This window comes from Schistocerca gregaria, chromosome 3 (assembly GCF_023897955.1).
Source record: "Schistocerca gregaria isolate iqSchGreg1 chromosome 3, iqSchGreg1.2, whole genome shotgun sequence".
NCBI classification, from domain to species: domain Eukaryota; kingdom Metazoa; phylum Arthropoda; class Insecta; order Orthoptera; family Acrididae; genus Schistocerca; species Schistocerca gregaria.
Window position 1 is genome coordinate 61,881,828 of NC_064922.1, and position 72,089 is coordinate 61,953,916.

Here is a 72,089-nt window from a genome sequence, read left to right on the forward strand (position 1 = left end):
TCTCATCCGATACCCCTCCGTTGTGGTTGCACCTACGGTATGGCTATCTGTATCGCTGAGGCACGCAAGCCTCCCCACCAACGCAAGATCCATGGTTCATGGTTTATTGGGATGAGGATAAACAAAAGTTGCAGCTGCGAGTGGGTGAGTGTGTTATGCATTGCAAGGCAAAACACAGTCAACTGTGCACGGTATAGCAAGAGCCAACGCTGCAGCACACTACTGGAACAGAAACCTTTCATCATTTGCCACTATGGGAGTGTTTAAAGTATGTGAGCTTAAGTCCTAAACGAACATAGTGTGGATGTGTAAGCCCTCAGTCTTCGTGCACTAAATTCTTCTCGTCTCAGTATCACAACCTTCGCCATGGGCGTAATTGTGGAATGCAGTAAGGTGTTCGCTGTTCGACCACAAGAAACGGCAGCATGCCCTGAGTTACAAGGGGTGTGCCCACTTGCTGGCGGAAATTCACGGCGGTCATCAGCTGCACTGTTTTGCTGCTTTACCTACAACTCAGACTATTGTGATCATGACATTTCTTATACCAACTAAGTGTTGCAACAATGTATTTGTATGATTTCAGCTGTTACAACTGCGACTCTTTGGCATCACGGTAATAGGGTACGGCATTTTTTCGCTTGTTTAAGTGCACAGTTTTATTTTTCGCTATCGATTTCCTGTAGTACCTTAGAACATATTCTGAGGTCAAACAGAACGACCTCAACGCCATCCAGGATGTATTTTGAGAATATAGACAGTGCAAAACCCAATTCATTTAATAAGCACAATTTTGCTAGTGAGCGAAATGCGTTTCGGAAATCAGTAAACACTGTTTTCCCCTGTCTGCCTTGATCCGTGGTTTTCAGACTGTCGTTGGAGTCGGGTTGCACGTAATCGATGTTTTCGGAATCCATGCTGCATAGAAGGGGGGTGGGGGGGGGGGGGGGTCATTCAGTCTGAGGTACCTCGTTATGCCTGAGTTCAGAATTATAAATTTTCTGCTTGACCAAGATTTCGTGCCACCGTGAAGACCAGCCTAGACTTCAGGGTGGCTCTAATGCCACTCTTGATTCCTTGTGGATGGCTTGGAAGCTAATGCTGATAATCTCTGAGAACTGTACACAGCCGTATGCGTGCATACAAGGTGCATTGATAAAAAGTAAAACATTTATTAACTGTCGGCTGCTACTTAGATAATCAGCACGTGATTACTGACGCAAAAGGTAACACAGAGTTTGACAGTAAGAGTACAAAAAAATATCTCGTGATCAAAGACGCTAGCGTAGTTATGGCGATTAGCTTCTTAAAAGTTTACACAAGAACAGATGGAAATTGTGCTCGAATATGTGATAACACAAATAAAGCAATATTCTGAGTTTCTGAAGCGAGTTTTACTGCTTTGTAACTGGCAACAGGATCGCGTTTACGTGTATGTTTATCTGGGCATGACAACCAATTACAATAAATCCTCCTCCTCTCCCCCCCCCCCCTCCCCCCCCCCCATAAGCATAAAAAAGCTAATGTCGGGCTTGGTAGTCTAGTGATAATGAGCGTGCAGGAACAGTAGAAGTCGCGAGTTTGAATCTCAGTGCCTCTCTTTTTTGTATTTTTAAGTGTAGTGTGCCATGTTTTTGTCTAAATATACCACTTAAGCTTTTATAACTGGAGCTACCATATGCTCTGAAACTAATAATACTTTGTCTTTTTTTTTTATTCCGTTCCTCAATCGGAAAAAAACAGAACCCTTGTTTTTCGTCTGTCTGTTGCACATCCTATGCTTCAGGAACTTGGAGATGTATCAAATTGAAATTTTTTTCACATACTGAGGTTGTGTTCCCTTCACGGTGTAAAATATACAGACCTATAGGGCACTTTCTGTTGACCTACACTAATGAAAATTGGCAAGAAGCAAGGTAAAGGAAAAGTCCGAAAACTGGCAATTTGTAATTATATCACACGGAAATTGTTATCCAACATCGAACTTGAAATTACAACAATCAGTAGTTCTGCGTTCATGTTGACTGGATCGCAATACTAAACGTCAGATATCGCGCAAGGAATGCCAGTATTGCGTTTCGTAATTTAGCCGTCATCAGATATCCATATGCGATTACTGCATGTGCATATGTCGTTCAAAGTTGCACGTGAAGCAAAAATTCGCAGAATAGACGCAATCAGCCTCAATGCTACTAATTACTCTAATAATACTACTTAAATATCTTCAACATTACGCGGCCCTGTCAGCAACTGTATAAATATTAATTTTAATAATTAACAGCCTCAGTTGCACCGTTTATCTAGAATTTACCTATGTTTCAGTCGGTATAACCCAACCTTCCTCACAATAACAGTACCTACTGTTTGTCCATAGTGGACATCGTCAAGTATTCATAAATTATCGTCAGACTGTAAAAGTTATCTGGCACTACGTCGGCCCCACGTCGCGGCAGCCACGAGTGCTGTACTGGAACTCCACTATGGACAAACAGTAGACACTGTTATTTTGAAGAATGTTGGGTTATCCCGACTGAAACTTGGGTAAAGTCTATGTAAGCGGTGCAACTGAGGCTGTTCATTATTAAAATGAAAATAATAATACTGGTCGCCTGCTTCCTGCATGATCTTGTCATATTTACACTATTAAAATGAAAACATTCTCTCCAGACAAGTTTTAGCATTTTTCTCTGACAAATTTTGAGGTATCAAGTCTAAGTGCAGACCTAAGACGTAAAAAAAAGTAATGACCTCTGTATTTCTAAACGTCTGAACAAAAATCGTAAGTACTTAACATCAAAATGTTGTGTAATGAACTGCTTGTAGATGGAGAAAGGGAGCCCAGTGGCAGACTGTTTCATTAAGATCACTGATTTTATTTTCATAAAGCGAAACCCATTTGGTGACAAAAATATGCATTTTCTTGGAGTTGCGAGACACATTCCTGAAAGCAGTGATGGTATGCGTTATGTCTATTATCTACAGGTATTGTGTGATTTTTTTTCTTTCAAGAAATACTTGACGTCATAGTGTACAAACTGCCTGCGATTGCCACAATTTTTTTTTCTTATCGTCCATTCTTTCAAATATATAAACTACTTTCGAAGTGCCAGAAGATACTATAATAAATAAAATTTGTATCAAACGCCGCACTGTACAATGTACTTGCTGTGAGACAGTCACGGTTCCCGAAACACATCGCCTGGGGCCGAGGAGGGGCACCACAGTCCTAGGTCCGTGGTACTACGCCACACACAGGCCAAGTCAGAGGACAGAGCCCGCACATTAGTGGCAAACTATTGGCTTTGGATGGGCAGGCCCGATCCGTTACAGATGCCTGCAATTTTATCCCGCCACGAAAGTGCATTCATGTGGCCAGCTATTCACGTGCACAAACACCACGTCGATGAAATGAGACCGCGGTGATCACACACGCAACAGGTAACTGGAGCAAATACTCTGAGAGTAGTCAGCAACTCACCGTAAGGATGATCGCTCAGGCACATAGAAAAGACCATCACACTCTATAACTAAATTTTTGGCTGCAGCCTTTGTCAGAAATCGAAAGTTGCTGTGACTTTTTTTACCGCCAGTACATTTTTCCAGTCGCGGAAGCCGTCAGGCGCTGACAACACCCTGCAACACACCTCTGCCAGGCGGGCTGAATGGAGCACAGCCCCTGTAAATCATTAACTGCACAGTCCAGCGAGCTAAGAAAGTTGCAGCTCGGTCCGCAGAGGTCCTTCGTGCACACGAGACACTATAGCAGGTGGTGCATACAACCGCGACAGGGTCACTGCTGCTGTATCCACCGTGACTCGTGCGGCCACTCGAGTGTAAGTGTGCTTCCAGTCGCAGCCGGCAATTGGTGTCCACCGCTACAAACCCAGAGAGAATCTTCTCCAACACAAAAACCTAATGTACAAGAAATTAAAGATGTCATTAGGTTATTACTTCTGATATTCTCCTATAACTATTTCCAGTTTAACGCTGAAATTCTTTTACGACCGGAAGCCTTTGCTGTACCCATTTGTATAACAAGTACACTTGCTAAGAGTTTTGTTAAACTTCACAAAAGGCAGTACTTTAAGAAATTGTTGTGACCTGAGCAATTTTCCAGTCTTTAGGTACGGATCTTTCTGTGAGCGGTTGTATATAATTGCTAAATATGGAGCTCTTGTATCAGCACATTCAGAGGAACCTGACTGGTATCTAATCTGAACCGGAAGCCTTACCTTTATCAAGTGATTTAAGCTACTTTGCTACACCGAGCATATTTACTTCAATGCTACTCATCTTGGCACTTTCTGTTGACTGCACTTCGGGAATACTTGCTTCGTATTCCTTGATGAAGGAGTTTCGGAAAACCATGTTTCTTAACTCTACTTTAGTGGCACTGTCATCAGTGACTTCACCGTTATTTTCGCGCATTGAAGGTACTGACTGCATCTTGACACCGGTGTACTTTATGTATGACCAGAATCTTTTCGGGTTTTTCGCCAGATTTCGAAACAGAGTTTTGTTGCAGAAATTATTAAGAGCATCTCGCACTGAAGTAGCTGCTATATTTAGAACTTCGCCAGTCTTGCGGATTTTGGATTCTTTCAGATTTGGCATGCCTTTTCGTTGCTTCTGCAACAGCGATTTGACCCGTTTCGTCCATGGGGGATCAGTATATCACATATTAATTTATGTGCTATATATATATATATATATATATATATATATATATGAAATCATTCCACATCTTTTCTACGCTTACATGATCAAATCGGAAGGAGTGGAGGCTGTCTCTTTAAAAAGCGTTAAGAGCGTTATTAGCTTTTTTTAAATAGATGTATTTTGAGTTTCTTTTAGGTGGTTGTAGGCGTTACAGTTTTCAGTGTAGCAGCAACTGCCTTGTGGTCGCCAATCCCTGTATTCGTCATGATACTACATATTCATCCAGGAATAATTGCTGCTAAGAGGTCAAGTACGCTTTCGTAACCATTTATGCTTCGAGTGGGCTCACGAACTAATTGTTCAAAATAATTTTTTAAGAAAGCATTCAGTACAATTACAGATGACGTTTTATGCCTGCCGCCGGCTTTAAACGCATAAATTTTCCAGCATATCGAGGGTAGATTGAAATCACCACCGACTATAATTGTGTGAGTGGGCTACCTATTTGAAATGAGACTCACGTTTTCTTTGAACTGTTCAGCAACTATATCCTCTCAGTCGGGGGCCGGTAAAACAATCCAGTTTAATCCGATAGAAGAGTATAGCCTCTACCCATACTATTACGCAGGAACTATCTACTTCAGTTTCACTACAAGGTAAACTACTTCTGACAACAATAAATACTCCAGCACCAACTATGTTTAATCTATCCCTTCTGAACGTTGTTAGGTCGTTTGAAAAAATTTTGGCTTAACTTATTTCCGGCTTTAGCCAACTTTCCGTACCTATAACTGTTTGAGCTTCAGTGCTTTCTATTAGGGCCTGGAGATCTGGTTCTTTCCCAACACAGCTAAGATAATTTACAACACCGATCGTTTCTACAACCACCTTACTGTGTGTTCCCTGACCCCTTTTAGACGGGAGCCATTGCTATGGTTTCCTGAGACCCTCTAACCTAAAAATGCACCCCCGCTACCCGTGTAGTGGACTCCTCACCTATTAAGCGGAATCCGGAAACCTACCACCCTGTGGCTCAAGTCAAGGAATCTGAGGCCTACGCAGTCACATAACCGCCTGAGCCTATGATTCATACCTTCCACTCGGCTCTGCACCGAAGTTCCACAGTCGGTTCTGTCGATGGTGGTGCAGATGGTGAGCTCCGCCTTAATCTCGCAAGCAAGACTGGCAGTCTTTACCATATCCGCTAACCAAAACCAGAGAGAATCTCCTCCAATCCAAAGCGACATACGCCATTGGCATCGAGTTGGGCCACCACCTGCAGTTGGGTGCACCCTGTACTCTTCATGGCATCCGGAAGCAATCAAGAGTGACTCCCCCACCTTGTGCACACTGCCGTCCTTCCCCTCCTTGGCAGCCATGTTAGTAAGGGGGCCCAATTACGCGCCTATTATTGGAGTTCCGAACTACCGGCAAACTGACCTTCTGTGAACGCCCAGAATTTGCGTTCCAAGAGGCTTCCTCTGGACGCCCTACGATCGGCCCCTCGCAAAGCCTTTGGCTGCCTGCCACACTTTGGAGTGGTCCCTCAGTCGACCACAGGTGAGGTTCAACCTCAGCGCTGTAGACCAACATAAATTTAGGCTAATGGCATCAGTGCTGCTCAGAAATCTGCAGTCTGAGAAGACAATTCCCAATGCAAGGGGAAAAGACACAAGAATGCTGTAAGTAAATATCAGAAACTTATCTATTATAAAGAACGTTCCTAGATGTTGAAAGCGACCAAAATTGTAAATTCCACTTACGATGTTTTAAAAGAATAAACTGATATGGTAAACTAAACTAAGTGTGCTTTTCTTCATGGTTACGTGACGTTACGTATATATCTGTTTTGTATTTTTATTCGTCCATGCCTTTCGTTTAAGCACTCACTCAAGCTAAACAGGTCTCTGCTACCAAGTCATTATCACTTCCATCGATGAAGGGTGAAAAACAAAGGAAAGAGTATTCAGTTTCTTTTGCCTGATGGCGCATTTAGGGAGTGGGGATGCATGGCAGAAGCGCATTCTTACGCAGCTTTGGTAAAAATAAACGTACGTTTATACCGTAACAGCGTTGCGTACGTTGATTAGGACTCTATAATCATACAAATATACTGAAAAGGACAACCAAATCAGCATCCACTGAAACGTGGAAATAGCACGAGAAGATTTGTTTTTACTTTTTAGACATTACTGCAGACTCTAGAAAATTCGAAGCTCAAGGGACCGTTACAATCAAGTATGCATAATTCGAAGTTCAAAGGAACTATGAAAAAGTTCGAATAATTAAGAGAAAAAGTTCGAATAATTAATTCTATTTAACTCCACTTTATTCTAGATGAAATCAGGGAAAATCTAAATAAAATTTCGACTTTTTTTCTTTTGTATTCCCAGTTTTCTTACATGTTATTAGCTTTTGTATTTGAAACGGAAGGCACACACAAATGTTCGAAAATACGTAAATTCAGCTTCATTCATTTTTCAATGCTGAATAAACTCAGGAATGGATGAATTTTATGAAGTAAATTTTTTATAAACGCCCTTATGCCTTTGGAGTTGGCGTGTCACTCCTTATTTGTATCTGAGACTTCGGTTCCCAGACTAACCGTTAATGATTGAGCGCTCCGTTAAGCTATAATCTCTGACAAATACCTTTTGTACCCTGCATTGAGCAAGCCAATTCCATAAGCTTTCAGCAAGATGCGCGACTCGCCTCGCCGGTCTGCTTGGTTTCGCCTTTTAATACTTATCAGCAACATTATCTTTCCGCTCGATCATTGTTTGCAGCATGGATGGTGGAATCCCGAAACAATTCGTTACCTGCTACTTCTTATTGCATTTCACAGCGTCGAAACTCGTTTCTGTTTTACGAAAGTCGAAAACTTCCTGGATGTTATTCTGACGTGAAAACGCCAACTTTCTCCTTTGTCGAAGTTTCTTCTGTGGCAAAGTGGCGTCAGATTTGAATCACTAATAACAACGAGACCGACAGTGCGCAAACAAAGGTTAAGTCCACGCCGTCTGTACGTGGTTGTCGTTTATTGCCTGTGTTGTCAGCGTGCCAGTGTAGGCAAATGCGCGTCATTGTTACAAATCAGCTTTGTGTAAAGTTATAAACTGGTGTAGCTGTAAGCTAGGATTCTGATTTGGGTGTCATTGCGATGAACAGCTTAGGGAGCTGCGCTAGGATTCATAGAAAATAAAAATACTAGCGGGATATAAACGAAAATCTATATTGAGTTTAAACCTACGACACGAAGGAAGAGTTCGTCTCATAGGAGTTGTAAATATGCTCTAAATTACAGAAAACGTGAGAAAAGCCCTCCCAGAAGCCTAAAAAGCGCTGAGCAAATGCGACAGCTCCCGCAGAGTCGGAAAAAAGGGAAGCAACGGCGCAACCCGATATCGTACTCAAGGGCTATATCGTACACCGGCCACTCCAAGTGGGACCACTGTGAGTAACCGTGTGACCACTGTATTGCAGATATTAATTATCAATATGTAATTTAATATGTAACACCTGTTACGATTTTATCTCGACGTTTTCACGAAAAATCTACGGTGCGGGCCTGAACTGCACACATAGAAATTTATTTGCAACTGATTAATATGCTTTGGTATTTCGTGCATTGTTAAAACAAGTGATGAAACAAATAGAATTATCCGGTGTAAGCTAGGCGCTGAATTGTAATTATAGAATGTTTGTGGGTCGTTCTGCTATGACGCTCGCCTAAATTAGTGAAGAAGTTTCTTCGGTTTCCTAGAGGCATTTGGGATCAGGTTGAAACAAACGATTAACAAGCGTCGACTGCATACAGTCGCAGAGGCTGATTTCAAATGTGTTTGATAACTGTAAAGCTACTTCAGCTGGGTTAGGAGAACAGCTACCAGTCGGAGGTAAACACTTCCCCCTCACAGCGTTCTAATGTTGCCGGTTACACTACGCCACTCAGCGTCTGATGTAAACACAGCCGACAACAGGAAGTGCTGTACTGTGACACGACCACCAGACCGAGTACAGAGCAGGAAATGGCCGGGGTCCCCGGTGGTCTCGTGGTAAGGGGTCTGGAACGTTCCAGCGGCTGGGCTGGGGCTATTCGCCCCAGCCAGGCCAGGGTTCAATCCCCGGCCGGCGGTGGAATTTTCAGACTTCCCAACACTAACCTCCACTTCTGCCCTGCCATGCCATGTGGCGCATGCCGGGCACCCCCGTGGGGTCCGTGCTTCGGATCCCACGTCGAGCTCACTCCCACACTACAAAATATACCTCATTATGCTTTTTGCAATCACTTATTTTAAATTTTAATACGCACACTTGCTTCACCAGACTAATTGTCACTAAGTGTATTTTCAAAACGAACACAGGCTCTTTTTTTTTTTTTTTCTCTCTTCGAGTTATTCAAGTGTCAAAATGAGATTATGATGTGACACAGGTCACTAATGGGATAAACTCTTTCTTTGTATGAAAGAGGATAATTCTCCTGGTTTATGTGAGCTGAATGCTAAATTAAACAGATACAATTTAAAAAAAAAACGAATTTCTTGACGGCTTTATTGACAGGTCTACATGTTTCATATAATATTTCTGTTGGTATTACATGACAGCCTCTCAGGCTCAGCTTTATATGAAAGTATCTTGCACGTCAGAAAAGAAATTATATTACTACCAGTACAGATTCAGTTGGTCTATTATTGTTGTACTATTGTATCATTGACGTTGCATTGCAAGAGAGAGACTGCTACTATGGCTGTTTTCTTTTGCTATTAAATTCCGTGCCATATCTCCACTCTAAGTGCTAAAAGGCGTGGATAAAACTTTTAGCAATACTATTTTCCTGTTCACCACATCGCTGCTAGGTGTCGCTACTGGTCCCTCACAGTCAGTTGTCTGTAGCGCAGGGCTTCGCTACCAGAGGGCTCTAGCGGAGCTGGTGACGACTCACTCTGCCGGGATTTGCTGCTTCACTCCTGAACGTCTACGCCAGCAGGAATAACCGCTAAATCCTTACACTAAACGAGAAGGGTAATAGCACCAATGCCAAATAAGGCAAATCGGGGTCAGTGAGAATATTGTCAAACCACCACTATGATAACTCGTAGCTGAAAATACTGATATAAACTATTTACAGAGGAATCGAGCACCTTACAGAAGCTGATCTAGAGGAAAATCCATTTGGAGTTAACAGAACCCATATTTATAACATCTTTAGTTACAGAAAAAGCTTTTGACAATGTTGACCAGAATATACAGTTTGAATTTAAGATGCAACCAGGAATAAAATATAGCGAGCGAAACGTTACTTAGAACGCCACCAGAAATAAGACAGCAGCTGTACTAGTTGAACGACATAAAAGAAAGTAAATACGTGACAAGTGAGTGAGACACCGTTCTAGTCCATTCCCTGATGTTATTCATTCTATATACAGGGTGTTTCACAAGTCATTCTTTACATTACTAGGGGCTGTAGAGGGGAATTAACTGATCAAGTCTACCATAGGAATCTACTTCTGAAAACGTCATCTAGCGACACTACAGACCGTCAAAGTTATAGGCATCGGCGCCTACAAAAATAGAGGGATCCCACGAAGATGTTACAAACTTTCTAAGATGATGCAGAGGGATAAATGTATAAATTTGAGATTTTGTCCTTGTACCGGAAAATTATAACAGAAAACTTTTCTGTTACCTCTGACAGTATGTACCGTTATCGTTGTTGCTAAGATGTAGGACAGGAAACTTTCAGAGTTGGTGGTACGGAACGGAAGAAGCAAACAATGTGCAGTACACATAGGCTGTAAAATGCATACATCATGAACCATGAGCACTTGTTCATCTTCACACCCATCTCCACTGTTGAACAAGTGCTTATAGCTCCAGGAGCATGCAGTTTAGAGTCCATGTTTACTGCACATTTTTTCTTGTTGTGGTCTATACTGCCGCATCTGAAAGTTGCCTACCCTACAGTCCTAGCAACAACAGTACCAGTACTTGTATTCCACTGTCAGAAGTAGGATAACGATTTTCACTTACAACTTTCGGTACAGGGGCTCTTACCTCAAATCGATACATTTGTCTATTTCCATCATCCTAGAAAATTTGTAACACAATCACGGATCATCCTGTATATACATACATTTACCGGAGCTGGCGCCTGTAACTTTGATGCTCCACGGCGTCGTTGCGTGACGTTTGCAGGCATGAGTTTCTACGTAAAACTGCAAGCTCAAAAAATGTGTGACATGATTTGTAAAACACCTTTATAAAGACAGCAACAAACAAAAAGGATGAGGAATTCTCGAAACTAATGAAACGTGAAGAAGAAGAAATAGAAGTTGTTCCCAAATTGAACTCTCACTTTGCAGTGGAGTGTGCTCTGATTTGAAATTTCCTGGCATTTATTCGCCCTGAAGAGGATCGCTGAAAAGATGGTCGAAATGTCGGTAGTTTGGTTTTTCAGTGTTTATCATGGCATGGCCTAGTACCCAAAATGATTCTCTTCAAGTTTGTTGTAGGAACTATATCCCTTCTCTCCGATATTTTCAGAACGATAGAATTATTTTTTCCTAAAACCTCAACTGAATTAGTGCTTCAAACGATATAAATGGTACTTATGCTTTATGGTATGGAGACAGAAATGGTACTTGGCTTTAATGATAACAATATACAGGAAAATTCAGTAATGTTTCTGCAAAGTGCCATAACACCGAAATCCTGAAATATAATCGGATATTTCGAATGTCGTACGACACCAGCTATACAGTTTACTGGACAGATACCGAGTTTTCCGAAATTCTAGCACTTTCAGAAGGAACTAAACGACAATATTTTTAAATTGGACACACGTACGGAAACGTATACTCTCCGTGCTACAGTCGTTTGAATACATGCTAGCTAGGTGGGTATGCAGCAGGGTAGTCATCGTGGGAGGCGGAGGGGGTGGGGGTGGGGGGAGGAGCTTACGTCGGATGTCATTCACCGTCTGTCCTGCCACTCTGACATGGCTCGTCCGTCACTCACGTGTCTCTCAGTATTAGAGCAACATTGCAGAGAGCACTTTTGCCGGATACACCGACATGATCCTTCTGTATGACGAAGCTCGTCGCCTTTATCAAGTTCGTTCTCCGCAGCGTCCGACTTCATAGCATACGCTTTTCGCCACAACTGCGCAACGACTTTGAGAAAAGAGTGCGTTCACCGTCAGCAGGGGTGACTGCAGTGCTTCAAAGAGACGCAGCGCACCCGAGTTGTAAAAGTCCGTATTTTGAAGAACAGTGTTTCTGAAAACTTATCAAGTTTCCTTTTAATGAGTGGAACTTTGGCACTTTTGTTGTACTGGGTCACACCTAATCACTTACTTGTACAAGTGGTCGCGTTACCAATGTGTTTTCCGATGGCTGTAGCGAGGAAACAGTGCGTTGCAGCAGATGGGCTAGAATACAGAATACGAGTAGTATGTACTCGGTCCCCCTTTACACGACAAGTCTGTAACAGGGATGTCGGAACATCCTGCATGTTTATGGTATATTGTACAGTTGTTGTCCCACGATAATTGAAATCTGCGAAAACATTTCATAATTTCTGAGAGCTCATCAGGCGCGACTACCGTTTCCGCAGTATAAAACCCAGGGGGCGTTTTGCCTACGGCGGCTCTGACGCCCACGAGAACAAATGTAGGTAGAGAGCGCAACACAGCTACTTTGATGGATATTTTCCTTTAATGCTGCCAGATGTGTATATTTTTAGAGGTATCTTGACCCGCACCAGCCTTAAGCGGAAAGCCAAATATCCCAACTTCTGGCCACTGCTAACATTCTGAAATACACTATCCGATCAAAAGTATCCAGACAGCTAGTAGTGGACTTCAATATGCGGTATGACCACTTTTTGTCATTACGAGGGGTTAACCTCTGCTGGGAACGCTTTCAGTGTCGACGATATTTTATGCACCACACATGTTGAGAGTTTCATCTGTGTGTACGTACCAGGCAATAAACTGGCCAGCAAGATCGCCGCCTCTCTCCCCAATTTTGGAGCAATGCGGGCAACTCCTTACAACCACGTCTGGATTTTGTCGATGTAACGAATCAATTGAAATGAACATGGTACGACATCCGTCAGGAGGACATCCACCAACTTTATCAATCAAGATCAAGCCGAATAGCTGATTGCTTAAGGGCCAGAGATGGACCAACGTGCTATGACTTTCTCCTGAATGAATCACCCAATTTTCCTGGAAGGGTTATCATTAGTTTGCCTCTACACGTACATCACATCTACCGATTTTATTCACACTGGGGTAATTTCTTGGTGGTACGGTTTAGAGTGTAAATATACAGGGTGTATCAAAAAGAGTCAACCGATTTTTAAAAAAAGTAACTATTATGTAATTCGACATATGTGCGTGAATGGCGTACTGCTGGAAAGAGCAAACCCTCGGGCTTCACATGGTTACCGCATGGCAGCAGCACTGTCCGCCCATTTCAGTCCTAGTAAAACTGGTGTCGCGACGACAGAACGCGTTTTGCGTTCTGCATTTTGAGCAGTGTGGGCAGTAATAAGTGTTCGGCGTGACTTTCGTACAAGGTGCTGTGCGGATCCTCCTACAGCACAGAGCATTAGACGATGGCATCAACGATTAAGAGAAACAGAATGTTTGCGGAAAGGCAAATCGCCGGGCCGTCCCCGAGTGCCTGACACAGACGTCGAACGCATCCGCCACAGTTTCACGAGGGGTCCGCAGAAATCCGTTCGCCGTGCAGCTCGACAGCTCAGCACGCCCCCGATGTCCGTCTGGCGTCTATGCGTCGACGTTTATGCATCAGATAATATTAAAGTCAGCTACTGCGAGCTCTTCGTGATGGTGATAACATCGTGTGAAGTTCCGTAATTTCACTCTTGGCTAGGTGGAGGATGGCTATTTTCTCCAACAGTAAGTGTTTAGTGACGAGGCAACATTCCATTTATACGGAGTGGTGAACTGCCATAATGTGACAATATGAAGTACGGGACAACCACATGAAGTTGTACAACATAAAATAGACTCTCCTAAATTTAATGTGTTTTGTGCAGTTTAGAGGGAAAAGGTGTATGATTCATTTTTCTTTGCCGAAAACACGGTTACAGGAAGCATATATCTCGATATGCTTGAAAACTTTCTTTTCCCACAGTTTGATTCGAACGACTTTATTTACCAATGGGATGGGGCACCGCGAGAGTGGCATCTGGAAGTGTGGGAATTTCTAAATCAAACAATTTCTGAACGATGGGTCAGTCACTCAGCCTTAGATTACTGGCCTCCAAGGTCACCGTACCCGACTATATGTGATTATATATGTACGGTTTTGTAACAGACTCTTTATGTACCTACGTTACCTCCAGAACCAACAGCAATAAATGAACTGAGACATCGGATAACAGTACCTGTGTTAACTGTTAATCCAGACAAGCTTGCTGCAGTGTTGGTACAATTTGAACACCGCATTGACACATTCCGTGCATCTCAAGGATGCATATTGAACACCAATGAAAAGGATGAAAAAACTTTTTCAGTTTCTGTTCATCAAAATCAAAATTATTTGTATATGTTTCTTAGTTTCAGAAATATAGACGGGCCAGAGTGTATTATTGTTTTTCATACACCCGATGTAGATAGCGCACTTTAAAACCTCCCAATAATTAGGCCACTACCAAGACGGGAGATGACAAGTATTCACACATGTGTCTTTGCATGTGTTGGATAAAAAATAGTAGCACAGTGCCGTAACATGAAGGATGAGAGTCATTTGGTACGCACGCTTTCTGTTGCTGATAGATGGTGGGCTGAAGTAGTAAAGTAAGCGGCATAGGTCGTGTTTGAGTAAGTTGCTGTGTGTACTACTTCAAAGTTGGAGAGGCTAGCTCAACTGCCTTAATAGCATGTTTGGGAAACACGAAAAACGTGCTTGGGTCAAGACTGGAAGGGCACGTGGTCGGAGCGTGCAACAATCTTTCCTTCCAGCGCTGCATTCCACCAACTTTCGCGACAGTGCACGACGCCAAACGACGAGCCCTGTGCAGGAGCACCGAGTACGTGGCAGCGGGACATACTGGGACATCCACCGTATTCATCCGGCAGAGTCACTCCAATTATGGCTTGATCGCCCAAATGAACGAAGTATTTCGTGGCACGCCTTACACCAAATGATAAGACACCATATGGCGGTTCTAGCGAGACATCATCACAGATGGATGCACTGACAGTGTATGACATCTTTCATGTGGGTGTGGAAAATGATAGAGACGCGAGACGGAAATGTAATAAAGTGAATTTTAGTCAGTGAAGTCTGACATGAATTATAACCGAACTGCCACTACTTTTCATCCACCTCCATGTATATTACTATAAACGTTTATTTTTACTCATAAAAATTTTTCAGTAATCTTGTATGAAATGTTTTCACAATTTTGGTTTGTTTTCTAGATGTATAGCAATTCGGTAAGAAAGATGGAAGAGCTTGATTTTTACTTACAATACTGCCCTGGCTGCACATTTTTCTGGGTTCGGAACTGATGCCCTTAGCGTGAATTTACTTTGGCTTGCACCACAGCACATTTACTTGATATAAAATACGACGAAATACAGTTCGATTACCGTCTCGTAACTGTTGGACCTGGTGGTCTACCGGCACAGCGCGTGCCTGCAAATCGAGAATCGCGGGATCGAATCCCAGATGAACCAATAAATTTTTCAGTCTGCTTTTAATCCAGCCTTCACCTCTCAATGATATGAGGAGTCGGTAGAAACAACATGTGGTGCGGATTCCACGCTAAACTGCCGATTCCCTTTCCCCGGTTGGACAACTGGTCTACGTTAATGATAAGCAAGTCGCCAAAGTGCCGTCCAATTGAAAGACTTAAACGAGGGCACTGAAATACGCCAAAGTTATTAGTATTATTACACTGTCCAGTCGCAGTAATCTGACCATGTGTTAAAATCCCGAATAAACGCACTTTGCAGCATGAGACGTACAGGAATAGAGTGAATGAGGCAATGACAGGGATAAGAAGCCATTCGGACTCCACTACCTGTCCAGCTGCGTTAGAATTTTATCGATTGAGGATCCGTGGCACAAACTACTCGATCGAGGTGACCTCTCAGATTCTCGATTGGGTTTAAAGGCGGAAAATTTGGCGGTGAGGGCAGTACGGTAAATTCATCCTAGAGCTTTCAGAACCACGCACATACACTGCGAGCTATGTTACACGTGCATTTACTGGTGTACTGGTGGATAGGGTCCCCAGGGATAGGTGCGTACTAGGGTTGATCCATTGTGCCTTTCGGAATAACGAGATCACCCGGGGAGCGCCGCGCCCACACCATAACGGTCTCTCAGGGTTGCAGGGCGTTTGCTTTCAGACGTTACACGCCGATGGAAATCTGTCCGATGGAGCATAAAATGTGATTAATATGGAGAGGCCACCTGTAGCACTCAGTGGACTTTCAGTTGTGGTACCGGCGTGCAAATGCAAGCTTTCGACGCCCATGAAGAGCAGTCAGCATGGGGCAGGCAGGGACCATGTGCCTACTGCGGAAGCCCATACGTTGTTGAGGAAACATTAGTGGCAGCCCTTTGTTCGCCTGGGCGGTCAGCTGCACTAAAGTGGCACGTCTGTTCGCCAGCACACACATCTACTCGACTACTTCGATGTTACACGTTCGGTATCCTACTCTATGGAGCTGAGTCATGGACTGTATGAGGCAAAAAACTTGAGGCATTTGGAAAGGGGTCGTATCGAAAAATATTAAGGATACCACCGACAGATATAGTCAAAAATATGGCGGTACGAAGACGCAGAAATTCTCATCAGCATCCAGAGAGCAAAGCGCCATTATTTTGGTAGCGCAATTCCGCAACAATAAATAAAACCTGTAGAAATTAATAATTCAAGGAAACATTAATGGCCGGCCAGTGTGGACGAGCGGTTCTAGGCGCTTCAGTCTGGAAACGCGCGACCGCTATGGTCGCAGGTTCGAATCCTGCCCCGGGCATAGGTGTGTGATGTCCTTAGGTTAGTTAGGTTTAAGTAGTTCTAAGTTCGAGGGGACTGATCACCTCAGATGTTAAGTCCCGTTGTGCTCAGAGCCACTCGAACAATTTTTTCTTTTTTTTTTTTTTAAAGATTAATGGCATGCGTGACCCACGACGCACAGGATTATCCTGGCTTAATAACTCAAGCCAGCAGCTTCGGTTCAGCACTGAATCGATGTTCTGAAAAACCATGGACGGACAACAGGTCATGCTACCGATCGGCAGCGTTATTGGAGGACGAGGCAATACAGACAATGCTTAAAACTTACATAAATGCTCACCATTAAATTTAATACTCCTCCACTCATATAATCGCGCTAGCTGCAAATAAAATTAATCTGCAATTGCCATACAGTTAAAATGTTTTAAACGTAGTGCTGTTAACAGCACTCATGTCACCACTTATTTTGATCAATGTACGTATTTTCTCAGACATCCACCGTACGAGGACGCACTGAAATGTAATGTCGACAGATGTTTTATGTGAAAACTCGCAACGCTTTTTAAATAAAACAAATTTCATTAACATTCTGCATCTGTATTCTTCACGTCTATAAATTTATCTCTCAACACACTCATCCCGGGAACCAGAACAATTTCCCCAACTAGATACTATTTTGTTGATACCGTCACAATATATTGTTTGACTATGTTAACAGAGCCACAACCTTACCTCTGCTTGCACCACTTGAAACAATTGAAGTGCTAGAAGTTTTTCTTAGTTTTGCACAAAGACGAAAATGGAGACTGTGTGTAGGATGATCGACGGCAGTGAACCAAGGACGTCGGTTTGCTGCAGATGTCGCAGCGCTCGTGTGTAGTTTGGCACTGCCGTGCTTAAGAAGAGTGTGTCCACATGCGGACGAAGTCTTCGAATTCGTGCTTTTAGTTTTGTGAGCTCCTTCTCACCCACCAACATAGTCACGTCACACACCGCTATGTTACGCGGTACAAAGCAGAGGGCTGCAGATATCCATAGTAAAGATGTACAATGTTACTGACTACATCAAATAAAACAGACCGAGTTATGCTGGTGATATATGGTGACAATTCGTATTTATATTTACAATGGAAAGAGATTGACCAGTGGCCAACAGACCACTAAAACGCAAGTTGCCAGATGGATAATAACTGCAATACCGCCCACGCTGTCACGGTAAGTAGCAGGTTTGGTCTCCCGATACATGCCTGTTTCCCGAAAGTCAAAGAGCAATTTCAAGATTTGCGAGATTACGTCGCAAGTATGACGAATTATGAGAAACACTGCACTGTGTAAGGGAAGCTACTAGAAGCCCTATAACCATGGCACTAGTTCAGGGATTCAGCTGCGCGAAGAGAATTTGAAACTGACTAAAGTTTTTTAGAAAACTGATAGTAAACCTGTTTCCAACAAATGAATCCGGGTGATCAGTTGCGAAGAAGGGGAGAAAATGTGTGAAAATAAATCTCTTCTTATGGAGGGACATTTCAGAGCAACTGTAGAGCATTGCATATTGATATCTGAAGCGCGGAAGACTAGCTTTTCTACCAGGGGAAAGTCGAAATAATTGTGAAATATTTTATTCTGGACCGAGTAATGTCATAACTGGGTGGTCATTTAAAACTGCATTGGTTTACTTCGAAATGGCTGCAAATTAAGCTATGCAAACAGTGTTACCCTAGACATCTATTTCCAGTTGTAATTTTCATTTCAAGCAATGTCTCTGGAAGACATACAAGAACTGGAATTAGTGGAGAAATACAGGGATGAAGAAGTAGTTCGATTGTCTTGCCGAATGTATGCTGCAGAGCACATCTTCCACCGGACTGCCTTGATGACGCATGGAAGGTAACAGCGTAGCAAATGCCCAGTGGCGAAAATATCATGAATTCGTAGACTATATGGTCAGTCCATAGATGGAAAATCCTAGTACAACATTTGAAATGTGGAATTGGTGAAAACAGACAGTCAACAGAAATTGTTTCGAAATAAATTCACTCATAACTTGGCTTCAGTTTCGTTAGGTAATACCTCGATACCTAATACAACTGTATCAAAGTTATCTGCGTTCAGAGAATTTATTTCGAAGTGATTTCGGTCAGCTATCTACCGTCGTCAATTCGATGCAAAAGACCATGAATGCTGTCGAAGTTTGGCATAGCAAACGATACTCAATAAGACAAATATATCTGAACCTACAATTTCTGATCAATACGCTAAAGGAGAAGGTAATAAAATCAATACCTGAAATTTAAAAAAAAAATAATACGGTGGTCAGTGAAAGAGATAAAAGATACATATGTGTTGAAAAAGAGTTTAAAGATATTTTAAGAATACATAATGACTCGGTGGATTTAACACGCTTAAGATTTACGTCATTCCTTCGAAAAGTTCGTAAAATAAGACAGGAAGTAATGTTCTAGAATGGAAAAGGTAAAAAAAAATTATTTTTAAAACACAGCTATGCACTATGTGCATAGACAGTTTTAAGCCTAGATAAAATGTGGAGCGGCGTTCTTATTACAGAACGACAGTCAGAGCCTCCCCATTGTCGCGGCTTCCTTTGCAGGTCGGAGAACCCGCAGCTAAAATGTATGTGGCCAGAAACACTGCGTTGACTCACGGGTCGCCGAGTCCACGGCCGCAGAAGCCCATGACACCCTTCAAGAGGCAGCGAGTCATCTCGTACAGTAGTTATTTGAGAGTGAATTTATTCCTCGCTCCTCATGAGACGTCATCAAACTGATCTTCCTGCTTCAGGAGTGTCTACAGCGACGTTACATCTTATTTTAGTTCTGCTCTCCGTTCCACACCTTCAAGGACCCACTTCTTTTCTGTGGCATTCGAACACTTGTACATCTTCGATCTCATTTTCGCGACGGATTTATGTACTGTGCTTATGCGTTATTGAGAAAACACGGAAAGTTTTCGAAGTGTATAGGGGTGAGAGGATTATCTTAATAACGGATAAAACCATTCCAGATATCGAGTATTACGTACCGGCCGACACTTCGTTACAAAACGTTTACGGGGCTATCTGTTATGCGAATCGCTTCCGTTTATGGAATGTACTGCACACAGGAGGTTTCTTCGATAAACAGAAGTTTTTACATGGGTATTGATAACATGATCGAATCACAGAGGTTCAAATAGTGAGGTGCGACTGCGTGTAACTGCTTAGGCAGATTTTTGGTCCCTGCAAATAATTGTGACGCAACTATGGACATTATAGCGACACGAACGTCAGCCGGGTAAATAAGCCGCACACTAAGTGGACATCCAGCGGACGCAGGTAAACACTTCCTGTTACACCACGCCACTGCTGCCTCGGTGTAAACACGGAGGACAGCAAGAAGAGCTCTACGACCACTAGCTGGACTCCAGAGAAGGAAACGGCCGGGGTCCTCGGTGGTCTATGAGGTAGCCGGCTAGCTCAGTAGGTAGAGCGTCAGACTCTTAATCCCAGGGTCGTGGGTTCGAGCCAGACGCTGGGCGGAACGGAATTTCACAGTCGCCTTTCGGCACGCTAGCGGCACGGACGTCTTGTTTACGTCCTCGCCGCGCAGCTCGCTCGCGGAGTTGTTTACGTGATTCTGCCGTCTTAGCGCGCTATATTTCATTCGACAGAGAATGGCTTATGCCCACCGAAAATCGACACTGAAGATTAGCTTTGCACCTGAATATGCCCGACCAAAAGCACTGGAAATCGAACAGTTTATCAGAGATGAAGTCAAGATTGACTGCAACGATCTTGTTGGCATCCACCTTTCTATAGTGAGCAGTGTGGTATACGTGAAATTGGTCAACGAAGACATATGTGAAAAAATTCTAGATGCAACTCGAAGTGGTCTTAAGTTCCGTCACTCTGATGGACACATCGGTGACGTAACTGTGGAACATGCGGGACTTGGACTGCGCACGATACGTGTTTTTGAACTCCCTTTCGAGGTGCCTTCAGAGGTAGTGGTATCTGCATTCCATCCATATGGAAAAGTGATTAGCCACACAGCTGAGAAGTGGGTTCAGTTCACTACATACCCGGTTCTCAATGGAGTACGGCAGATCCGCATAGAACTAACCAAACATGTGCCGTCCTACTTATATATTGGTGGCTGCCGTGCAATTATTATTTATGATGGACAGCCGAAGACATGCTCGGGATGTGGCAAAGAAGGACACCTCCGTTCTAGCTGTCTGCAGCGCAGAATCACACAGTTACCGCCTGGGGACCTGCCGGCCACGACCGCTCCGACGTCGCTACCGCTGACGTTTGTCGAAGCTCTCCATAGCGACCCCCAACCGCGAACACCACTGGCTCCTACTACTGGTACATCGTCGTCTCCGGTACTGCCTCAGGCTGTTGCGGACGGACCGACGCCCTTGCCTCCTCCTCCCGACGTGTGCAGTGGTGAGCAATCTCAAGGACAGGGGATGGCCCTTGACTCCATGATTGTGCCTACCGATGCTTTTGTGCCTGAACTTCCGGATCCCCAGGCGTCTTCGGACACTGAAGATCACGTGCGCAAGCAACGGTCGCCGAAGAGACGTCGGAAACGGCGGATCGCCCCGTCTGACACCTGCAGGACGCAGTCTCAAGACGATGAAGATCAAAATTATCAAGTTGTTCCCCCGAAGGACGAATCCGTGGTGGAAGCACCAACTTGCACTCCGTCGGACGTACAACCATCCTTGCATGCACCAGGCGCTATACCTATGGACGTTGAACAACAGCTGAGCCAGGACAACTCTTCCACCACCGACGTGACACTGCCTTCGGACTCTGCTGGTACTCCACTGGACGCACACCATCCACGCACCATTGCGTGGTCTGACGATGTAGCCGACGAAACACCAACTAGTGAGACAGCCGCGAATGCCGCTGCTCCAGCCCACGACTCCTAATCGACAGGGTTACAGGATGGGGATGTGCAGCCTACTGGGACAACATTCTTGTTCGCTGCTGCTCTTCGTGCCTCCATGAGCGTCCCTGTAGTCCCAATTCTACGACAAGCTTACAGGATTGGCTCCATCAATGTCAACACCATTGGCACCCCTGTCAAACTACAATTGCTCCGTGATATGTTGAGGGCGTCGGACCTAGATGTTGCCCTTTTGCAGGAAGTTCGCCTGGCGACGTTTCCTAATGTCTATGGCTATGTTTCCTACCTCACGCCGTGTGCCGACGGTGGCAGTGGGACAGCTATTCTTTTAAAGGAAGGCATTGATGTAGATGACGTGATTTACCTACCATCGGCTAGGGGTCTTGCTGTGACTTTCCACGGTGTTCGAGTCATCAATGTTTACGCTCCCTCGGGCACGGCCAAGCGACGGGAGCGGTCGCGATTCTATTCAGAACAGATCGCTCCTTTGTTTGTCGGACGCTACGACCATATTATTCTTGGCGGCGACTTCAATTGTGTGTTATCCCAAAAGGACCAACATCCCCATTTCACCACATGCCAGGAACTCAAGCTGCTTGTGCATGAACTGAAACTCACCGATACTTGGGACCGCGTGCATGGTGATCGGCCTGGGTATACGTACGTCACCAGCCATTCAGCAAGTCGTCTTGACCGTGTCTACGTGTCCCCAGGACTCGTAACTGCCACGCTTGACGCTGAGTTATGGCCTACCGCCTTTTCCGACCATATCGCCTACATTTGCACTGTTTCGCTCCAGAGGCAGAAGGTGTGGCGCGGTCGAGGCCTGTGGAAGCTGAATGTGGCCCATCTCAAGGATCCGGAATGTAGGCAGGTCGTAGAGACGACGTGGAACAACTGTGTGAGACGCCTTCCAGCGTATCCTTCAACACTTCGGTGGTGGATCGACTGCGCCAAGCCTGCTTTACGTCGTTCTATGATGAATTACGGTCGCGATAAAATGTTATGGCACCGACATACCATGGAATACTATTTCACAATTCTCCGGGAACTCTCAAACCTCGCCTCCTCAGTTCAACGACAGGTTGAAATTCAACGTATTAAGGCGAAGATAATTTCTCTTATGCGTCACCGCCTTGAAGGCACAGTAGTACGCGCAAGATGTCACGAATGTGTACCAGGAGAGCTCCCGTCCATGCATCATGTTATCCGAGAGAAGCAGCGGTGTCGTAAAAAGTTGATCAACGCCCTCGACATGCCAGATGGTCGTCGATTGACGTCCCAGAATGACATCGTAAGAGCCTTTGTGGATCACTACAACGAGTTCTATGCAGCAGAGGACCGGAACGTGGCGGTAATGTCTGATGTCCTCCGTTCCTTGACAGATACCCTGGACGAGTCTGCTGCGGAGATTCTCACGGCGACAATTACGGCTGATGATGTTGCCGATGCTCTTCATAAGGGTGCGGCAAACAAAGCCCCAGGTCCAGATGGGTTCCCGCTGGAGTTTTACCGCACATTTTATGACATCATGGGCTCACGCTGGACTGCGATGTATGAAGAACTGATGAACCCTGACTTTCCTCTGCCACCCGAATTCGTAGAAGGCTTGCTTATCCCGGTCCCCAAGCCATCGGGAGGTCGAGGAGTGGAACATTATCGGCCGCTGACCATGTTAAATTGTGACTTCAAGATTTTTACCCGGATTCTTGGCGCTCGCATTAGGCGCGTCGTCCCTCAAGTTATCTCTCTGGATCAAACGTGCTTTGGAGGTGATAGTAACATTCAGACGGCACTCAGCGATTACCGTGACGTTATAGCCCTGACCATGACCTGTCGCAGTCGTGGTGCCTTAGTGACAGTGGACTTCGACCACGCCTTTGATAGAGTGAGTCATGACTTTCTCGAAAACGTACTCCGACGCATGGCCTTTCCCCACAGATTTATACACCTCGTCTTGCGGCTTCTCCGAGGTGCCACGTCGCGGGTGCTGGTCAATGGCCGTGTGGCGGGCCCTATTAACGTCATGCGGTCGGTCCGTCAAGGATGTCCGCTGTCGATGCTGCTTTTCGCCATTGCCCTTGAGCCACTATTACACGGTTTGAGGAGCCGGTTGACAGGCATAACAATGAGGGGGACTTCTTTCATCTGCCGCGCCTATGCAGATGACTTGGTGTTCTTGGTTCTATCGGAGGATGAAGTGCGAGAGGCACTGGCGTGGATCAACCAGTACGGGGCTGCTGCGGGCAGCCGTGTGAACCTGACGAAATCTAGTGCTATGTCCGTCGGTAGAGGCCTTCCAGCTGAGAGTGTGGCACCATTGCCATTAGTGGAAAAGCTCAAATGTTTGGGGATCACCTTCACGAGTGATATACAGCGCACGATTTCATTTAACTACAAACGCCTGCTTCAAGCTATCCGCACGAACGTTCGTGGCAACCTCCTGAGAGCATTGGACATGTTACAAAGGGTGGATTTTGTTAACACTCATCTAGTCTCGCGACTACCCCATTTAGCACAGATTTTACCGATGCCAAAGGCAATGGCACACAGACTTCAGGCAGCGTTCGGCTACTTTGTTAGCGCGGGTCTTATCTTCAAAGTCCGCTACGACACGCTGACACTTCCTCCTCGAGATGGCGGCCTCGGCCTTGTCAACGTCCGAGCGAGAGCAGCTGCCCTTTATGTAAGTACGATGGTTAAATCGTGGATCCGCCGCCGAAACGGATTATCGGGAAGCCTGATTGATGAAGTGGCCCCTCCCTCTCGAGTGGCACCCGTTGCAGTAGCCCATATTTCTTCCCCTCTCTCACATATCCGGACCTTTTTCATCGAATACAGTTATGTCCATGCCGACTTGCCTAGTACCAGACCCCCTATGGCACGTGATGTTTACCGAATCATGATGAGAAATCACACTCGGAATGTTGTGGAAAGGCGATATCCTACGATCGCATGGCCCGTGGTATGGCGTTCTGTACACCATATATACCTAGACACGAGCGCACGTGCGACCTGGTATTTGGTCGTTAATGGAAAATACATGACACAACTTCGTCTACATGCCATAAAAATGACAGATTCGCCGCTGTGTCCTCGCTGTCAAACGCTTGATACGGACGAACATCGACTGATGTGTGGATCTTCTGCAGAGGTGTGGCAGCTGATTCAGAAGATGCTTGCCTTTCTTCTACGTACGGCTCCCCACGCCATTACACCGAAATCTCTTCTGTTCCCAGATGAGACATACTTCCCAAGTACGAAGACCAACGCTGTGATCTGGATAAAAGGTCTCTCGATCTCTTATTTGTTCCATGAAGGTGATAAGAGTGTTCTGCATTTTTGGACATTCCTGCAAGATCGCTTTACTTTTCTCATGCACCATCCGCGATACCGTCAGTACTATGCCAATTTTTTGGGTAGTGCCTTCTTCGATCCCCCCTGCAGCTGGGGTGTCCCAGGTATGAGAAGATGACTTCAATGAGAATGTGTAATACCAGGACTCAGTCCCATGTACCGGAAAATGCAATATTCTTCGTGAAGACGTGCCTGGAACATGCCTGACTGCCTTGGGATTCGGTGTGCGTCTACCCACAAGTTGGCGGGACGCGGATGCTGCTTTGTCTGTTCTGCCAGGAGGGCGTTTTCTTTAATTCCTATAATTCCCTTTCTATTTTATATGTTACTGATGGTAATTCCACATAATTTTTTTTCGCCTGGAGGGCGTCCTATGTGATATGAACAAATATATGTAAAAAAAAAAAAAAGTGGTAAGGGGTCTGGAACGTTCCAGCGCCTCGCCTGGGGCTATTCGCCCCAGCCGGGCCGGGGTTCTATCCCCGGCCGGCGCTGGAATTTTCAGACTTCTGAACACTAGCCACCACCTCTGCCCTGGCATGTGGCGCATGCCGGGTACCCCGGTGGGGTCCGTGCTTCGGATCCCACGTGGAGTTCACTCCAACACTGCAAACTAAACCTGATTATGCTGCTGCAAACACTTTAAATTTTAATACGCACACTTTCTTCACCAGACCACATCTATATATATTTTCGAGGTACTTTCTACAACAATGAAATAAAATCCTTACTAAAAAAAAACTTTTCCTTGGTGTACTAAATGATGCTAAGATAAATACCAAAACATATTCCATTTTCTTGTACTTAAATATCGGTATTTGAAAAAAAATTTGGCTATAAAAACTGACATATATATTACATGTTGTACTTCGCACATTCTCAGTGACAAAACAGGATAAATTATTTCAGTCATAAGAAAAAAGGAAAATATTATATCAATAACAACACACAAGCCAGCAATGTGTTCTTTTTAGTATCATGATTGACTATGTGATAAATAAATTCTGTATGAGAAATCGTTTCGTAACAGTTGACAATACCTTTTAAAAATACCATGTTTTCACTAATTGCATTTTCCAAAACGAACACAGGCCTTCTTTTTTCTCAAATTATTCTATCGTCAAAATGAGATGTTTTATGGGACACATGTCACTAACTCTTTTTTTTCTATGAAAAACTATATTTCTCGTGGTTTTATGTGAGCTGAATGCTGAATCAAAAAGATAACACTTAACATTAATAAGTGGAATTTCTTGGCGATTTTACTAACAGTTCCGTATATTTCATATAATATTTAAATTAATAGTTACATGAAAACCTCTCTGCCTCTACTTTATGTAAAAGTATCTTGTGGAATAGAAAAGAAATTATATTATTACCTCTACAGGTTATGTCTGGTTGAATGAAAGAAATTGTAAAGGCCATAGCCGAAGATGCAAAATGTTACCTTCTCGGCAAAGCGTTTGCCATAAGTAATGAGCGAAACTGTAAAATAAGGAAAAGGGATGTCAAACGTCTATTATTGTTGTATAATTATATCACTAACGTTTCCTTGCAAGAAACTTACAGTTGCCCTTGCTTTTCAAAATTCTTTAACCCGCAATACCGCGCCATTATGCAACAGTAGCCCCGACACCTCACTGCACGGAGGAAATTGAACCTACATTTTGTATTTTTGTTAATGAGAGAGAGAGACTGTCAGCTAGTATGGTTGTTTCTTTTGCTATTAAATTCCGAGCCTCATATCCATTTTTAATCTTTAAAAGTGTGGACAAAACTTTTATTAATACTAAATTACGAAGAGGGAATGATGAATGTAACATGCTGCGTACATTAATGTCACTGGATATGTAGTTTGCATTATATGTTACGAGAACAAAATTATTTTGTAACGTGTGAAATACACAAAAATACGGTTACAGACAAACAAAGCAGTGATGCCACAGTCTGTTTTGTAATAATAGTGTAAAGGAAGAAATAAACAGCAACTAGACATTTAAGTCACTCAGTTTTCGCGGCCATTTTGCGGTTCATCACCTCGCTGCTAGGTGTCACTGCTAGTACCTCACACACTCAGTTGTCTCTAGTGCAGGGCTTCGCCACCAGAGGGCTCTATCAACACCAGCGAGGACTCTCTCTGTCGGCGTTTGCTGCTTCACTCCTCAACATCTATGCTAGCTTACGTCACTGCTAAATCTTCAGACTAAACTAAAAAAAATAACACCAATACCGAATAAGGCAAATAGTAATAAGTGCGAATACTACTGAACCATCACTTTCATACGTCGTGGCTGAAAATACTGATCCGCAATATTTACGCAAGAATGGAACACATTAGAGAAGACGAGCTACAGGGAAATCAATTTTGAGAGAATACACTAGCCGCTAGAGATAAGTTGAAGAAATTCAACCTATATTTATGACATCAATAGATGTACAAAATAACTTTTGACAGTTTTGACCAGAATATACAGTTTGAATTTTAGATGCAACCAGCGATAAAACACAATGAGCGGCATGTTGTCTAGAACTCGGCCAGAAATCAGACAGCAGTTGGAAGACTTATAAGGAAGCTGGTACTTGATAGTTGAGAAGAGAGAGAGAGAGAGAGAGAGAGAGAGAGAGAGAGAGAGAGAGAGAGAGATAGAGAGGGGGGGTTCTAGGTCCTTCTTCCATGTTATTCACTTTACATACAGAATGTTTCACACGTCATGCTACACACTCATCGAGTCTGTAGAGGGGACCTAGCTGATGAAATTTTACATAGGAATCGATATCTGGAAACGTCATCCAGCAACGCTACAGAGTATCAAAGTTACAAGCTCTGGAGTCTGTAAAATGTGTGTAAACAGGGAGATCCAATGAAGATATTACCAATTTTCTATGATAATGGATAAATGTATCAATTTGAGGTTTTGTCCCTATAATGAAAAATTAGAAGACATCCCTGATATGTGTGACAGTATGTACCGGTATTGTTGTAGCTAAAATGTAGGGCAGGAAACTTTCAGAGGTGGTAGTATGGACCGAAAGAAGAAAACCATTTCCAGTACACATGGGGTGTAAAATGCATACCTTAAGAGCTGTGAGGACTTGTTCATCTTCGCTGGCATAAAACATATCTCCACTACTGAACATGTGCTCATAGCTCCTCATGTATGCATTTTGCATCCCATGTTTAACGGACATTTTTTCTTACTTTGATCCGTACTACCACCTTTGAAAGTTATCAACAACTGTATCAGAACTTGTATTCCGCCGTCAGAGGTATGATAACGATTTTCCCTTGTAACTTTCGACTCATTCGTTTCCAGTACTGTTGCCATTACCTCAAACTTATACATAATCACGGCATCACACTCTATTTACATACATTTGCCGGAGCTGGCGCCTGTTTCTTGATGCTCCATAGCCTCGTTAGATGACGTTTGCAGACATGAGTTAGTAGGTAAAATTGCAAGCTCTAGAAATGTGAAACACCTTGTATAAAGAAAGCAACTTACGAAACGAACGAGATATTCGGGAAATTAATCGAGGATAAGAAAGAAGAAATAGAAATTGTTTCCAAATCGAACTTTCATTTCGCTGGTGCTGATTTGAATTTTGTGGCATTTATCCGCTCTGAAGAGGATCGTTCAAACGGTGGTCGAAATGTCGTTATTTTAGTTGTTTCACTGTTTTATAATGACATGGCTTAGTACCCAAAATGATTTTCTTCAAGTTATTTATAGGAATTCTATCGCTTCTTACCGATATTTTCAGTATGATACTAGTATTTTTTTCCTACACCTAGCAACTTTAATAGTGCAGAAATTATGAAAATACTACCTAATACTTTTTTATATGGAGACAGAAACGGTGCTAGGGTTTACTGATAACAATATACAGTAAACTTCAGCCATGTTTCTGCGAAGTTGCATAACGCCGAAATCCTGAAATACATCCGTATATTTCGAATGTGGTACAACGGCTGTAGGAAGGAGACGAGGTACAGCAGAAGTAAAGCTGTGTGGACGGGGCATGAGTCGTGTTTGGGTAGCTCGAATAGTGGAGCACTCGCCCGTGAAAGGCAAAGGCCCCGAGTTAGAGTCTCGGTCCCGCACACAGTTTTAATCAGCCAGGAAGAAGTTTCATATCGGCGCACACTCCGCTGCTGAGGGAACTAATTCTGGAAACAGGTGTATAGTTACTGGAGAGATACAGGATGTTCCAAAATTCCCGTTAAAAACTTCTAGGGAACTGAGTTACGATATTTTGAAGAGGAGCCCATGTATGGAAAGGTATATTCATGCTACAGCCGTATAAATACACCTTCGCTAATGTGGTATGCAACTGGGTAATCGTCACTGGAGGTGGGTTACTTACGTCGGATCGTATGATGTCGTTTGACGGCTGTCTCCTCTCTGACCTGGTTCGAGTCTTTTCCATGTGTCTGTGAGTGTTAGAGAAACACTGCTAAGTACACTTTTGCCGAATACACCGACACGAGAATTGTGTGTGGCCAAAGCTCACAGTACTGGAAGAGCTGCTGGTCGTCTTTATCAAGATCGTTGTCCAAAACATCTGACTCCTCCCCACACGCTTTTCGTTACCATTGCACAACGTCTTCGAGAAAGGGTGCATTCACCGTCAGCAGGGGCGTCGTGGAGACGCAGCGCACGCGAACTGGAAAATATATTTATATGGATATGGTGTCTGTTCTTTCGGACATGTCCGAAAGGACACTACGAATGTAGTGTGTGGACATACAAAGTGAGAATGTGGGTCTCGCAGGAGGCGTGCGCGAGATAGTCGCTATAGTCTCACTATCCTCTGTGCCCTCGGTGGCTCAGATTGATAGAGCAACTGCCATGTAAGCAGGAGATCCCTGGTTCGATTCCCGGTCGGGGCACACATTTTCACCTGTCTTCGTTGATGTATATCAACGCCCATCAGCAGCTGAATGACAAAAAAATCGGTCTTCATAGAAACTGTTTTTACAGGAGGGCCCTTTCCAGTTCGAAATTAGAATGATATTAATACATTCAGCTGCTTGGTTATTAACGAGTGAAACTGTAGATGTACTGGGTAACATCTACACTGAAATGCCAAAGAAACTGGTATAATAATGCCTACTGAAACACAGAGATATGTAAACAGGAAAGATATGGTGATGCCGCCGGCAACGCCTGTGTAAGACCTGTGCCTGGCGTAGTTGTTAGATCGCATACTGTTGCTACAATGGCAGGTTATTTAGATTTAAATGACTTTGAACGTGGTATTATACTCGGCGCAACACCGATGGGACACAGCATCTCCGAGGTAGCGATGAAGTGGGGATTTTCCGGTACGACCATTTCACGAGGGCACCGCAAATATCAGCAATCCAGTAAAACAACAAATCTCAGACATCGCTGCTGCCGGAAAAAGATCCTGCAAGAATGGAAACTTAAGAGAATCGTTCATCGTGACGAAAGTGCAACCATTCCGCAAATTACATAAAATTTCAATGCTTTACCATCAACAAGTGTCAGCATGCGAACCATTCAACGAAGCATCATCTATATGGGCTTTCAGAGCCGATGGCCCACTCGTGTACCCTTGCTGACCGTACAGCACAAAGCTTTACGCCTCATTTGGGCCCATCGGTACGAACACTGGACTGTTGATGACTGGAAACATATTACCTGGTTGGACGAGTCTCATTTCAAAATGTATATAGAGTATGGATGTGTACGGGTATGAAGACAACCTCACGAATCCATGGACCCTGCATGTCAGCTGGGGACTGTTGAAGCTGGTGGAGGCTCTGTGACGTTGTATGGCGTGTGCATTCGGAGTGATGTGGGACCCCTGATAAGTCTAGATACATCCTGTCTGATCAACTGCATCCATTCGTGTCCATTGTGGATTCCGACGGAAGTAGGTAATTCCATCAGGACAATGCGACGCCCCACACAACCACAATTGCTACAGAGAGGCTGCAGGAACACTCTTCCGCGGTTAAACACTTCCGCTGGCCACCAAACATCCTGTACGTTTCTAGTACATTGTATAGCATTATCGAGCATATCTGGGATGCATTGCAACGTGTTGATAAGAGGAGATCTCTACCCCATCGTACTCTCACGGATTTATGGGCAGCTCTGCAGGGTTCCTGATGTCAGTTCCCTCCTGCGCGACTTCAGCCATTAGTCGATTCCATGCCGCGCAGTGTTGAGGCACTTCTGCGTGCTCGCGGTGGCCCTACACGGTATTTCTTTGGCTCTTCAGTGTAACAGATTACTTGTCAAAGTGACAGCGTTACCAACATTTTTCTAAATGGTTGTAGCACACGATACGTTTCCGGAGGCGGGTTACAAATTTAAAATACGAGTATTATGTACTCAGTCCCCTCTACAAGTTCTAGCACTTAGTGACGGCAATTTCGGAACATCCTGTACGTTTCCAGTAAATTGTATAGCCGTTGTCGTATTACGATTGGTATCTGCGAGTGCAGACGTCCGCAGCGTTTACCCAGGGGGCGCCTTGGCTACGGCAGCTCTGACGGCCACGAGAATAACCGGAGTTAGAGAGCGCAGCACGGCTAGTTTGAAGGCCACTTTCAACTAGTGTTGTCAGAGGTGTCTCTTTTTAGAGATAATACGACTCGCCCCACGTAAGCTTTAAGTGGAAAGACAAATGCTCCAACTTCTGGCCCCTGCTAACATTTCGAAATACAGTATCCTATCAGTAGTGTACAGACACCTATTAGTGGACTTTAATATGCAGTGTGTCCACCCTTTGTCTCTCTGGCGTCTTGAACTCTGCTCGGGACACTAAATGAGGTGCCTGCCGGCAATTTACGCACTACACACGGAGATAGTATTTACGTGCTCAGCAAGACTACCATGTCTGTCACCAATTTTGAACGTTTCGAACACAATGGGCAGGTTCTTTAAACCAGATCGCGATTTTGACGATGTAACGAACCAACTGAACTGAATTTGGTAAGTCATCCGTCAGGAGGACATCCACTATCACTATCAGTCAATGTCAAGCCGAATAACTGCCCGCGTAAAGGCCAGAGGTGGACCAACACGTCATCGACTTATCAATTTGTGAAGCTCTTTCTCTTGAATTAATCATATACTTTTTCTGCAACTCTAGTCATTCATTTGCCCCTACACATACATCACATGTATCTATTTCCAACGCACTGGGGTAATTCCTCCGGGATACGTTAATTTTCCTTAGTGTGTAAATATATTCGTAGCAGGTCATTCAAAAACTTATGAAACGAAATAGAAGGGAGCTGGTTGTTGTTAGGAGTGCAGAATGTATTAGACTCGCGGATCATATGGTGTTGGCAGAGAGCGAAAAAGGTATGACTGAAATGTTAAAAGAATTAAACAACATATGAATAAATTTCAATGAGAAATAATAAGAAAAAGGCAAAATGTCCGGTGATAAGTGCAAGAAAACTAAGCACAACTAAAATGTTAGGCAGGAAGATACAGAACAAATTAGTGTTTTTAGATAACTGCCGGCCAGTGTGGCCGTGCGGTCTAAGCGTTTCAGCCTTGAACCACGTGACAGCTATGGTCGCAGGTTCGAATCCTGCCTCGGGCATGAATGTATGTGATCTCCTTAGGTTAGTTAGATTTAAGTAGTTCTAGGTTCTAGGGGACTGATGACCACAGATGGTAAGTGACATAGTGCTCAGAGCCATTTGAACCATTTAGATAACTGCGACGCGCTATTATGGACGACATTGGAAGTAATAAGGAGGTGAAAACACGTATAGCAATTGCCAACGAGAAGTTTCATAACAGGAGGCTTTTATGTGGGTGCGTTGATAGGGGATAAAGTACGCAAGCATAGTGAGAAATGAGGTGGTGTTGAGTGGGAGAACAGAGAGAAAATTTAAAGTTAGCAGGATGAGGAAACACAGTTAGCATGGACACTGAATGAGAAGAGATTGTTTATTTATGGTATGGAGGAAATAGTGAATGGAAGTGGAACACGACGCAGAACATACTAGGTGATGGACAGTGTAGGGACAGAAAACAGTTGTGAGAAGACAAGAGGGTAACAAATGATGGGACTGCATGGAGAGGGACATGTGAAGACCTGCCCTAGGGCAGAACACTCATGGTGGTGACGATTAAGAGGAGACTTATTTAGGACATTTTGCAAGACGCACCATTTTCTTGGAATCCAAATTCAAACAAAAATTAGGCAGCTTATAATTTGTACTCTACAAACGACCGTGAATTGCATGGCAGATGGAACTTGCCATTATACTAGTTATTATGACTTATTCCCACTTAACTGATGTATGGAGCGTGCGAAATGTGACTGCTTAAAAGCCTCTGTGCGTGCTGTGCTTAGTCTAATCTGGTCTTCACGCTTCCTACAGTTACCATACGTAGGCGGTTTCAGTATATTCCTACATTCATCACGTAACGTCAGTTCTAGAAACTTTCTAAGTAGGTCTCCTCGCGATACTTTGCTCTTCCGCGGTATAATCTGTGTCTATCATCAACTGTGCGTTAGTTCAGTTCTTTGAACACCTTCCTGACATTCTCCTATGGGTCTAACAAATCTTGAGCAATCTTTACTGCCCTTCTCTGTATAAGTTCAATATCCCCTGTTCGTCCTATCTGGTACTAATTGCAATTCTCCAGTATTGTCCAAATGAACCGCACGCGCTTTATCTACTAATGTGCTTATGTGATCGTTCCATTTCATACCACTACAAATTTATACACTCAAGTATTTACACGAGTTAAAAAATTGCAGCTGTAGTCATTGGACTACGTAGTCACATTTTGTAAAATGTTGATTTTGTCGATACCGTCACAGTAGAATATTTGACTGTGCTAACAGAGCCTCAACCTCACCTCTGCTTGCACGGCTTCGAACTATAAAAGTCCTTGAATGTGTTCTGCAAGTTTTGGAGACAGATGAAAATCGGATGGGACCAAGTCGGGTCCGTGTGGAGGTCAATCGACGGCAGTGAACGAACGGCATCGGAGTGCTGCAGAAGTCGCAGCGCTCGGCTGCAGTTTGGCGTCGTAATGCTGAAGAGGAGGGTGTTCCACGTGCGAACCAACTCTTCCAATTCGTACTTTCAATTTTTTTGAGCTGTTTCACAAGCACGGACATAGTTACATCACACACCGCTATGTTACACGGTACAAATCGGAGCCCTCTAGCGGCAGAGGACTGCAGATTCGTGGAATAAACATGTAGAATTTTGCTAACTTTTTTAATTGGAAAGTTTTCAGTTTTCAAATCAAACATTTGGAGTCACTACTCCTCAGCACGCCCTCGTGTTATGTGCACAAGGATCAAAAGACTGTTTCCGAGCAAAGTATGCTATTCTTTCAATTGAACATCTTTGTAATGTACATTAGTAGTAAACCTTATGGTGATGGTGAAACTTCTTATTTATATTTACATTGAAAGACGATTAATCTGTGGCCAATACACAATGACAACGGCAGTTGCCAGGTGGATATTAACTGCAATACCACCCACATTGTCAAGCTAAGTGGAAGTATTGGCTTTCCGACACATGTCGCCATGTAACTGTCGCTCGTGGCGATACATTAAAAGAGTTCTCTGTCTCCCTGTCAGAGAGCCAGTACCCGGCATCACTCTACCGAAATAAAGACGGAAATTCTGTGTGCCACATTTGAAGATGAGTCTGTAAAGGTTACAAAACTAGTTAATGGAATTAAAAGTATTTCAAAGAGTGAGTTGTTCCAGTTTTCCGTATTTATATTCAATACACTAGTCTCAGAATCTAGAACATCCTTACGCGATATGCTAAGTCGGTTGAGAGTGTGATGTGTCCCTCCGAGATTAATTTTGCCAGGGCTTTAAGCAACTCACGGGTGAGCATTTACAGAGCTGCCAACTACATCTCGCACCGGGAATATTATCAGGATTAGTTTGCATCGCAGCCTTGGGAAGAGAGCGCAAATCGAACGAGCATTCGCAGTCATTCCCTCTATTGACTACCATTCGCCTATATTCCTCCGGAAATAATCCAAGTAGACTTTCTTCGGACATTTTGCGTTTGTTTCCAGGCGCCTGCCAGTTCAGTTTGATCAGAAACTCTGTGACACTCTCCAACGGGTCAAAAAAACCTGTGATCATTCGTGCCGCCCTTTTCTGTGTACATTCAGTATCCCCTGGCAGTCGTATCTGACTAGGATCAAGAATCTCGAGCAATATTGGGGGATGTGTGCACGAGTGATTTCTAAGCAATTTCTTTTGTACACTGATTGTATTTTCCTAGAATTCTACCAATGAATTCCAGGCAGTCACCGTCTTTCCCTAGGACTGCGACTCGGTTCCATTTCAAATCTCTAGAAATTTTTACACCCAGGTATTCGTGTGGGTTGAGCGATTGCGAATTTGACTCGCTGACACTATACTCGTAGGATAAGGTTATTTCGTTTTGAGAACAGAACATTTTTACATTTCGGGAACATGTAAACCAAGTTGCCAGTCTTTGCACTACACTAAAATCTTATGAGGGCGTGGCTTCTTTCAGACAGTACTTCATTACAGACAACTGCATCATTAGCGGAAAGACTGAAGTTTCAAATAGACCGCGTAACCACCGCCCCCTTCTCCCCTCCAAATCGCTATCTGAAAACTGGAAGTCCCATATGTAAACCACTTTCAGAAGTTCGTTTACTTTCCGTATCAGTTAATGTGTTAAAAACTTGACCTGAAGAAGCATAATCCTTTTCAGTTGAAGACGCTCTGTTTTAAGAGACGCTAGTTTTTCGAAAACATCTCAATGTTTATGTCCTGAACTAGGTGTTGCTATAATTTTTCAGGTACGTTCAACGATATGTGTGAATACTGTTTGACAAATGTATTCCGAATAGAGTGAGTAGTAAAGAAGTAATCAATTCAAAATTCATGACTGATGCTGACGCCTTACTGCATGAACAGCTAAAATGTAGAAGTGATGAAAGTCTTTTTTCCTTTCATCATTCTGTCAGGGATGTCAGAGGGAAAAAAGTTTCGCAAAGTTTCAAAATTAAGTGTGAAGTTTGTTGTAAGTCGCCACGTGCTGCCATTCACAAATGCTCGGTGTATATAGTCTCGATAATTTTCGCGCCATGAAAATATTCTGCCTTAGACGAATACGCAGTTTTTAACTTTTAACTCCCGACTTATTGCGTTAAACCTATGCCTTTAAGCGAAGAACGGAAGGAGGATTGTATTTAATGTGCCATCGATGTCGAGGTCATTAGAGAAGGAGCAGGAGCTGGCACTGCGTCAGGGAAGGGAAAAAGAAGTCCGCCGTGCCCTTTCAAAGGAACCATCCCAGCATTTGCTTCGAGCGATTCAGGAAAATAACGGAAAACATAAATGAGGGTGGCCAGACGCGGATTTAAACCGTCGTCCTCCCCAATGGGAGTTTCTGCTCTGGATCGTGGGATTCCGGGTTCGATTCCCGGCAGGGTTGAGGACTTTCTCCACCCGGGGACTAGATGTGTGAGTTGTCCTTATCATTTCGTATTCATTCGTGAAGGTGGCGAGATTGGACTGTGTAAAGATTAGGGCTTTAAACAGGCGCTGATAACCGCGCAGTTGAGCTCCCAACAAACCAATCATCATCATCATCATCATACAGTGTACTAACCACTGCGCCAGCTCGCTCGGTATACATTTAAATGAGTAGGTTATGTCAGCATTTTTAGTATTTACATTGACTTCATTCTTCATAAATAAAAGCATGAACTACGAGCACACAAAGGAATTGGGATAACGAATGAGAAATATCTAGTCAAAATATCCACGGGTGTACTGTCGGTCTACAGGCTCCAAAGGGCACAATATTTCGGCGATCATTCATGTTGCCATCATCAGGTGAACTGACGGACTGAGCTACTGTGAACGTGCTGGCACGGAGATCTGTGGATTCTGGTACAGATGTCGAGATACAGGGACAGCGTTGTTAGAGAGGCCATCGAAATACGCACCAATGACGACCTCATAAACCGTGACTGTGTCTATAATCTTAGCAAGCCTTGGGAACCAGCGATTGGGTTAATCGAGAGTAAACCGAGCAAACGTGTAGGTGAGACGACCACGGCGGACAGAGCCATCACACCGACGTCTTCTCAGACGCCGCCGCAATCTGTTCCACCACGCGACCGTGACGCGGGGCGCGGACAGCGGAGGGAGCGCGCTGCGGGCGGAGGGTATTTAAAACGGCCGCCGCCGCGACCGAAAATTCGTCACGAAGAAGGACCTCCACACCATAAACTCCAACCCAATCTTCACGCCGCCGACTGAGGCTTCATCTTGGAAGACGCGGTCGCGCGGCTGAGGAAAGAAGTTGGAGATGGCGCGAGGAAGCTCACACCCGAGCTGGAGTCCGCGCTGAACAACATAGCGCGGGAAGGGAAGATACCCTAGTCCCACAGGAACATCCACCGACACCGCCAGCATGCCTGCGTGCTGGCAACCAGGATCTACGACCAGGCAACACCCAAGGACCAACCCGAACGAGAGGGAACACCATCCCAACAAATGAGGATCTTGGAGGAATAGCTGCACCAAGCGTAGACTCCATACCTCGGGCCAGTGATCAGGCCTGTATGTCTAGCGTCAGCAACCGAAACCAGGTCCCTCTGAGCAGCCATAGCGTACGGATCTCCGTGCCGGCACGCTCACAGGAGCTCAGTCCGTCAGTTCACCTGATGATGGCGACATGTATAATCGCCGAAATACTGTGCACGTTGGACACTGTAGACCGGCAGTACCCCCGTGGATATTCTGACTATCAAATACGCCGGGAGAAACTTAAGAATCACGAGAAACACCTCATTGTGCTTCTGTTTGTAGATGACATGATTCAAGTGAATGAAATGACCTCCAAAGATCTATGTACCACCTGAACGAAATATGCAACGAATACAACTTTAAAATTTCTAGTAATAAAACGTAAATAAGTGCACTTCGAGGAAAATATTCAGTCAGTTTAAAACTAGTTTTGGATAAACCTGCTTTAGAACAGGTCTCTTATCTTTCATTTAGGCTACGCTGTAAGATCTGATTTTTACTCTCATACTGAAAATAAATTACACAAATTCTAAGCTGTCTGTGGCACCATTATCCGAACATTGGGCAATAAAGTACAAAAAGAGATTGTCCCGAAATTCTATAACGTGGTCGCGGTTCCTGTGTTATGCTGTGAAAGCGAAAACATGGTTATAACAAAAAACATTCAGACGGCAGAGATGAGGTTCCTAAGAAATTCGAAGGGCTGCAGAACAAGAAATGATTGGAAATGTAGATACTAGAGAAAAATTAAGTATTTTCAACATAAACTAAAAAATTCTAAAATATCGTAAAGACTGGTGAGAATGCTAAGTCCCAGACTTCCCCAAAATATTCTGAACTACGAGCGGAATGGGAGAAGTGATATTGAAAGGCCTCGGACGTGGGAGCAATTTCATTTGAGAGACTATCCCGCGAGGAGACTACTGAAGTACTTATGCATTATAGAATTCATAAGTTATACACCAACATAAGTAAGTTTTAATTTAGTTTACGTTCACTGACTTAAAAAAAAAGTTTATTGCCTTCTGAAGTGGGCTTTGTTCTTTCTAAGGGTTCAAACGGTCGCCATGTCAAATTTGAACAATATCTGTTAAGCGGTTTCGACTCGAAAACGAAACAGACTGTGCTACAAAGAAGAAAAACAACTGAGTGAAAGAAGCGGCGTCACTTTCTGCAGCACGAGGCCATCATTTTGCAGGACAATGTTCGGGCACGATTGGTTAAAGTCGTGACTGATTTGATCGGTATATGGGGATGGGAAGGGCCGCACCACGCACCACACTCCACATACCCCGGACTTACGCCCTCGTGAGCTCAGCTTGATTCCTAACGCGAAGGACGAACTTTGGGGTATTTGGCTCGGAGCTGCTATGGAGATTCGTCGGACAATAGACCGCTCCATTCGAACTACCTAATACAACTGGCGCAGCTATGGGTATCTTGCTCTTCCGACATCACTGGCGACGGCCTATAAACGATAGCTGTTCAAAAATTATCCGACCTTTTTTAATTGTTGAAATCAACAATGGTATCAGGGCGTTCGTGGGCTCATGTGTTCAGGCATACATAGCACAAATACCTGATTTTCTCCAATATTTCGGAACACTTGTAAGTGGTACACGTTGGATTTAGTAATGTGAGCAAAACGACGACGTTGCATCACATTTGGCTTCAAGCTTGGCGATTCTCAAGTTGAAACCATAGTGTGTTTGTGGACGAAGTCATGGGTACTACACGGCATAAGGAGTGGTACAACCATTTCAAAGGTAGCCGCTAATCAATGAAGACAAAAGTCAGTTAAGGTACGCCCTCAATATCCGCAAATCAGGTCGTTACTGACCCCGAAAAATCCCTGGCGAAACAGAATAAACGAATCACAATCAGAGAAGTTGTAGTCTAACGTAAAGGCCGTAAATTCAACTAAATACCTACGTATTACAATAACGAACAAGTTAAATTGGAAGGAACACATAGAAAATGTTGTGGAGAAGGATAACCAAACACTGCGTTTTATTGGCAAGAATCTTAGAAAACGTAACAGACCTACAAAGGAAACTGCCTACACTACGCTTGCCCGTCCTCTTTTAGAATAGTTCTGGGAGATGTGGGATCCTTACCAGATAGGACTGACGGAGTACATGGAAAAAGTTCAAAGAAAGGCACCACGTTTTCTATTATCGCGAAATATGGGAGAGAGTGTCACACAAATTATACAGGGTTTGGGCTGGACATCATTAAAAGAAAAGCGTTTTTCGTTCCTCTCCAGCACCATGGAATTCTAACAATCAGTTGTCTTACTCGAGGGCATGCAGAGTCGAGGGGCATGAAAGGCGAGCAGTGGTTGGGAAGGGAGTGAGACAGGGTTATAGTCTATCCCCAATGTTATTCACTCTGTTTGTTGATCAAGCAGTAAATGAAACAAAAGAAAAATTCAGAGCAGGAATTAAAATCCATGGAGAAGCTTTATTATAAAGAACTCTGTGGTCTTTTTATTTTTGAAATTTGCCCACAAAACCTGTCTTTCAAAACTTTTTCAAAAATTTCACTATTAATATATTATTCGTGAAAAATAGTCAACTTGTTGGAAAACAGTGGAAATGCATGTAAGAAATGTTTTGTGTTTACCGTTAATATAACACAGCTTGAGATTAGGGACGTGGAAACAGATCAATTTAAAAAGGTGGAGATAGAAGATAGCTTCTCCCCGTGAAATTTGTCTTTAAAAACAAATGAATATTTTCAAATCAACAGCTCATTGCATGCACTAATTACAAGAAACATGAATAATCTCCACAAAAATTTGGAAGTTAATTACTTTGGTGCAAGAAAGTCTCCATCATTCAGGAAAACGAATTTTCAATAAATTGTCAGCAGCCATAAAAGTTTTACTACTGACAAAATTCAGTTTAAGAGCACCCTAAAGGATTTATTTCACCATCTCCTCTGACACCATTAATGAATTGAATTTTTTAGTAGAACTAGGGCGTGCGCGATTGACAGTGAGTGAGGAGTGAGTGAGTGAGTGAGTGAGAAACAGAGAGAGAGAGAGAGAGAGAGAGAGAGAGAGAGAGAGAGAGAGGAGAGAGAGAGAGAGAGAGAGAGAGAGAGGTGGGGGGGGGGTGTCAAATAATACGAGTACGATCAGAAGTACGTCTAAATTTTCATCCCTCAGTTCACGTCCATGATCAGTCCACATGCGATCTGTGGAAGGTAAATTAGCATATTAGTTTCCCACTGAGCATCTCCTCATTATGGATCAATTGCAACGGAAACTACATATAGTCTAATCTAACCCTCTTGTCTGTCCCATTTCTGTTGAAAGGTACAAATGAGACAGATGCTTTCTTATTGTTGTTGTTGTGGTCTTCAGTCCAGAGACTGGTTTGATGCAGCTCTCCATGCTACTGTATCATGTGCAAGCTTCATCTCCCAATACCCACTGCAACCTACATCCTTCTGAATCTGCTTAGTGTATTCATCTCCTGGTCTCCCTCCTCGACCTTTACCCTCCGCGTTGCCCTCCAATACTAAATTGGTGATCCCCTGATGCCTCAGAACGTTTCCTACCAACCGATTCCTTCTTGTAGTCAAGTTGTGCCACAAAGTTCTCTTCTCCCCAATACTATTTAATACCTCGTCATTAGTTAAGTGATCTACCCATCTGATCTTCAGCATTCTTCTGTGGCACCATATTTCTAATGCCTCTATTCTCTTCTTAACAAAACTCTTTATCGTTCATGATTCACTTCCATACATGGCTACACTCCATACAAATACTCGGATAAGACACTTCCTGATACTTAAAGCTATACTCGATGTTAACAAGTTTTTCTTCTTGAGAAACACTTTCCTTGCCATTGCCAGTATACAATTTATATCCTCTCTACTTCGACTGTCATCAGTTATTTTGCTCCCCAAATAGCAAAACTCCTTTACTACTTTAAGTGTCTCAGTTCCTAATATAATTCCTTCAGCATCACAAAACATGATTCGATTACATTCCATTATCCTCGTTTTGCATTTATTGATGATCATCTTAAATCATTCTTTCAGGACACTCCATTCCATTCAGCTGCTCTTCTAGGTCCTTTGCTGTCTCTGACAGAATTATAATGTCATGAGCGAACCTCAAGGTTTTAATTTCTTCTCCACAGATTTTAATTCCTACTTCGATTTTTTTCTTTTTTTCCTTTACTGCTTGATCAATAAACAGATTGAATAACATCGGCGATAGACTAGAACCCCATCTCACTCCCTTCCCAACCACTGCTTCCCTTTCATGCCCCTTGACTCTTGTAACTCCCTTCTAATATCTGTACAAATTATAAATGGCCTTTCGCTCCCTGCATTTTACCTCTGCCACCTTCAGACACTGAAAGAGTATTCCAGTCAACATTGTCAAAAGATTTCTCTAACTCTACAAATGCTAGAAACGTAGGTGTGCCTTTCCTTAATCTAGCTCTTAAGAGAAGTCGTAGGGTCAGTATTGCCTCATGTGTTCAAGTATTTCTATGGAATCCAAACTGGTATTCCCCGAGGTCGGCTTCTACCAGTTTTTCCATTCGTCTGTAATGAATTGGCGTTAGTATTTTGCGCCTGTGACTAACTAAACAAATAGTTCGGTCGTTTTCACATCTGTCAACAACTGCTTTCTTAGAGATTGGAATTATTATATTCTTCTTGAAGTCTGACGGTATTTCGCCTGTCTCATACATCTTGCTCATCAGATGGTAGAGTTTTGTCAGGGCTGGCTCTCCCACGGGTGTCAGTACTTATAATGGAATGTTGTCTACTCCCGGGGCCTTGTTTCGGCTTAGGTCTTTCACTGCTCTGCCAAACTCTTCACGGAGTATATAATCTCTTATTTCATCTTCATCTACATGCTCTTCCATTTCCATATTCTGTCTTCAAGTAGATTGCCCTTGTATAGATCTTCTATATACTCCTCCACCTTTCTGCCTTCCCTTCTTCGCTTATATCAGGGTTTCCATCTGAGCTCTTGATATGCATTCAAGTGGATCTCTTTTCTCCAAAGTTTTTTCATTTTTATTTATTTATTGTTCCGTGGGACCAAATTAAGGAGAAATCTTCATGGTCATAGAACGAGTCAATACTTGAAATTATAACACGATAGTAGAAACAGATAAAATGAAATATTAAAACATAGTCAGGCGACAAGTCTTAAGTTAAAATAAAGAAAATCAACAACGTAACACTGAAATTTGCTTAATTTTTTAGCTCTTCCAGGAGCTCCTCGACAGAATAGAAGGAGTGAGCCATGAGGAAACTCTTCAGTTTAAACTTAAAAGATTTTGGGCTACTGCAAAGATTTTTGAGTTCTTGTGGTAGCTTATTGAATGTGGATGCAGCAGAATACTGCACTCCTTTCTGCACAAGAGTCAAGGAAGTGCATTCCACATACAGATATGATTTGTGCCTAGTATTAACTGACTGAAAGCTGCTAACTGTTGGGAATACGCTAATACTGCTAACAACAAACAACATTAAAGAAAATATATGCTGTGAGGGCAATGTCAGAATTCCCAGACTATTGAATAGGGACCAACAAGAGGTTCTCGAACTTACACCCCATATAGCTCGAACAGTCCGTTTTGAGCCAAAAATACCATTTTTGAATTAGAAGAATTACCCCAAAAAAATAATACCATACGACATAAGCGTATCAAAATATGCGAAGTAGACTATTTTCCATGTTGAACTGTCACTTATTTCAGATACTGTTCTAATGGTAACTAAAGCAGCATTTAGTTTCTGAACAAGATCCTGGACATGGGCTTTCCACAACGGCTTACTATCTATCCGATCGCCTAGGAACTTGAACTGTTTCGTCTCGCTTATAACATGCCCATTCTGTCTGATCAAAATATCGTTCCTTGTTGAATTGTGAATTAGAAACTGTAAAAACTGAGTCTTAGTGTGATTTAGCATCAAATTGTTATCCACAAGCCACAAACTTATTTCATGAACTACATTATTTGATACTGTTTCAATATTACACACAAGACCCTTCACTGCATAGTTGGTGTCATCAGCAAACAGAAACATTTTTGAATCACCTGTAATACTAGAAGGCATATCATTTATATAAGTAAGAAACAGCAGTGGCCCCAGAACCGACCCTTGGGGAATGCCCTCTTAACAGAGCCCCATTGCGAATGATTATCACTACCACTCTCAATATTGCGGAGAATTACCTTCTGCTTTCTGTTCTTAAAGTAAGAGGCGAACCAACTTTATGCTACTCCCTTACTCCATAATGGTCCAACTTGTGCAGTAATATTTTGTGGTCAACACAGTCAAAAGCCTTCGTTAAATCAAAGAAAACACCTAGTTTTCGCAACCTTTTATTTTATCCGTCCAAAACCTCACAGAGAAAAGAGAATATAGCATTTTCAGTTGTTAAACCATTTCTAAAACCAAACTGTACATTTGACAGCAAATTATGTGAATTTAAATGCTCCAGTAACCTTGTGTATACAACCTTCTCGATAACTTTAGCAAACACCGATGGCATGGAAATAGGTGTAAAGTTGTCAACATTATCCTTGTCTCCCTTTTTATAAAGTGGCGTCACTAGAGAGTACTTTAATCGGTCAGGAAACCGACCACTGCTAAAGGAAATGTTACAGATATGGCTAAGTACTGGGCCAACATACACAGAACAATACTTCAGTATTCTGCTAGATACCCCGTCATATCCATGAGAGTTCTTGGTCTTTAGAGATTTAATTATTAACTCAATCTCCCTCTTGTCATTATCATGGAGGACCATTTCAGGTAACATTCTCGGAACACTTTTTTCTAAGAGCGCTATATGATTCCCTGTTGGGGCTAGGTTTCTATTTAGTTCATCTGCTACATTCAGAAAGTGATTATTAAATACTGTACATATAAGCGACTTATCAGCAACACGAACATTCCCACTACGCACTGATTCCATATCGTCGACCTGTCTCTGCAGACCAGCCACTTCCTTTACGACTGACCATATGGTTTTAATTTTATCCTGAGCTATTCTATCTGCATACCACTTTGCCATACCAGTTAGCATATGATTATATGAATTAAGGAGATCTACCAGCATGCTTTTACTTGCACACTCACTTTACAATTAATATTGAAATCACCACATATAAATAATTTTTTGTATTTCCTACAAAGTGTACCAAAAACCTCCTCTAGCTTTAGCAAAAATGTTGTGAAATTGGCGTCTGGGGCTCTATAAATAACAATTAGAAGTTTAGCTCCATTAAATTTAACCACACCTTCACAACATTCTAACACCTTTTCAGTGCAGTACTTTGAAACATCAATTGACTCTAATGGGATGCTGTTTTTCACATACATGGTTACTCCCCCACACCGAAAAGAGCTCCTAGAAAAGCTGTCAGCCAGCCTGTATCCTGGTAAAGGAAGCCTCTGAATTATCTCCTTATTTAAGAAGTGCTCAAATATACCAATAATTTCAGAGTCAACATCTATAAGCAGTTGACTAACTTTATCGCTAACATCTTGTATATTTTGATGAAATATACTAATTCTCTCATTACTTGGATACTTAAGCTTTTTTAAAAGTGGATCTTTTGTTAGAGAGACTTCCCCTAAGCAGGAATACCTATCAGCTGACTTCAATCTAAAAACGGTGCAGCTCTAACATCCACTACTGCAGGAATTTTCCCATGAGTGATCCCACCACCCCTATCAATGCTGTCACTTTAATTTTCCTGTAGGCGGTGTCTATCTTACCCATGGTGATTTGCGCCTCTACATCCTTACATGTGTCCTCTAGCCATCCCTGCTTAGCCATTTTGCACTTCATGTCGATCTCATTTTTGAGACGTTTGTATTCCTTTTTGCCTGCTTCATTTACTGCATTTTTATATTTTCTCCTTTCATCAATTGAATTAAATATTTCTTCTGTTACCCAAGGATTCCTACTAGCCCTCGACTTTTTACCTACTTGATCCTCTGCTGCCTTCACTACTTCATCCCTCAAAGCTACCCATTCTTCTTCTACTGTATTTCTTTCCCCCATTTCTGTCAATTGTTCCCTTATGCTCTCCCTGAAACTCTGTACAACCTCTGGTTCTTTCAGTTTATACAGGTCCCGTCTCCTTAATTTCCCACATTTCTGCAGTTTCTTCAGTTTTAATCTACAGTTCATAACCAATAGATTGTGGTCAGAGTACACATTTGCCCCTGGAAATGTCTCACAATTTAATACCTGGTTTCTAAATCTCTGTCTTACCATTATATAATCTATCTAAATTCTTGCAGTATCTCCAGGTCTCTTCCACGTATACAACGTTCTTTCACGATTCTTGAACCAAGTGTTAGCTATGATTAAGTTATGCTCTGGGCGAAAACCTACCAGGCGGCTTCCTCTTTCATTTCTTACCACCATTCCATATTCACCTACTACGTTTCCTTTTCTTCCTTTTTCTACTATCAAATTCCAATCACTTGTGACTATTGAATTTTCATCTTCCTTCACTATCTGAATAATTTCTTTTATCTCATCACACATTTCATCAATTTCTTCCTCATCTGCGGACTACTTTTAAGACTTTGGTAGGTGTGGGCTTCGTGTCTATCTTGGCCACAATAACGCGTTCACTATGCTTCTTGTAGTAGCTAACCCGCATTCGAATTTTTTTTATTCATCATTAGACCTACTCATGCGTTAGGTTCATATTAGCCTTCCTAATACTTAAATCTATATTCGATGTTAACAATGACGCCGGTGGATAGACTATCATGAAATTACTGACCGTCGGTAAAGTCACGAATATAACCGACATGCTATTGGGCCCTTCGCAGGGAAAGGTTTTTCGCCGCAAAAAGCGGGAAACTGGAATCCAGCAAATGAGTAAAAAATATATATTCAGTGACAAAAAATTGGTGTACGTACACAACATACACCACAATAGTCTGGGATTTCTGTATTACGTAACACAGTTTTTGTGATTGTATCTTGCAGCTTTAGTTATTTTTAATTAAAAGACATTTTAAAAGGACAGAAAGAGCGTTTTGGATTACGCTACAGATCATGCTGTTAGTACAGTATTAACTTCGTAAACACTTTCGTCGACTTCGGCAACTCTCAACCAAAATCTCCATCCTAATCGACACAATGCGCTACGATACAGCCGACATCATGACAAGAGAATGGGCTACATCAAACTCGAAGTAATTTTATATAGATAAGGATCTCAATGACCTGTGTACGTCTAATATAAAAGATCTCCGAACAATTCTCCTCAAATAGATCGCAATCTTCACTTGACCTTTAACTGTTACTATTTCAGAATTACAAACTGAATTCAAAGAAAATTTGGCTACCAGTCACAAAACTAGAAAAATAAAAATAATAAAAGTGAGAATGTGAAACAGGTTAGCAATAACCATAAACAGGAGATCCTACAGAAAATCAAAGTGAGAAAGGAAATTATTAATATTATCGACCGTGTAGGAACTCTATGCTACGAAAGGGATGAAACCACATATAGAATAATTGGTGGAAAAGTTAGTGTGTTTTAAGATTAAATCCAAACAAGAATTAGAGAAAAATATATCGAAGCTAGGCCTACATTACGAGAAATTGCTAAATCTCGAAACAAATTGTGTTCTCCAGTATTAGATGAAGTGTTTGTGCCCCTAGTACGGATAAAACAGGATCTACAGCATCAACAGAAACTTCGGATATGTGTTTCATATTTCATCCAAGCCTACAGTCTATAAATACCAAAACAAAATACCACTACAGGGAAACTACCTAAGAAGTAGTTCTTGGTAAAGAAACACAGGACACAAATACGTATGTAGGCTTAATATGCACTACAACTGTGTTTAAAAATAGCTATAGTTGCCTTGGACTAACGACGAGTGAATATCAATGTAACCTGTACAGACTGTACGCTTTCCAAAGCTGTTATCCAAGAAAGAGCTAAACGACGTTTTGTTGACAAAACACAATTTAAGACCGAAACAACTAATAAAATTATCTGACAATAGGTACTGTTGAAAATTTGTGCCAGACCAGGATTACCACCCGAGTCTCCTGGTTACTAGGGAGAGGCGATGATCACTGTGTCCGAATTACGCAGTGGTCAACATAATAGCACAAACTGCCCGAGCATGCCGTTCGTCAGATCCAAATTCTAAATTTCTCCATAGACCGCTAATGCAGTGCTCCTTGAACATTATCCTCCTCGCCTTAATTAAACATACACAGAATATATACAAACTTGGCCTTACGAACATTGCAGACGCCGTCTATGCAACACACGTCACACTTCAAAGAATTTACCAATACATTGCATTTGTTACTATCGACCACGAATCAGGTTACGTAAACAGCACTGCGTGTACTGAGATCATGATTCAGAGTTTAAAAAAAATAATAATATGTCGCCTACGTATTATAGTTGCTGCCGAAAGAGAAGAATCACTATTTTCCCACAAACGGAAATATAGTTAAAATTACGCTTCTAATTCGGCTAGTTTCGGCGGCTACTAAAATTTGTAGGGAAATTACATAGTGAACTCTCCCCTCCCCCCACCAGAAACGTAGTTTTCGTCGCTGTTGTGCGACTTTTGTACACCGCCAGAGAAAGTGTGTTAAATATGGCGCGGACGGAAACACTAGGCTACGCTACAGGGAAATCTGCTCACACAACGTTTACTCGGCATTCATAATCGTTGGCGTAAACATCTCTAAATCAAATTACCCCCTTCCAACCTAACTTAGATCTCGGGCTACACTGCCCATCGGCCTGTCATCACAACCAAAATTTCAGTGTGTGGGGGATTTCCTGTATTTCTCACTAATCTCTCTCTAGGCAAAACTGTCTGTTATTGTAGATTGATTGTCAGTCTCAACTACAAGATTTACTAATGATAAACACTATTGAGGCGGCTCATAATTTTAGAATAGTCCTCTTCGTCTTACTTGGCATACATTGTTCGCTGGCGTCCCAGCAGCTAGCTCCCTCAGTGTCTGCTTCTGCCATCGCACCACGCCAGTCTGTTGTTGTCCTAGCAGACAGAACGCACCGCACATCCGACACCTTCGGAACCACTCACTGGCCAGATAGCAACTGAGCCTAACACTGTTTACATCGTCAAAGGAAAACTAAGCAAAGATGTACACTCGAATGGCACGACTGAGTAGTACACACACACACACACACACACACACACACACACACACACACACAGTAATATCTGTCGAAGTCCATCGACACGCGCAGAACGAAATTCTTCTGGCGAACGTACAGCGTCTCCGAAAAAAATCTCGTGACTATATTCCAGCGTTACGGCTAGGTTCTCATTCAAATGAGCAAAAAATGGTACTTTTTTTTGAGACAGTGAAAATACATTTGAAGGATCTGTTTGGGAATTACGAGCGATCATACTATGAGCTTTATTTTAGATTTTCAGTAAAAAAAAATGGCGCCCGCAATTATGATTTGATCACGCAGACTGCGTGCAGTGTGGCCCCTCAGATGTTACCTGAAATCAAAAATGGATAACATTAGTTGATACTAAATTACTTCTCTGAAATTAAAAATGGAAAACATCAGTCGATATTACATAAAATTTATGGGAGCGCATACCTAACCGCAATGAAACAACCGTAAATTTTCCGATACGGAGCTAATTTGAACTCTGAGTTAGATTTTTGGGGGTTTATTTCACTCCTTATGCCTTCACAAATATTAGTTAATATTAATCAGTGTCATATATTATAGATATAAGCTCCTAAGAAAAGTGTTTACTTTTCTGGATCAGAGGTAGAAGTTAAGAGATTGAACCATTTTTAGTTAATGCTGCATGCCGTTCTGAGAAAATCGTTTCTCCAAAAAAGTTCAACGTCTGGGGAAACCTTTTAGTTATATTATTACTTCGATTTGCAAGAACTGAGTGTTACATATATATTTTTAATGTCGCTGAACACGAATCTGCAGTCAGATTTTCAATATTCAAAACGGCTAATGCAATACGGAGAGCACAGGATTCTGTTTTGACCAATTTTTACCAAAAATGCATTTTCGTTATTTACGTTTAGTGTGCAATCCAAGGAGCATTTATCAACCCTTTCTCTAACTGGAATTGTTCCTAGATAACAACTCCCTGTTCTTCTTGGCAGGAAAAACCGATCTGTCTAACCTGGATATGCAGCACTCGTTATTCGTCAGTGTTTTCGGCTAGTATGTTTGCATGCATTGTGCAGTATGAATCATTTTGTGCACGTGCGTCACGGGACGAGCTTTGATCTACATCTATATGGATACTCTGCAAATCACATTTAAGTGCCTGGCAAAGGGTTCTTCGAATTCCCTTCACAATCGATAGTTAATTGAAACCCTCAGCTGCCGATAGGTGTTGTTGATATACTTCGATGGGGACAGCTGAAAATGTGTGCACCGACTGGGTCTCGAACCCGGGATCTCCTGCTTACATGGCAGACGCTCTATCCATTTGAGCTACCGAGGACACAGATGAATACCGCGACTGCAGGCATTTATCCCTTCCACGCTTCCCGTGAGACTCACATTCCCAACTGTCCACAATCCACAAACGTAATGTACGTAATAGGTATTTGCCCATCCACTCAATACTGGCCCACACTAACGTGACGATTCCCGTAAGATTTCGTGCAACCTGTGCTCATTCGCACAGACGAAGCTCAATGGCTGGGTAGCGTTTAACCATATATATGAAGATAGTAACTGTTCTCGAAAGAACAGGTGCCACTGACGACCGGGCAGCTTCTCTAGAATACATGATAGATCGGCTTATGTGGCCGAGAAGTTCTAGGCGCTTCAGTCGGGAGCCGCGCGACCGCTACGGTCGCAGGTTCAAATCCTGCCTCGAGAATGGATGTGTGTGATGTCCTTAGGTTACTTAGGTTTAAGTCGTTCTAAGTTTTAGGGGATTGATGACCTCCGATGTTAAGTCCCGTAGTGCTCAGAGCCATTTGAACCATCAGTCTCTATGCTTACACACTACTTACATTAACTTATGCTAAGGACAACAAACACACACAACGATGCCCGAGGGAGGACTCGAACCTCCAACGGGGGGAGCCGCGCGAACCGTGACAAGGCGTTTGAGACATGGCGGATACCCGGCGCGGCCCATGGCAGTCGTGACACTTTTTGAATGAGAACCTGTCCCTATGGAATACCGTTGATAAAATGTCACAGGGATTATGTACTCAGGTTTCACATGTGGATTAACACTTCCCAATCAATATCCGGAATGAGCAGGGCTTAAAACTTTGAAGCGTTAAATTTCAAGGGCCGTTCTCTTGTTTGCAAATAGTTTCACAGCGGAAATTTCTCTAGGGTTTTTTTTTTTTTTTTTTTTTTTTTTTTTTTTTTTTTTTTTTTTTTTTGCTAGAGGGAAAGAAGGATGATACATAATTTTTATTCATTACGAGATTCTCAGCCACTTGCAGAAGTGATTTCCCGTGATTCTGCAAAACTTTTCCTTTAGCCAATCGTACCAACTATAGGATTTGGTTCCTGCTGCATGACACTGAAACTGACCAACTCATTTGCGTAAAGAGCTAGCTTATCATCCGCTTCTTTACTTGCATAGACCGTTTATGGTCTGCAAAGAATTTTTTTCTTTAATCGTTTTTTTATGTCTTTTATAAACTGCAACACTTTCTAAACTTAACGCCATTGAAGTATGGTCTTTTACTGAATGACCAAAAAGCTATGCCGACAGCTGGAGTCGAAGGTTTTTGTTAATCAAACCGTTTGTATTCTTGTGGTGATATCTCCATAGAATCTTTCATTCCGCAACACATATTTCTTTTATATAATTGAGAAGTGAAATACAGGTTTTCATAGATGCAGATTTAAAATATTTTAATATAACGCAATAAATATTTCACTAAAATTTTCATCCACTTAGTATCGAAGTTCCAAAATCACTGAAACATATAGTTTTTAAAAATTCTAACAGAGGAGCCGAATGCGAATTGTCAGATATATTTAGTAATGCTTTCATAATGAACCATTTTCAGAAATATCTCACACCCTTTAGCAGTTAGGTTTTCAAAAACAATTGAACATGTATTCTTCTATTTAGAACCAAGGAGCCAAATTCAAATCTTCATCCACTTAATTCTAAAAGTGCTTTCATAGTGAAATATTTCATAAAACTTTTCATCCCCTATTTCACTCTATTAATGAGTTAAATTTCCAAAAGCAACGAAACACATTTCTTTTACATCCAACTGAGAAGTCAAATACCTATTTTCATAGATGTAGCTTTAAAAATGCTTTATTAGTTCTTTAATAATGATTTATTTTCAAAAAACCTTCACTAATTATTTTATCCCCCCAACGGAAGAATTTCGGAAAATGATAAAAACCTGTTTTTTTTTTTTTCTGGCTGAGAAACCAAATGTCAATTTCCGTAGTTTTGTAGTTCTAGCTTCAACAGTAACATAGGGACATATTTTTTTTCAAAAAAACTTTTCAACCCATATTTCACCCCCTTAGGAGTGGAATTTCGAAAAATTTCTTCTTAAATGGTTCTTTCAGCGTAATATTTACACCTTCATCAAATTTCAAGTCCCTATACTTTGCAGGTTGGGCTGGAAGGCGGTGAGAGAATGAATACATGTGCCCCTATCGCACCACCTTGGAGGTTGTAGTTTCAAAATCAGTGAAACACGTATTTTTCAATAACAGAATTTTCATAGATTTAGCTTTAAAAATTCTTTCACACTGAATTATTTTCATAAAACATTTCATCGTATATTCCACCTCCTTATGAATTGAATGTATAAAAAACAGTGAGACATGTAATTTTTTTTATTTTTACTTCAACCGAGAAGCCAAATTCAGGTGTAAATATATTTAGCTTTAAATATGCTTTCATAATTAAATATTTCATGAAACATATCATCCTCTATGTAATGGGATTGTGGTAGTGACACACCAAAATCACAATAGTAATCCGTTGTAGTTGCTACATATTTTATTACAATCAAAAGCATTATAAAATCACAATCACAAAAATACAAGAGACTGCCTTATAAGGCCAGATCTGTTGGACAAATAGTAAATAAATTTCTTTACGTGAAACAAGACCCATTAAACTTCAAATTTGAATATGACTAGGTAAATATACTTAGGTAAGGCTTTACTTAAATAGTACAAATGTCCATAGAATGTGCAGCAGAACTCTCATTACTTCCAATCAGCAGAGAAACAGATTAAGCCTAATAAACAGATTTTTTAACATTTGGCTAGCCAACCTTCGTAAACAAAACTATATACAAATGATTAAAGCAATTAAGGAGGTGCTTTAATTTTGACCAAACCGACCTTCAAATTTACTTACTCAATTGATTAATCAACAATATTCTTAGAATGATTACAACTAGAACATGACCATATGACAATACCCTTAAAATAAGGTTGCTTCAATATTTCGTGTGAATTGGCGATAGACGCGAGCAGAACAAGGATTCAAATCAATACGAGAGATCCACGAGACAGGGAGTGACATAGAAATATACTCAACTTGGCAATGCAATTGAACTTTGGATGCTATAGTTCTCCACCGGAAAGATGGAATCACGCAAAAGTGACAACATAACCCAAGATGTAAAGGAGAGGACATGGCCTTAAATATCTCTCTGTCTCCGTGGTGCTGTGCTCCCAATATTCTAGCGTCGACCTTTGCCAATTATCTCTAACACAACACACATCAAGGGCAGACAGTTTTCTGAGACATATACTACACAACCTTATCTGGAGAACAGGTGAGCATTACAACTGAACTGAAACAAATGAGCCGCCGTGAGTTACTTGGACAGTGCCAGCCCTTAAACTTTGATTAATAAGTTCGCTAAAAGTCATGCCGAAGTTAAGATGACAAGATTTATCTCCAGGTTCGGCATATTAGGGGCAGAGACAATGAATTGGCGACGCTCTTAGCCGTATGTTCGCGGGAGAGTCTGGGGAAGGCAAGGGCCACTTGGAGCCGGATCTTGGGGCGAATTTCCTTCTCTCCGAGACACCCGGTTTCTTCTGCGACTCAGCCGGCAAACAGGCTGTGGACCCCAGGTGGGGACCGAATAGGCAGCAATAGGCGGATGGCGACGTCGGTACTGGCTGTTGCCTTCGGGGGAGACAACCGTGGTGAAGTGAAGGTCTGTATTCCAGAGGAACGAGTTAGCATGATATATCCACGATTCAGTGGTCGGGGGTCATTTGGCGTTATACAAGACCTAGAACCGAGTTCGGGAACACGTTTTGGCCCAACCTATATCGCGATGTCAGGCAATTTGTTGGCAACTGTGTCAAGTGTAAGCGCGGTAAGCCCGATGTGGGGACGCGCAGAGAACTACTACAGTCGCTTAGGGAGCAGTGTCCTCTGGACCGGGACTCAAAGATCGAAACAACGATCGATGGAAACTGGCGCCAGAAACGCACCAGCTCGCTCTATTGCATCCCCTTAGGGGTTGAACTTCCAAAAACACCAAAACACGTATTTTCTTATTTGTAACCTTGAAGTCAAATACCAATTTTCGTAGATGTAGCCTTAAAAATACTTTCATAGTTCTTCCATAATTATTTATCTTAAAATAAAATGTTCACCCACTAGTTCACTTCATTCCCAATAATAATGGAACACATATTTCTTTATTTCTGACCTAGAAACCAGATACAAATTTTCGTATGCCTAGCTTCAAAATTACCTTAATAGCTACATGTTTCAAAACTCTTATAATTTCCTGTGTCTCCCCCTTGCAGTGTAGGAGGGATAGTGTCGTGCAACAGACAGTATACTCAGTAGACAACGAACTGTTCGTTGTGAAATCAGCGACATAGGAACCGAGACTGACACAGAAGATGCTGAAGGTGAAGCACACTAGACTCGTGTCTACCACGGCTTCAAATAGTATCGATTTATCATTAACGGAATTTCCGAAAAGTGAGCAAGTAATTTTACAGTAAATTCAGTACCGATGGGGAGGATATACAACGAAAAACATTTCTATAAAATTTCAGAAATAATGAAACATTCCACTCAAGTCGCGTGGCAGAACACGCAATGGATATGCTTGCACTTAAGACGGAAGGCCCCACGTGCTAACGCAGGCTTACGACAGATCGCAAAATTCGGCAGTAGGCGTAAGCCAACCTCGTGTGCTGCCATCTGTTGTTGATGCCAGGCATCAAGGTCTCAGTAGTACGGCCATGCACTGGAGAGTAGTTGCTTTGTAAGCACTCCGTCTTCAGGCCACGAGTGGCCTACTGGGACGGGACCATCCGACTGCTGTGTCATCATCCGTGGAGGATGCGAACAGGAGGGGCGTGGGGTCAGCACACTGCTCTCCCAGTCGTTATGGTGGTTTTCTTTGACCGGAGCCGCTACTATTCGGTCGAGTAGCTCCTCGATTGGCATCACGAGGCTGAGTGCACCCCGAAATATGGCAAGAGCGCATGGCGGCCTGGATGACCACCCATCCAAGTGCCGACCACGCCCGACAACGCACTTAACTTCGGTGATCTCACGTGAACCGATGCAACCTCCTAGGCAAGGCCGTTGCCGCAGATATTTTAGAGTAGTTGCTAACGTTTCATAATTATCTAGTTTACGGGGAAAATGTAAAAAACGCGATTGTCACCGAAGCTACAACTAATCTGAATTTCTGGTTAGCTATCAAGTGGTCTTGTGTGCGAGCCTAAATTTTTCATCCTATGCGGTGGGAATGATTCAAACCCGTCATGTTCTTCTTATGAGGTTTATTTAGCACACAATGATCGTTTGTAGTTGTGTTGAGTTACTAACTTGATAAATGTTAGGATGGCGCACGTATCATAACTGAGATCTGCGCTTGCGCTTAATGGCTGAAGGTGAATTAGCGCAATGAGTAGTAGCGAATGTTATAGTAACATGTTTGTAAATTATTTCAGGTAAATTACGTTAGTCGTGTAATATTATCCGTATATCAGTACAGTATGTGGGCCAATTACGTTAGTCATGGAATACTATCCGTATAAGACTATGTCACCTTAATGTCGCGAAATTTGCTTCAATTTTGGAATCCACGAAAGAACTGGAAATTTTCCTTTACACAGCTTTCCATATAATTTCTATTACACTGATTTAGTCTTGTCTGTCACTCGACTTTTCTGACCGTGAAATAAATTCAATCGCTCAGGTGCTTATTACCTCTTCGTGTTTCCATTTGTCGATATTGCGCATAAACACTTACATATCTCAAAGTTGCTATGGACAATGATGGAACGACACACTTTTCTATGGCGACACTGCAGTTTAGAGATAGAAAAACCGATCAGTTAAAACAATATGGGTATTTTAGTTCTGAATAAACGATGTCTTTCGGTATTTGTTTGCTCTCGGTTATAACAAGCATCTTTTTATTTTTTCCTGATAACCACGTAAAAACAGATATATCAATTAGCCACAGCAGCCGTAGTAAAATTTTTAGTTTTCAAGTAATCCTTTTTTAAAAAAGACGAGTAATTTTTATTCGTAAGATTTTCGTAGCTCTGAAATACTGCGTTATTACAGAAAAAATGGGAAAAGTGATGTATGCTACTTTAATAACACTGCTGACAGAAACGAGCAACAAATGGATTGGTCCAGCATTGCCGAGACAATATTGTTCCTGTTATACAAGCAGTGCGCGAGACTGGACGCAGTTTCTCGCTGTTGTCGAACGTCAGTTGTAACACAGAATGGCACCATCTGGAAGTATTTTACGATATGCGGTACGAGTGAAGCACAATGGTTGATTTGGTCGACTTGCGACATCATACAAAGAAAAAAGTTAAAATTTTCGGGATAAAAATAGAAAGTGCCTGATCTGCTGCCTGTGTCTACGGAGTATGCCGTTATCTGCTTGTAGCCCTTGAAAACAGAGAAATTAAAACGAAAAAGAGAGTTCTCCAGCCAAAGTTTTCACCCTTTATCGCTGGACTATACGTAACGTCCGCATAGTGCTGTGATAACCGATTACAATATAATTTCTGAGCAGAGCTTCTAAAAACTAAAATCAGTAGGAGAATACTGGCAGTTTTCTGTAGTACAGAAGCACTCGCCATATTTTGAGAGAAGCAGCGAACAGCGGACAAAGTTTTATTTGACTATTTAATTTAAATTATGTCCGAAAGAACAGACACCATATCCATATACGTATATGGTTCTGGCAATACCAGCCATGACCTTCTTCTGTGAAGATGCACACGTATTCCCCGAACTGTTACGGGACTTGGTAAGAATGTCTTCCACGAGTAATGAGTCTGGTGGTGTGGGACACTACGAATGTAGTGTGTGGACATACAAGGTGAGCATGTGAGTCTCGCGGGAGGCGTGCGCGAGATAGTCCCTGCAGTCACTCTATCGTCTGTGCCCTCGGTGGCTAAGATGGACAGAGCGTCTGCCATGTAAGCAGGAGATCCCGGGCTTTAGTCCCAGACGGGGCACATATTGTCACCTGTCCCCGTTGATATATATCGACACCCGTGAGCAGCTGACGGTATTAATATAATTCTAATTTCGTTCTGGACGGCTGCCGGTCATCATAAAAGTATTTAATTTAACGTGTTGATTCCATTTATCAAGAAACTGAGAAAGTCAAATTTTTTTAAATCTTTGTTTGATTCCTACGTTTACTAGAGGAAATAATGTAAATAAAAGGCTGAAAATCGGTTATTACAAGAACTGGAATTGTGACGGGCTTTAAAAATTAGGTTAAAGTGAGCCGAAACCAGTTGTTTCAGCGATAACCGACATTCCCACTGGAGTTCTGCGTGGTAAGATTGACGGGCAAGGACATCTGCCAGGAAGTTTCATATCAGCGCACACTCCGCTGCAGAGTGAAAATCTCATTCTGGAAACATCCCCTAGGCTGTGGCTAAGCCATGTCTCCACAGTATCCATTCTTTCAGGAGTGCTAGTTCTGCATGTTTCGCAGAAGAGCTTCTGTAAAGTTTGGAAGGTAGGAGACGGATACTGGCAGAAGTAAAGCAGCGGAGTGTGCGCTGATATGAAACTTCCTGGCAGATTAAAACTGTGTGCCCGACCGAGACTCGAACTCGGGACCTTCGCCTTTCGCGGGCAAGTGCTCTACCATCTGAGCTACCGAAGCACGACTCACGCCCGGTACTCACAGATTTACTTCTGCCAGTATCCGTCTCCTACCTTCTAAACTTTACAGAAGCTCTCCTGCGAACCTTGCAGAACTAGCACTCCTGAAAGAAAGTTGTGAGTACCGGGCGTGAATAGTGCTTCGGTAGCTCAGATGGTAGAGCACTTGCCCGCGAAAGGCAAAGGTCCCGAGTTCGAGTCTCAGTCGGGCACACAGTTTTAATCTGCGAGGAAGCTTCATATCAGCGCACACTCCACTGCAGACTGATGATCTCATTCTGGAAACATCCCCCAGGCTGTGGCTAAGCCATGTCTCCGCAATATCCTTTCTTTCAGGAGTGCTAGTTCTGCAAGGTTCGCAGGAGAGCTTCTGTAAAGTTTGGAAGGTAGGAGACAGATACGGGCAGAACTAAAGCTGTGAGTACCAGGCATGAGTCGTGCTTCGGTAGCTCAGATGGTAGAGCACTTGCCCGCGAAAGGCAAAGGTCCCGAGTTCGGGTCTCGGTCGGGCACACTGTTTTAAGCTGCCTATTATTTCGTCTACCAAAAACCGTCTCTCACTATGGCGTCTTCAGTACAGTTTTGTTTTCCACTGCTGACAATAGAAACGATCTGGCAGATGTGGCACTGTAGATGCCCAGTATGCGTGTCTTAATGGAAATAAACCGCCTGGAACATTTTCCCTTTAACGTCCCTTGAATCGGATTTCATGGAACGTTATTACTTTCCTGTGTCCATTTCTATCACACCAGCTGATAGCCACGACTGGGGAGGGTTCGGAGGGGGTGGGGTGAAACTTGGCACCACTTTGAGTGGCAGAAAAACCGAAGAAAACCTAACGTTTTCGTCATTTGTTTGACGCAGTGCCAGTTCGTCACATCGGACGCTTTTCTCTCGGAAACGTTTACATTCATCGTCTGGCAATCAATGTCGCCTGCTGAGGTATGCAGTGCCACCACTCTGTACGAAAATGAAGCTTAAGTTGATGGAGTCGACAAGTAAGGAGCAGTGTCTGTCTTGTTTTAGATATTGAAAATTCAATTATAGGCCTTATTTGCTGCCTTGTAGTTGACATAGGACCTTGCGATTTTGCACGACCGAGGTCCGGTAGCCACACCACACGGGAAAATGCGAGGAGTGTTAATGTGTAGTAAAAAGCGAAGAAAACCTTACGTTTTCTACATTTGTTTTCCTAACGACGAAATGGGATATCGTCAGAATGGACGCTTTTCTCTCGGAAACGTTTACATTTATCGTCTGGCAATTAATGTCGCGTGCTGAGGTATGCAGTCGCACCACTCTGTACGAAATAAGTTCTAAGCTGATGCACTCGACAAGTAATATCGAAATATATTGTCACCTCGAAATACATCGACACCTCGAAATAAATCAACACCTCGAAATAAATCAACACCTCGAAATAAATCGCCACCTCGAAATAAATCGAAACCACGAAATAAATCGAGACCCGGAGATAAATCGAAACGTCGAAGTAAATCGACACATCCAAATCAACCGACACATCGAAATGATTCGAAATAACGAAATGTATCGACATCTAGGCGCATTTCGACGAACGAAACGTATCGATACCTCGTAGTAATTCGAGGAAGCGACATAGCTCGTGTTCCAGGAACATCGATATCTCGAAATATATCGATACCTCAAAATATAAAAATTCTCTAGAAAAAGCGGTATCAAGAAATTTATGGTTCGCTTGAGCTATAGTGATATCTCGAAATATATCGATATCTCGAAATAAATCGCTATTTGAAGTACACCTATACATGGAAAGATATAGATACCTCGAAATATATAGACAACCCATATTGTGTCGGTATATCAAAATATATCGATATGTCGACATAAATGGATTCTTCGAAGTCAATCGATATCTCTAAATACAACGACTACTCGATATAGACAGATATATCTAAATAAATCGACTTCTCGGTATAAATTGGAGCCTCGATACAAATCGATATATAGAAATGAATCGTTTGTTTGAAATGTATGGATGTCTCAATATAAATCTGACCTCTAAGAAAACGATTCTCGAAATAAATAAATATATCGAAATATATCGTTAACTCGATGAATAACGATATCTAGTGGTCGGATATATGTTTAAAGATGACAAGACATATCAGTATAGTTCGATATACATGAAAATACTTTCTATTTTCAATATATCGATAGATTTATAGACCTCAGGAAACAAAACGCCGATCGGGGCAAAAACGCAGACCTCGTGAGAAAACGGCGACCTCAGGGGAAAAACGCAGACCTCGGGGGAAAAACGCCGACATCGGGGAAAAACGCAGACCTCGGGGAAAAACGCCGACCTCAGGGGAAAATGTCGACCTAAGGAAAAACGACGACCTCGGGAAAAACGACGACCTCGGGAAAAACGCCGACCTCGGGAAAAACGCCGAACTTCGGAAAACCGCCGACCTCGGGAAAAATGCAGTTCCATTAATTTACACAGACACTAATCTCAGTCACCATTAGCTTCTCAAAATGCAACCAAATTTCTGGTATTTATCACCTCACACAAAAAGTGGTCATGACAGAAAAGTCCCATTCTTTAGAAAGTTTAGAATGAGTTGTTCTAAATATAACAGATAATCTATTTACAATAATCTACAAGTACTGCACAATGAGAAGAGACTGTCAACCTCAGCACTTTGAAATAGTGCACAACTAGGAAGACAGAGGTTGTATTGCTGTTTCTAATCTTCCGGAGCTTGAAATTCAAGAATTCAAGATTGCCTCGAATGAGAACAGCAGGAATGAATGTCCTGCACCAGTATAGAACTTACTCTGAAACTCCACAGAAAATCACATGGCACAATTACCTCACATCATCCTCAGCAAACTACTGAAGCCTCTAATGGACGTAACAACGTCGTCACCTCCTTCACCAGTGAAAGATCTTAGTAGCTATTGAGTCATGAGTAGGTGGCCAATTAATAATTTGTTGTTCAAAGCTAATTTCAGTGTATATGGAAATACTCAGTGGACATCTTTAACCATCATATTTTACTGCCTAAGGTATATCAACTTTCCAGACTATAAGAATAAGCAGAACTTGGTCTTTCCCATTCCGAGTTTGTTTAAAATGTATCAAGGGAATCAGAGCCACTGGGCGTTTAGAGCAACCTGCTTTAAACAACATGACACAGAATTTTTCATTTCTCTCTGAAACGGTTACCTACATCGTCTGCAAACTTATGATCCGTGCTGCGGTATGCGGAGACTTTAAAAGCAACACAGTAGAACACACAAGAAGCTTCTAAGTTGATGTTATCGGACAGTAAGAAGCAATACAATTCAAGTTTTACTTATCGATTGTTGGCTCATTAGCCGGCTTTGGTGCCTTGGACATGACCGAGGACCATAGGATTTTGTATCTAACGACGGCTGGCAGCCATGTTACACGCGAGAATGTGAAAAGCGTCCATAAGTAGTAAAAAAAGTGAGAAATCGCACCGTTTTCGTCATTTGCTATCGTATCGAAGTAATGCAAGATCGTCACATTGGCCGCTTTTCTCTCTCAAACGGTTACATTTATCGTCTGCAAACTTATGTGGCGTGCTGCGGAATGCGGAGATATTAAAAGGACAGCAGTAGAACACAGAAGAAACTTCTAAGTTGATGTTATCGGACAGTAAGAAGCAGTACATTTCAAGTTTTAGTTATCGATTATTGACTTATTAGGTCGCTTTGTCGCCTTGTATATGACCGACGACATTAAAATTTTGTATGAAACAAAGTCTGGTAGCCACGGTACACGAGAGAATGTGAAAGGTGTCCATAAAAAGTAAAAACCTGAGAAATTGCACCGTTTTGATCATTAGCTGTCGTACTGACGGAATGCAGATCGTCATATTGGAAGCTTTTCTCTCTCAAACGGTTACATATATCGTCTGCAAACGTATGTGGCGTGCTGCGGTATGCGGAGACACTAAAAGCACTGCAGTAGAACAAACTATAAAGTTTCTAAGTTGATGTTATCGGTCAGTTAGAAGCAGTACAATTCAAGTTTTAGTTATCGATTATTGACTTATTAGGTCGCTTTGGTGCCTTGGACATGACAGACGACCTTAAGATTTTGCATGAAACAACGACTGGTAGCCACGTTGCACGTGATAATGTGAAAAGTGTTCATATGTAGTAAAACCCTGAGAAATCGCACCTTTTCGTCATTTGCTGTCGTATCGACGGAATGCCAGATCGACACATTGGAAGCTTTTTCTCTCTCAAACGGTTACATATATAGTCTGCAAACTTATGTGGCGTGCTTCGGTAGGTGGACACACAAAAAATACACTCCTGGACATTGAAATAAGAACACCGTGAATTCATTGTCCCAGGAAGGGGAAACTTTATTGACACATTCCTGGGGTCAGATACATCACATGATCACACTGACAGAACCACAGGCACATAGATACAGGCAACAGAGCATCCACAATGTCGGCACTAGTACAGTGTATATCCACCTTTCGCAGCAATGCAGGCTGCTATTCTCCCATGGAGACGATCGTAGAGATGCTGGATGTAGTCCTGTGGAACGGCTTGCCATGCCATTTCGACCTGGCGCCTCAGTTTTACCAGCTTTCGTGCTGGACGTGCAGACCGCGTGAGACGACGCTTCATCCAGTCCCAAACATGCTCAATGGGGGACAGATCCGGAGATCTTACTGGCCAGGGTAGTTGACTTTCACCTTCTAGAGCACGTTGGGAGGCACGGGATACATGCGGACGTGCATTGTCCTGTTGGAACAGCAAGTTCCCTTGCCGGTCTAGGAATGGTAGAACAATGGGTTTGATGACGGTTTGGCTGTGCAGTGCACTATTCAGTGTCCCCTCGACGATCACCAGAGGTGTACAGCCAGTGTAGGAGATCGCTCCCCACACCATGATGCCTGGTGTTGGCCCTGTGTGCCTCGGTCGTATGCAGTCCTGATTGTGGCGCTCACCTGCACGGCGCCAAACACGCATACGACCATCACTGGCACCAAGGCAGAAGCGACTCTCATCGCTGAAGACGACACGTCTCCATTCGTCCCTCCATTCACGCCAGTCGCGACACCACTGGAGGCGGGTTGCACGATGTTGGGGCGTGAGCGGAAGACGGCCTAACGGTGTGCGGGACCGTAGCCCAGCTTCATGGAGACGGTTGCGAATGGTCCTCGCCGATACCCCAGGAGCAACAGTGTCCCTAATTTGCTGGGAAGTGGCGGTGCGGTCCCCTACGGCACTGCGTAGGATCCTACGTTCTTGGCGTGCATCCGTGCGTCGCTGTGGTCCGGTCCCAGGTCGACGAGCACGTGCACCTTCCGCCGACCACTGGCGACAACAACATCGATGTACTGTGGAGACCTCACGCCCCACGTGTTGAGCAATTCGGCGGTCCGTCCACCCGGCCTCCCGCATGCCCACTATACGCCCTCGCTCAAAGTCCGTCAACTGCACATACGGTTCACGTCCACGCTGTCGCGGCATGCTACCAGTGTTAAAGACTGCGCTGGAGCTCCGTATGATACGGCAAACTGGCTGACACTGACGGCGGCGGTGCACAAATGCTGCGTAGCTAGCGCCATTCGACGGCCAACACCGCGTTTCCTGGTGTGTCCGCTGTGCCGTGCGTCTGATCATTGCTTGTACAGCCCTCTCGCTGTGTCCGGAGCAAGTATGGTGGGTCTGACACACCGGTGTCAATGTGTTCTTTTTTCCATTTCCAGGAGTGTACCATAGTAGAACACAGAAGAAGCTTCTAAATTGATGTAATCGGCCAGTAAGAAGCAGTACAATTCAAGTTTCAGTTATAGATTATTGACTTATTAGGTGGCTTTGGTGCCTTGGACATGACCGACGGCCTTAAGATTTCGCATGAAACAACGGCTGGCAGCCACATTACACGTTATCATGTGAAAAGTATCCATATGTAGTAAAAACCTGTGAAATCCCTCTGGTTTCGTCATTTGCTATCGTATCGACGGAATGCAGATCGTCATATTTGAAGCTTTTCTCTCTCAAACGGTTACATTTATCGTCTGCAAAATCATGTGGCGTGCTGCGGAATGCGGAGACACTAAAAGCACAGCAGTGGAACACAGAAGAAACTTCTAAGTTGATGTATCAGCCAGTAAGAAGCAGTACAATTAATGTTTTAGTTATCGATTTTTGACTTATTAGCCGGCTTGTGTGTCTGACCGAGCACCGTACGATTTTGCATGTAACAACGGCTGGCAGGCACGTTATACGAGAGAATGTGAGAAGTGTCCATAAGTAGTAAAAACGTGAGATATAGCACCGTTTTTGTCATTTGCTATCCTACCGTCGGAATGCCAGATCGTCACATTGGAAACTTTTCACTCTAAAACGGTTAAATTTATCGTCTGCAAACCTTTGTGGGGTGCTGCGGTATGCGGAGACACTAAAAACACCGCAGTAGAACACACAAGAAGCTTCTAAGTTGATGTTATCGGACAGTAAGACGCAGTACAATTCAAGTTCCAGTTATCGATTATTGACTTACTAGGTGGCTTTAGTGCCTTGGACATGACCGACGACCTTAAGAGTTTGTGTGAAACAACGTCAGGTGGCCACGTTACACGAGAGAATGTGAAAAGCGTCTATAAGTAGTAAAAAAGTGAGAAATCGCACCATTTCTTTCATTTCCTATCGTATCGACGTAATGCGAGATCGTCAAATTGGCCGCTTTTCTCTCTCAAAAGGATACATTTATCGTCTGCAAACTTATGTAGCGTGCTGCGGAATGCGAAGACACTAAAAGCACCACAGTAGAACAATGAAGAAGCTTCTAAGTTGATGTTATCGGACAGTAAGAAACAGTACAATTCAAGTTTCAGTTATCGAATATTGACTTATTACGTGGCTTTGGTGCCTTGGACATGACCGACGGCCTTAAGATTTCGCATGAAACAACGAATGGCAGCCAAGTAGCTGGAGAGAATGTGAAACGTGTCCATATGTGGTAAAAACCTGAGAAATCGCGCGGTTTTCGTCATTTGCTATCGTATCGACATAATGCGAGATCGTCATATTGATCGCTTTTTCCTCTCAAAACGAAATATTTGTCGTCTGCAAACTTATGTGGCGTGCTGCGGAATGCGGAGACACTAAAAGCACCACAGTAGAACACACAAGAAGCTTCTAAGTTGATCTTATCGGACAGTAAGACGCAGTACAATTCAAGTTTTAGTTATCGATTATTGACTTATTAGGTAGCTTTGATGCCTTGGACATGACCGACGACCTTATGATTTTTTATGAAACAACGACTGGCAACCACGTTACACGAGAGAAAGTGAAAAGTGTTCAATAGTAGTAAAAACCTGAGAAATCCGCCAGTTTTCGTAATTTGCTATCGTATCGACGTAATGGGAGATCGTCACATTGGCCGCTCTTCTCTCTCAAACGATTACATTTATCGTGGGCAAAGCTATGTCGCGTGCTGCGGCATGCGGAGACACTAAAAGCACCATAGTAGAACCCAGAAGAAGCTTGTAAGTTGATGTAATAGCCAGTAGGAAGCAGTACAATTCAAGTTTTAGTTATCGATTATTGACTTATCAGCTGGCTTTGGATGTTTTGGACTTGACTGAGGACTTTAAGATTTTGCAACCAACAACGACTGGCAGCCTCGTTGCACGAGGGAATGTGAAACGTGTCCATATGTAGTAAAAACCTGAGAAATCGCACCGTTATCGTCATTTGCTTTCGTATCGACGTAATGCCAGATCGTCACATTGGCAGCTTTTCTCTCTCAAACGGTTACATTTACCGTCTGCAAACTTATGTGGCGTGCTGCGGAAAGCGGAGACACTAAAAGCAACGCAGTAGAACACAGAAGAAGTTTCTAAATTGATGTAATAGCCAGTAAGAAGCAGTACAATTTAAGTTGTAGTTATCGATTATTGATTTTTTAGCATGCTTTCGTGCCTTGGACGTGAGCTAGGACCGTACGATTTTGCATGAAGGGAGGTGGAGCAGCCACGTTGCACCTGAGAATGTGAAAAGTGTTCATATGTAGTAAAAACCGGAGAAATCCTCCCGTTTTCGTCATTTGCTATCGAATAGACTTAATGCCACATCGTCACATTGGCCGCTCCTCTCTCTGAGACGGTTTCATTTATTGTGTGCAAAGCTATGTCGCGTGCTGCGGTATGCGGAGACACTAAAAGCACCACAGTAGAACCCAGATGAAGCTTCTAATTCTATGTAATCGGCCAGTAAGAAGCAGTACAATTCAAGTTTTAGTTATCGATTAATGACTAATTAGAAGGCTTTAGTGTCTTGGCAATGACCGACAACCTTAAGATTTAGCATGAAACAACGACTGCCAGCCACGTTAGTCGAGAGAATGTGAAAAGTGTCCATATGTAGTAAAAACCTGAGAAATCGCACCGTTTTCGTCATTTGCAATCGTATCGATGGAATGCCAGATCGTCACATTGGCTGCTTTTCTCTCTCAAACGGTTACATTTATCGTCTGCAAACTTGTGTGGCGTGCTGCGGTATGTGGAGACACTAAAACACCACAGTAGAACACAGAAGCTTCTAAATCGATGTAATCGGCCAGTAAGAAGCAGTACAGTTTAAGTTTTAGTTATCATTTATTGACTTATTTGCCGGCTTTGGTGCCTTGATCATGAGCTAATACCTTGCGATTTGGCATGAAACGACGTCTGGACGCCACGGTGCACGGAAGAATGTGAAAAGTGTTCATATATCGTAAAACTTGAGAAATCCACCCGGTTTCGCCTTTTGCTATCGAATCGACGTAAAGCCATATCGTCACATTGGCCCCTATTCTCTCTGAAACGTTTACATTTATCGTCTGAAAACTTATTTCGCTTGCTGCGGTGTGGGGTTACACTACAAGCAACAAAATAGGAGCTTCTTAGTTGATGCAATCAGCCAGTAAGAAGTAGTATAAGTGAGATTTTTGTTATTGATTGATGAATTATTGGCCGGCTTTTATTGCCTTGCATGTGACCGAGGACCCTACGCTTTTGCATGAGCCGAGGTCAGGAAGCCACGTTAAACGAAAAAATGTGAAAAGTTTTAATATGTATTAAAAAACTTTAGAAGACCACCCGTTTGCGTCACTTGCCTTATGACGTATTGCTAGATAGTCACATAGGTATCTTTTCTCTTGGAAACGTTTACATTTATGGTCTGGAAACCAATGTCGCGTGCTGAGGTATCCAGTGGTAACACAAGGAACAAAATAGAAGCTTCTAAGTTGTTTGCAATTGACTAGTAAGAAGTAGTACAAGACAAGTTTCGGTTACGGAATTTCAATTATTGGCCAGTTTTGGTGTCTTGAAATTGATTGAGGACCTGGGAACTCATCTGTCTACTTCCCCGTCCCCTCTCCCCTCCCGCACAGAAGATTTCTGTCTACCTATCGCTCTTCCGCTACCGCTACCCTCGTATTAGGTCAGCCCACCTACCACCCCTTGGAAGATCTCTCTCTACCTACCCCACCCATTGGAAGACATTTGTCTACCTACTCCCCTCCATGGAATATGTCACTCTACCTCCCCCCCCATCAGAAGATGTCTGTCGATCTCCCATTTTCCAGAGATGTCTGTTTACCCACCCACCTATTCGGAAGATGTCTCCCCCCTCTCGGAATATGTCTATCTACCACCCTCTCAGAAGGTGTCTAACCCCCTCGGAAGATGTCTACCACCACTCGGAAGATGTCTACCTACCCTCGGAAGATGTCTGTCTACCTACCCCCTTCAGAGGATATCTGTCTACCTACCTCCCATCTGAAGATGTCCGTCTACCTACCCGCACCCTTGGAAGATGTCTGTCTACCTACCCCACTTGGAAGATATCTGTCTACATACTCACTCTCTATGAAGATGTATGTCTGCCAACCCACCACTCGGAACATGTCTGTCTACCTACCCCCCGTGGGAAGATGTCTGTCTACCTACCCTACACTTGGAAGATGTCTGTCTGCTTACCTCCCCTCGTAAGGTTCTCTCTACCTTTTTGTTTAGCCCATCCAGTAATTCACAGAGAAAAGAGAATATAGCATTTTCAGTTGTCAAACTACTTCTAAAACCGAACTGCGCATTTGATAGCAAATTGTGTGATATAAAATGATCAAGTAACCTTACATGCACAGCCTTTTCGGTAACTTTTGCAAACACTGATGGCATAGAAATAGGTATAAAATTTTCTACATGATACCTTTCTCCCTTTTCATAAAGCGGCTTTACTGCTGAGTACTTTAATCGCTCAGGAAACTGACCATTCCTAAAGGAAAAATTACAAATATGGCTGAATACAGGGCTAACATGTGCAGCACAGTACTTTAATATTCTGCAAGACACTCCATCATAACCATGAGAGTCCTTAGTATTCAGTGATTTAATTATTGACTCAATCTCCCTCTTGTCTGTATAACAGAGGAGTATTTCAGACATCAATCTCAGAAAGGTATTTGCTAAGAAATTTGTATGATTTCCTGTTGAAACTAAATTTTTATTTAGCTTGCCAGCAATGCTCAGAAAGTGATTGTTAAATACCGTACATATATCTGATTTATCACTAACGAAAATATTATTACTCAGAACTAACTTTATATCATAGACCTTGTGCTGATGACCAGTCACTCCCTTCACAACTAACCATATGTCTTTAATTTTATCCTGTGAATAAGCTATTCTATTTGCATACTTTTTGCCTTGCTAATAACATTTTTAGGCACCTTATAATCCTGTTTGTAAGGGGCTATGGTAGCGTGACTACTTCTAACATTTTGATGTAATTCCCGCCATGTTCTACATGATATCCTTATCCTACTAGTCAGCCAACCGGGCTGTCCATTACTGCTAGTACCCCATTTAGAATGTTCTAATGGAAAACAACTCTCAAAGAGCATGAGAAATGTGTTATGGAAAGCATTGCATTTATCATCTGTATTATTGGCACTATAAACATCTTGCCACTCTTGTTCGTTAACAGGTTTTAAAAAACTCTCTATTGCTGTTGGATTGACTTTCCTACGTTCTATGTAACTAAACATGACATTGGTTGGAGTACAAAAACCTTTTAGTGTTAAAATTTGTGCATTATGGTCTGAAAGGCCATTCACTCTTTTACTAACAGAATGCCCATCTAGTAATGAAGAACGAATAAAAATATGGTCTATGACTGTGCTACAGTTCCCCTGCAACCTAGTTGGAAAAAAACACAGTTTGCATCAGATCATATGAATTTAGGAGATCTACCAACATCATTTTTCTTGGGACCGAGCGAGGCGGCGCAGTGGTTAAGACACTGGACTCACATCCGGGAGGACGACGGTTCAGTCCCGCGTTCAGCCATCCTGATTTAGGTTTTCCGTGATTTCCCTAAATCACTTCAGGCAAATGCCGGGTTAGTTCCTCTCAAAGGGCATGGACGACTTCCTTCCCCATCCTTCCCTAATACGAAGAGACCAATGACCTCGCTGTCTGGTCTCCTTCCCCAAACAACCCAACCCCCCTTTTTCTTGAACAATCATATACAAAATTAATATTGAAGTCCCCACATATAACTACTTTCTGGTACTTCCTACAAAGTGAATCAAGGACCCTCTCTAGCTTAAGCAAAAATGCTCTGAAGTTGGGGTTAGAGGCCCTATAAACAACAGCAATTAGAAGTTTAACTGCACTAAATTCAACAAATGCTGCACAACTTTCAAATATCTGTTCAGTGCAGTGTCGCGACAAGTCTATGGACTCAAATAACATACGGTTTTTTATGTACAGAGACACTTCCCCACCCCGCAAGGAACTCCTTGAGAAACAGCCAGCTAATTTGTAGCCTGGTAAAGCAAGCCTATAAATTATCAATTTATTGAAGTGGTGCTCTGATGTGCCAATAATTTCAGCGTTAACATCTATTAGCAGTTCACTAACTTTATCTCTAATAACTCTTATATTTTGATGAAATATGCTAATTCCTTCTCTACTTGGAAACATTACATCCTCTGAAGGAGAGCCCTTAAAGACACTTCCTTTAAGCAGGTATACCTATCAGCTGACTTCAGTATTAAAAAGGTGCAGCTCTAACACCAACCACTACAGGAATTTTTCCATGAGTGACACAACTACCGCCACCATCACCCACTACTCTGTCACCTATAAGCTTAGGTAGCCTCCCCTTCGCATACCTATTGAGGTGCAGGCCATGCCTAGTGAAACCCAATCTACTGATAGACCCAACTGGTACCACTGAGATGTGATCCATGCCCTCTGCCATCAGTGCACCCCCCAGCCCCACATTAACGCGCCTAACAGCAGCATTAAGGTGTGGCCGATCATGATGCTGAAACAGTTTCACGAAAAGCACATTAGTGCCACCAGTTTGAGTAGCTATCTTAACCAAGTCACCACTGACATCATACCCCCTGTCCCTATTGCGACTGCTCCCAGCTCCATTTACTATCACTACCTGATCCTCCTCTGTAAAATTCTTACATACCTCCCCTACGCTTTCAGCCACCGGAGCCAACCCTGCACTAGGCTTCACAATGCTTGTGACCTGGTACTCACTCCACAAAACTTCCAGCAAATGCTGGCCCACACCTCTACCATGGGAACTACCTAGCAGCAGAACCTAGGCCTCCTAATTGCTGAGGACTGCTGCAAGTTACCTACATATGCAGCTTCACGAGGCTCCTCTCCGCTCAACTCTGACAGTTTGTCGTATCTATTGCATGTATGCAAAGTAAAACTGTCTGACTACCTCCTTTTCCTAGCTATCTTCTTGCCAACTGCCAGTTCCCATTCCCCAGCACCCTTCACCCTCCTCAACTTATCTAGTTCCTTCTTTGCGCATTGTAACTGCACCTGAAGGGCACAGATCTTACACTCCTGCTCCTCTATTAACTTGTTTCTACTACAGATTCTACATTCCCAGGACAGGATCACCCTAAAACTACCACTGGCTTCCCCACTGCATTCCCCCCAATTAAAATACTTTGAACAAATCCCACAGCGTAATCCACTACTCACAAACCTACGACAGAGCCCACACTTCTCACTCATGATAAAATTTTACAGTTACTAAAAAAAACTATACATCTACGTTACCAAAGTTCAGTTACAAAAGCAGCTAACAAGTATGGTCTCGAAATTCTCTGCCTACTAAGAAAGCAGCTACTTGTATTAATACTACTACAACACAGCCGATACCAATACCAGCAAAACTTCACAAAATTATTAGCTAAAACCAAAAAATTAAAACTAAACGCCAGTTCAAAATTAAAGCACGAAATTTACTGAAAACTCTATAAAACACAGCGAGCAAACGATTACAAAAGTTTATTAAGTCAGTACTTCGCCACAAACGGCAAGCAACACCACTGCAATCCATTCAATTTAATAACTGTATAACAGAGCACAAACAAGTTCGTCAGTACTTAGCTTATAACCGCTACAGATGCAGTGCACGCCGCAGAATGTAAACAAACTGATGAGGCGCGAGGCTTAGACGAACCACGAAAGCACACTCACAAATAATAGACCACTCGAGTCAATACAACAGGAAGAAAGACGGAGATAAATGAATATCCACTAATAAGTTGCTTTTACGGCAAAAATAATAACACAAACAAACTTTAAAATACGTAAATGAAGTCTAAAATTTATAAAACATTAACAAGCTATTTCAACAGCAGTGCAGCTCATGTGACGTCACACCCATGATGATCTGCCCCCCCCCCCCCCCCCGGCCTGAGAAGGTGCCTATCCAGCCCACCCTCGAAAAATGCCTATCTATCCCCCTCAGAAGATATCTGCCTAGCTACCTCCACTCAGAAGATATCTGTCTACCTACCCCTCCTTGGAAGATCTATGTCAACCTGCACCTACCGCCTCACCCCCTCAGATGATGTCTGTGTACCTACCCACACCCTTGGAAGATGTCTGTCTACCTAACCCCCCCCCCCCCTCCCTCAGAATATGTATGACTACCTACCACTCCCCTCGGAATATGTATGTCTACCTACCCCACCCCTCGGGAGATGTCTGTGTGCCTACCCCTCTCGGAAGATATCTACCTACACCTCCCACATCGGAAGATGTCATTCTACCTCTCCCTCATCGAAAACTGTCTGTCTTTCATCGCCCCACCACCTAATATGTCATTCTACCTACTTGCCTCCTCAGAAAATGTCAGTCTACATAACCCCCCACAGGAGATGTCTGTCTACCTGCCCCATGTAAGACGTCTACCTACTTAATACCGTCGGCAGATGTCTGCCTACCTCACCCCCCTAAGGAAGATGTTTGTCCACCTACCTCACCCTCTGAAGATGTCTATCTACATCTCCCAGGAAAACTTTCTCCGCACGTTGTAAGACGTCTA